The 60,948-nt window shown below is 49.4% G+C and overlaps 2 protein-coding genes and 1 long non-coding RNA gene across 3 annotated transcripts in view; 1 reads left to right on the plus strand and 2 right to left on the minus strand.

Moving 5' to 3' along the window:
* Positions 1 to 10,317, minus strand: part of LOC120383929 (zinc finger protein RFP-like) — a 10,550-nt gene extending 233 nt beyond the window's left edge. Inside the window, exons 1-7 of the mRNA XM_039502259.1 lie at positions 9,868 to 10,317; positions 7,398 to 7,493; positions 6,582 to 6,812; positions 4,828 to 4,850; positions 3,994 to 4,109; positions 1,818 to 1,877; positions 1 to 404 (exon numbers count right to left, since the gene is read on the minus strand). The exon at positions 1 to 404 is cut by the window's left edge and continues 233 nt beyond it. Of these exons, the coding sequence (XP_039358193.1) occupies positions 1 to 404; positions 1,818 to 1,877; positions 3,994 to 4,109; positions 4,828 to 4,850; positions 6,582 to 6,812; positions 7,398 to 7,493; positions 9,868 to 10,284 (1,347 nt within the window). The 5' untranslated portion in view covers positions 10,285 to 10,317. The remainder of the gene's footprint in view (positions 405 to 1,817; positions 1,878 to 3,993; positions 4,110 to 4,827; positions 4,851 to 6,581; positions 6,813 to 7,397; positions 7,494 to 9,867) is intronic.
* On the plus strand, positions 597 to 7,644 carry LOC120384007. Its single transcript, XR_005588594.1, has 4 exons — positions 597 to 727; positions 1,861 to 1,901; positions 2,050 to 2,112; positions 7,467 to 7,644. It is a non-coding gene; the product is annotated as an uncharacterized LOC120384007 (long non-coding RNA).
* A 5,569-nt stretch (positions 10,318 to 15,886) lies between the features above and the next one.
* LOC120383498 (tripartite motif-containing protein 15-like) lies at positions 15,887 to 59,936 on the minus strand. Its single transcript, XM_039501666.1, has 8 exons — positions 59,847 to 59,936; positions 57,217 to 57,312; positions 56,444 to 56,665; positions 19,333 to 19,428; positions 18,099 to 18,329; positions 17,766 to 17,788; positions 16,751 to 16,866; positions 15,887 to 15,927 (listed from the first exon to the last, which is right to left on the minus strand). Exons 1-8 carry the CDS (start codon positions 59,934 to 59,936, stop codon positions 15,887 to 15,889), a joined length of 915 nt encoding a protein of 304 aa, XP_039357600.1.
* Between the last annotated feature and the right edge of the window lie 1,012 nt (positions 59,937 to 60,948).

Consider the following 60,948-nt stretch of genomic DNA (forward strand, 5'->3'; position numbering starts at 1 on the left):
ATCGATAAATGTCACCTGCCCCCGATCACAGTCCAGACAAACCCGGATCCTGCTGGGGGCCCGGCTCAGGGGCAGGGGGGTCACAGGGGAGGTGAGAGCCTGGAACTGACCCTCCCATCGCTCCACAGCCCAGATCCCCCCCTCAGGGCTAGGGCTGATCCGTCCCTTCCTCCCCACAGACTCTCTGGCCACCCCCACAACCCAGCATCGCCCAGCCCCCACCTCCACCTCCCAGCAATGTCTCCCCGAGGTGAATCCCTCACAGCCCAGCACATAGGGCACAGTGTCAAATCTCTCAGGATTGTTGGGCAGTTGCTGCTGCGTGTCTCCCCACCTCACACTTTTCCGATCCTCAGACAGGATGAGGATGGGATGAGCCGTGTCTGGATCCAGAGTCACATTCACTGGGGGAAGAGAGAATCAGAGCATTAGGGGCAGAGCTCAGCCCTGGGGGAGGCTGGGACCATTTCTCACACTCCCCAGCAGCCCCATCCTGGCTGGGACAAGCCTTGATCCCAGGAAGCTGCCTCTGTCCTGGGCACTTGAGACTGAGCAGAGGTGTCACTGCAGCTCCTCAGTCTATGTAACAGGTCCCACTTCATTAGTTTCTCATTTATCACAGAGGCTTCAGCTCCCACATCCCGCTGCTGGTGTTGCCCCATTCCCAGCAGCACAGACACAGCCAGGAAGGCGTCAGAAGCTTTTATTGAGGGAGCAGAAGTGGCAGGTACCAGCTTTATACCCCAGAGGGAAGCTCCCTCCCCTAATGCAGCCTCCACTCCCAGGCCAGGGAACAGGGAGGAAGGGGCAGCAATGGGGAACAGCCACTTAAGACCAGAGAGTAGGAGGTGGCATTGGGTGGGGTAGCCCTATCCCCAGTCCAGAGAGAGGGGAGGAGCTGCCAGCATCACAGGGAGAGCATCTCCCCAATCCAGGAAGCAGTGAGCAGTTCCAGTGGGCGAACCCAGCCCTGCCCAAAGGAAAGGCAGGATGTTGGAGAAGAGCAATGGGGAGACCCCCTGCACCGGGGTGAAGCAGAGGGATGTGGCAGGGAGCTCTGTTTGCGGACGACTCAGTTAAGAATGTTTCTGTTCATCAGCGTGGGCATGAACTCAGCACTAAGGGTGGTGTCAGGACTGTTTTTGTGTCCCCGCCCGCTCCATGGCTCTGACTGAGGCCCTGCCCCCATCCAGCCTGGGAGACTTGCCCACTATGGAGAGCCCCTGACACTCCATCTGCCCTGGAAATGGGTCCGGGGGCTCTGAGAGCAGCTTCCGGCCCATGTCTCCCAGGGTGCATCACCCTCTGCAGGTGGAGGATCCAGGGCTCCCCAGTGCAGTCCCTGGATGGTGTCCCGGTTCTGGCTTCTGGCCTGGCCAGGGCCTCAGGGAAAGAGGAGCAAGGGTGGGGTCACTGAGAGAGGCCAGCACCAGGGAGAGGTTGGTGCCGCGGGAAGGGACTGCACTACACAGACAGGAGCTGATCAGTTGCCCTGCCCTAAGCACAGACACTGCCTGCCATACTCCACCCCTGCCAAGGCTTGCAGTGTGTGTGTGTGGGGCAACGTGGCCCTCTTCCCCCAAACTGTGCCCATGCTGAAAAGTGTCCTGGTCATCCCACCTTTAAAAGTGTGTGTGTGTGTGTTGTGGGGGGAGACATGGGCCCCTGGATCTCCTTACCGTTTAATGTGTTATTTTTAGGGCTGTGTGTGTCATGGTCGCTGTCAGTTTGGTTGGTAACTTTAGCTACAATCTCATGAAGATGTTTTCTCTGAAATTTTCTCACAATTTAAAGGCAATCTTCACCCACAAACTCACCCTGTCTGTGTGCTCCAAATAATTCTCCCCTTTTTCTCTCCAGTTCAGATGGCAGAGTGTCTTGGGGGAGAAAGGAGAAGAGAGGTGAGATTTCAGACTTTCATATTCATAAGAGCATCCCCACTCTGAAACTGTTTCATAATTATGACAGAGAAACAGACAGAGAGGCCCAGAGACACACTCAGATATTTAATATAAAAAGGTCTGAAATCTATTTTCCCATCTCAATCAGGCATCTCTCAGCAATGGAGCCAGCATCCCTGCAGCCTCACAACCAGCCCAGAACCCACAATCTGTAAGTGAGATTTACTTTTCCCCTCATCACCCCTCCCACCCTTCAGACCGCAGTTGGTTTGTTTCATTCACTTACTGCCTTTTGTCGTAACCTAGACCCAGATCATACAAAGACTTTGGCATAAAAGTAACTTTACCCACATAGGTCCCTTTGACACTAACGGGATGTTCAGAGTTTGTGAAATCCTGGCTCTAATTGTGAGCTGTTGGGTCTGTTTACTCAGCGCCTCTACAGAGAGCAGAATGACGGGACCTCATAATGGAAATAATAGTAAAATTATTTTATCAAGGTGGAAATTGAGGTGGGGGAGGGTTGGCTCAAAGGGTCCGATTCCCCCCTGTACCGGGAAAAGGAGAGGGGAGGGGCCATTTGTGACTCTGCTGTTCAGTGGCTGCAGGGGCCGGTGCAGACCTTGGCACAGGCTGAGGAAGTTCTGAAGCCAGCCAGAGCTACATCCCTGTGACAATGGCCCCCGTGGGTCTTGCCCAGCGTGCAGAGTGTCAGAGGCCCAGCTTTACACTATCCCTCATCCACCCCCTCCCTCTTCCACCTACCCTCACCACCCCCACCCCATTCCCAGCCCTCTCAGGAACCCGCCTTGTGCATGCAGATGCTGGGGAGGAGGCACCAGAGGCTTCTGTGCTGAAGGGATCCCTGACCATAGGGGAGGGGCTTTCTCCTTCCCTACAGCCCATTTGGCCCAGACTAGCTGCTATATGGGACCAGAGCTCAGTGATGGGCTGGATCCACTTTGAGAAATGTGCCCCATGGCTGGTGATGGGGCAGTAGACGGGGAGGGCTCTGAGCTATCGAGAGTTCTTTGCCACATGTCTGGCTGTTGGGTCTTGCCAAAATGCTCGGTATCCAACTGACCATCATGTCTGGGGTGGAGAAGGAATTTCCCCCCAAGTCATTGACAGAGAGCCTGGGGATTTTTTTCCTTCCTTCCTCTGCATCCCGGGGCACGGGTCAGTTGCAGTTTTAAACTAGAGTCAATGGTGGATTCTCTGTAACTTGTGTAGCCGGGCAGTTATCACCCTCCTGGGATAAAAAGAGGTAAAAGGTGAAAAGCAGCTGAGGTCGGCTGACTGGGGAGGCAGCCACAGCTGGGGCCACACCCAATTAGGTCACAACTGGCCCTGATCAAAGGGCTGGGAGCTAGGCAGGCAAGAGTCTCACTGCAGGGCTGCCTGGGAGCAGGGTACCTTACACAGAGCAGGGCTGGGGTGGGACAGGCAGAACTGGGGACGCTGAGGCCTTGTTAAGGGCCAGGGATGGTACTAGGGCTAGAAAGGCAGTAGGTCCAACCCCTTTGCTAATGATGAGTGGACATTGCGGCCTGCAGGCTGCCCCAGAGAAAGGGGCTAGATGACTGACAGTAACCACTGAGGCAAGGTGGGTATAGAGGGTTGGGATGCCCCTGGGAGAGGAGACCCAGAGTGTGGGGGTACTGCTGTGGGCAGAACCCCAAGGTAAGGGGCACTGGGGTCCAGGAGGGACATGAAGGGGCCTGAGTCAGGAGAGACACTGGCCAGCAGTGGGCGCTCTGGAGCGGGAAAGCTAATTCCCTGACTGACCAGCAGGAGGCGCCGCACTGCTGAGTGCTCAACCAGTTACACTTGAAGTTTTAAAATCATGATTTAAGGACTTCAGTAACTTGGCCAGAGGTTAGGGGTCAATTGCAGGAGTCGGTGGGTGAGATTCTGTGGCCTGCAGTGTGCAGTTGGTCGGACTGGATGATCATGATGGTCCCGTCTGGCCTTAAAGTCTTTGAGTCATTTCTTAATTTAACAGCATCATCTAAGTGTGAACCAATTGATCAGCACCATTCTCTTCTCAGAGGCTTATCCCAATTTCCATTCCTAGATCCCTTCTAAGTACCTTTGAACTTCCCCAGAATCTCCATTAGCACAATCGTTTTCTGGCAGAAACCACTGACTCGCTCTTCCAGTTCAGGAGAAATCTCCTCTGGCTGCTGGAACTTCCCCTTCTCACACCTGGAGGGAAACAATTTCATGTGATTATATTTTACTGTGTGACTCATTATAAGTTCTGGCTAGTGAGTCGCTACTCTAATGGGCCTGCAGTTAGAATTCCTCGACTTCTCCCAGCCTCAGAGCAGATGCAACACAACCCAGGGCCAAGCAACCTTCCCTTCAAAGGTCATTAATATTCTTCAACTCTGGCCTGGAGAGACCAGCTCTGGGGACAAAAGGGGAATTGAGTCTCCATGGCCAATTCGCTCCTTGGCCTCCATGCTCTGAGGGTCAGGAGGTTCCCAGGTGAAGTGCTGCAGAAATCTGCCTCTAGGAACTAGACTGAGACACCAACTACCCCTTCCCCAGCTCATTTCTCACAGGTCTCCAAACAGCCCTCAGATGGGGAAAGACTCTTGAAAACTACTGCCCTGGGCTGAATAGTGACCAGGGCCCCAGCAGTGACAGGCCCATAGTCCATCTCCACAATCCTGAGGCAGCCAGTCCCCCAGGGATGGGACATCTCTAGAAAATACTTGAGGTCAGTCTTTCCCACTGACTGGAGAATTCCAGAGTCTTCTGTACAAGTGTTAGCACCCCAGGATGAAGTTGATCAGAGAGATTTGTATCCAACATGTGATCTCCCCACACATTTTGCTGTAGAGTCCCGGGGAGATGCGGTGCTACCCTCATCATCAAGCTCTTTCCCAGCATTGTGGAGTGCGAGGGAGCCACATACCTGCTCAAGGTGGTTCTGGCATCCTAGAGGAGAGAGAGAGAAAAGAATTTCAGTCCTCTCTGACATACACACACAGGGGATTCCAGGGAAGGGATTTATGAAGTATGGGGGAAGAGACCCTGCCCTGGCCCCAGGGCCATTGATTCCCTGAGCGAATGGGGCTTTTCCATTTTTCATATCTCTGTCACTCTGCTAAGAATAATACTCACTCAGAGGTCAGCAATGCACATGCCGAGTTACACTGAGATCTCCGACTGCTGGACTCCAGTGCTTATGATTCAGCAGCCCGCTCCTCCCTCTGTGGGGGTCTGGCATGTTTCTAATGATGAGTTCCGGTTTCCAATTGTCCCTGGGGGTGCTCAACCCCATGCCCCACCCCCACTCTAAACCTTTCCCCAATGCCACACCCCAACCCAACTCTTCCCCCTCCCACTCAACCTCCACCCTGTCTCTTCCTCGCCTCCTCTTGTGAGCTGCCATAAATATTAAGGAAAGAGGAACATAAAATACCTCCTTGCAGCTGTACTGAATCGCTTTACCTCTAAGGGGTTAAGAAGCTCAGATAACCTGGTTGGCTCCTGACCAGAAGGACCGATAAGGAAAGAAGATACTTTCAAATCTGGTGGGTTGGGGGAGGTTTTATTTGGCCTCTGTTTGTTTGTTCCCTCTCCTGATAGAGAGATAGACCAAGCAGGTACAACATCTCCTGAAAAGCTACCTGAAATGATCCATATAAGATTACAAAAATTCTAACTAAGGCAAGGAAATGCGGATTGATTTTAGTGTCCTAAAGATAAGGATCTGGTCTGTACTTACATTAAAGGCAATTGGTTGGTATATTATTCTCAAGCCTCCCCAGGAAAGGGGGTGAAGGGGCTTGGGGGATATTTTGGGGGAACGGGTCTTGGGGGATATTTTGGGGGAAGAGGGATTCCAAGTGACCCATCTCTGAATTTTTGTTTAAATCACTTGGTGGTGGCAGCAAGGACAAGGAAAGGAATTTGTGCCTTGGGGAAGTGTTTAACCTAAGCTGATGGAATATAAGATTAGGGGGGTCTTTCATGTGGGTCCCCACATCTGTCCCCCAGAGTTCAAAGTGGGGAGGGAATCCTAACATGAGCACAGTCCCTCCCCGCTCCTCCACCTCCCTCCCAGCCAGGGGCGGCTCTACCTATTTGGCCGCCCCAAGCAGTCATGCGCGGGAGGTGCCCCAGAGCCCCGGGAGCAGCGGACCTCCCACGGGCATGACTGCGGAGGGTCCGCTGGTCGCGCGGCTCAGCTGGACCTCCCGCAGCTGCGGACGGATCACAGGTCCGGTGGCTGTGCTTGAGCTGCCGCAGGCATGCCTGCGGGAGGTCCAGCCGAGCCGCGGGACCAGCGAACCGTCCGCAGTCATGCCTGCGGCAGGTCCACTGGAGCCGTGGGACGAGCGCCCCCTCCGCAGTCATGCCTGCGGCAGGTCCCGTCGTCCCGGGGCTCCGGTGGACCTCCCGCAGGCATGACTGCGGCAGGTCCGCCGGCCCAGCCTGCCACCCCCCGGGAAAGGGCAGCCCCACGAGCGTGCTTGCAGCGCTGGGGTCTGGAGCCGGCCCTGCTCCCAGCATCTCCTGCGCACAGTGGAACAGCTGATTGCAGCAGGCAGATGGTGCTGGAAGAAGGGGGAGGAGTTGATCCGCAGGGCCGATGGTGGGTAGCACTGAGTGGGAGAGCTGACTGTCCTGGAGCACCCACCTATGTTTCTTATTCAGTCTCACCTGTAGGAACTGACTCGCTGGCTTCTGACACTTCCCCTGCAGCTCACTGATCAGCTCACTCAGACGGGAAATCTGCTCAGAGAGTTTACTGACATTTTCATTCTGGATCCTCACAATCTCCTTGTCCAGTTTCTCCAGCTGGGCCAGCAGGAGTCGCTCTTGTTCCTCCAGGAACTGCTGCAATTGCTGAAATTCAGACACAATCTTCTGCCTCTCGGTTTGTGTTTGTTTCTGTATGAAATAGGGCAATGGTTGGTCAGGGACATGGATGGAGCCCAGGGTCCATTCATGGAGAGCTGAGTGTGCAGGAAGGTGATTTTCTTTGAAAATCCTCAGATTTCTGACATTTGACTCTACCCTTTGGGTACTAGGCAGGGGATTCTCTCACACCTTCCCTTTCGGCCCCTGTGTCCCTGTGAAAGGGATGTTTCTCTGTCAGTCATGGTCAGCATCTTCTGTTATTTATGGTCTGTGGAAATTCAGACCCAGAGCAGCAGGAGGCAGGACTCAGCACTACACTGACAGAGACGACAGGGGAGTTAAAAGAAACAAATGTTTTAAAAATGCACAAAATGTCTAGACACAGTGGACAAGCACTTCACGGGGACATTTGTGTGAATTCAGGCAAGCCAGAAGGCCTACTCACCTACTGAAATGGAAGCTTAGGGCTTGTCTACACATGAATCAAACCCAGCAATCCATGATTATGGAGAAACACACACAAAGCCCATGTTCACGTAGGCCACACAGGAGTCTGCCTCCAAACAGACCTCCCACTGCCAGTCTCACAGCTGATTCATAACAACAGGCACCTACCAGATATTCCCGGCAATTCCTCTCTCCAGTCACTTTCAATCCCAGCAGCTTTTCTCTCTCTTCCCTCAGAGTTTTCAAGTGGGCCTGGATTCTTTCCTGAAGAAACAGAAATGATTTGGGAGGTTTCATCTGGATAGTTGAGAGGTGCTTGGAAGTGGGTGTTTTTCCACCCGAAACCCAAGATGACTGTGGTTCTAATCACTTTGTGACATCAGGACCACCAAGGAGATGAAACCTCATTAATGGAAACTAGGAGAGTGTCACATTCAGACTCGTTACCAATTCTGCTTCAATGTTTTTAGTAATTAGCAAGAGATCTCAATTATACCCAAGCTTTACTGGTATTTGTGAATTGATTAATAGTACAGAGCATAACAGGGCACTGGAGTCACATGTGGGTGAATCAATAAACCTGTTTTTTGAAGGTTTAACAAACAAAGTGATACAAATCTCAGAAGCCACCAGGGTTGAAATATGGGCTGGGATTTCAGCCCTGAAGCTGCACTGGTTGGGCAGAGCTGGTCTAAGCACCAGGGCAAAACTGAGATGTCGGGAGGCCATTCGTCTGGTTTGAAGCTGCGCAGTCCCAGTTTTGGGGAGCACTGTCCCTGTCCGGTAGGGACTCAGCACTGGACATGGGTTTGTCTAGTGCAAAAGGGAGAGGAGGAGACTGAGGATGCAGGAGGACACCCGTGAGGGTGGGGGCAGGGCTGGGGTGGCACCTTCATGCAGAATGATGCAGGCGGGTGGCACGCTGGAAGAAATGGTGGTGGGGTCCACACAGGGTGACTGATACTGGTGAGGACAGGCCCATGCAGGCAGGTGTGGGTATATCCGATGTTCTGGGGATGCCTCAGTGACCACCCTAATTAGGCATGATGCAGATTTGTGTAAAGGGCTGGGGGTTGCCCCAGTGCTGTCCTAACCCCTCTCCATGGCAATGCCCCCTGGGTAGGTACCCCACGGTCCCATTCCCTGGTAAAGATCCCGGAAGCAGTGCATTCTGGGAGATTTCAAAAGGCTGCCTGGTGGGACTAATGGAACCACTCTGGCTGGTCCTTGCCCACGTACACAACAGAGCAGGTCAGACTGGCACTGGTCAGCTCCAGCCTGGGGTTAGTTTTGCTACAATCCAGTGTAATCCCAGTGGTACTTGGCATGGACCTGAGCTGTCTGGAGCTCTTTTGTGTGTGGGCTCAAGGTGCTCGGGGTCCCACACAGCGTTTAGCCCCGTGATCTACTCTATTGCAGGCCGGCAGCATCTGAGATTAATCTCTCATGGAGCAAGACGGGAGTTCAGAATCCTCCTCTCCTTGGTGGGCCTGGGACCTTTATCAAGGCGTCTCTCCCTCCTAACGGAGACACTTCATCACTGGGTGGGGCTGATGCTAAGATGTCAGAATGGCAAAGTGATTCAGGTCTTGGACTGGGGAGATCTGGGTTCTATGCTAAGCTCTGTCACTGACATGCTGGGTGACTGTGGGCAACTCGCTGCCCCGCTTTGTGCCTCAGTTTCCCTTCCCACCTTTTGTCTAGCGAGACCAGTGGTCATCTACCAGTCGATTGCAATCAGCTAGTTGATCCTGGGGATTCTCCCAGTCGATCGCAATCTCTGGCAGCCGTGCGGCACCCCCAGAAGGGGCCAGCTTGCCCCCACAGCCTGGGGTGAGGGCAGGGTTCTCTTCACAGGGCTCCTGCCTGCAAACACTGCCCCCGCAGCTCCTATTGGCCGGAAATGGGGAACTGTGGCCAATGGGAGCTGCGGGAGTGGTTCCTGCAGAGAGGGGCAGCGTGCGTAGCCACATGCTCCCCTCCAGGGGCCACAGGGGCACATTGGCCCCTTCCAGGAGTGGGGCAGGGTTGGGAACTCTGCAAAGAACAGAGGGCCGCCCTTAGCCCCGCTGCACTACTGACCAGGAGCTGCCTGAGGTAAGTCAGTGCTGCCCAGCTGGAGCCAGCTTCCCAGACCCCCTCCTGCACCCCCACCCCCTACTCCAGCCCTGACCCTCCTCCCAGAGCCAGCACCTTGTGCCCTCACCTGCACCCCAACCCTCTGCCTCAGCTTGGAGCCCTCTCCTGCACCCCAACCCCCTGCCCCAGGCTCAGCTCAGAGCCCCCTCCCAACTGCAAACTCCTCGGCCCCAGCCCAAAGCCCGCACCCCCACCTGAATCCCAACCTCCTGCCACAGACCGGTGACCGTGAGTGAGGGTGGGGGAGAGCAAAGGAGAGAGGGGGGGTATGGAGTGAGTAGCCCTTCTGTGGGGTGTGTGCAGATCCTGCTTTCAAGATTTGATATTTTGCCTCTGTTGGCACTGCCAGATCATTAATTTTGTTACAGCATCTCCCCACACAATGAAGACTTTACAGAGCTGAATGATGAGTCACACCCGTGACAGGGAACTCTCAGTGAAATTAGCATGTCATTAAACCCCAGAAGTTAACCCATTAAATTTCACAGCAATTCCCTACCTTGTACTCCTGGGCAGCCTCCTCGATGGGGACCACCGTGTGAGTGCGGTGAGCCCGGGATCTGTCGCACACCACACAGATGGGGGTTTGATCCTCTTCACAGAACAGTTTCAGAGCCTCCTGGTGTCTCTCACACACCCCGTCCCCTCCTGCTCCCTTTACTGCCTGTAAACTCAACTGCTTGGTGATTTCTACCACATTTGCCAGCTGCCTGTTGGGCCTGAGGTTTCCCTGTTGCACAGTTTCTCTGCACTGAGGGCAGGAGGTGGCTGTATCGGATCCCTCCCAGCACTGGCTGATGCAGGCTCGGCAGAAATTGTGCCCACACTCCACACTGACAGGTTCTGTGAAATACTCCAGACAGACGGGACATGTCGCTTCCTCCTGGAGCCTTTCCACAGGGTTCTCTGCAGCCATGGCTCCCTCTGGGCAGTTTGTAACAGGCTTTGTTTCAAATTCCTTGAATTCAAACTATGCCCCGCCTGCAGCAACAAGGGGGTGTTTCCTTGCCTGAAAATGACTCCTGCTGTTTGCTGAGCAGGAAGGACCCAGCCAATTTTACCCTTGGAGGCTTTAGTGTAAAAATGTACAATCACACCAGTGACAGGTAACTTTCAGTGAAATCAGCCTGTAATTAAAACCCCAAAGGGCTCCCGGCCTGCAATCAGCCCCTGAGCTGGTGGGGAGGGTCACTGAGGCATCGCCCTGTGAGGCTGAACCTGGAGGAGCAGGAGCTGGGTGTCTAAGGAGTGATAGTCAGGCTGGGCAGAATTTTGTTTATAATACCTAATTTTGACAGATAATCTTTATTTTAAGCAGTTTTTATATTTATCGATTTAAACTTTCACAGCTGCACAACAAACTGGGTTTTAAGCATTTCATTCCAATTAAAATGTTCACGGTTGTGGGAAATTATGGGGGGATCAGACAATATTTTGGTCAGACCAGAACTATTTAATGACACTGGACACTGAGAGCCAAAAATGTTGACGCTTTAGAACTGTTAAAATTGTCTGTGAGCAGGTAAATCTCCTCCCTCCCCCAGCAGCTCCCCCAGGGCAGTAACCCAGAGCCTCCCCCCACCACCACACGGACCAAGGCTGAAAGTCCATCTGATGGCGGCTCAGGGGCCTGTGGAATGTGCTGGGATCTCAGCCTAGGCCCTAGTGGGGCAGGTGCCCCTGTAACACAACCACACCCACCAAGGCCCTGCCCCCATTTTCTCCCTGTTTGTCAGTCCAGGCAGAGAGACCAGGGACTGCAGGGAGACCAAGCTCCTGTCCCCCAGGTGAGGGCTGGGGCCCAATGGCCGAGGGCAGCGGGTGCGCGGGGAGCTCGCACTAGGGGCTGCAGCCACCATCTGACGTCCGGGGCCTCCAGTTGCGGCAGCTGCCAGTGCCTGGTAGTGATGGCGGCAGCTGGGAGCCCCAGGCCCTTTGAATTCGCCCCAGCAGGCTGCAGGGCTCCTAGGCGCACGCGCTGGGTGGGTGCAGTGGCCCATTAGGGGAAGGTGAAGCCCCGGACCCTGGCAGGAGCCATGCTGGGCGGGGAGGGAGGAAAAGCCCTGAACCCCGGCAGGAGCTGCACTGAGCAGGGGTGGGCAGAAGAAGCCCCGGACCGTGGTAGCTGGGCAGGGGGTTGGGCAGAGTGGGTGGGAGAAGCCCTGGACTCCAGCAGCCCTGTGGGTGCTGGGGGGACACAACCAAGTCAGGAAGCAAATCCCATGATGCTGCCCCCAGCACCTGCAGCTGGGACAGTAAAGTGGAACAAACACGAAGAATTGTTTGTAATGTTTTATTTACAGTAATTAGCTGGAAAGTAGCAAAGTAAAAGGAGCTGAGAAGGAGCCTTAATAACTGCAGCACGGCAAGGAGATCCCCAGCTACTGAGAACAATTTTCTTTATGGCACTAAAATAGCACCACGGGCCAGGGATTAATATAGGGAATTAATGAGTTACAGTCTCACTTTAAGTAACATGTAATAAATCTCCCATGCTCACGTTCCCTTTTCTTCCATACTGTCCTTTCCTATTCATCATTGTTCTAGCCCTCACCTTCCATCCCACCTCCGCCTGTCCCCTGCCCAGCTGTTAATTCTCCCCCCTGCCCAGCCCCCCATCTCTGCCCCTCAGGGCCCCTCCTGTAGCGCTGCAGAGAGGGAGGGGGAGGATCTTCTAGGGGACATAGATGAGGTGCTGGGGGCTGGGTAGATGGGAGTCCTCCAAGGTCATAGAGACTAGAGTGTGTGAAGCTAGAGAGACTGATTTCTGGTTCCCCTCTGCTGTGTCTCAGGGACACAGTCTGAGCTGGCATCTCCACCACAGCCCGAGCCAGGGTCGGATTCTCTCCCCAGGGATGGAGCCCGGCGGGAAAGTGAAGATCGGGGCCTCATCACCAGCATCGATAAATGTCACCTGCCCCCGGTCACAGTCCAGACAAACCCGGATCCTGCTGGGGGCCCGGCTCAGGGGCAGGGGGGTCACAGGGGAGGTGAGAGCCTGGAACTTACCCCTGCACCACTCCACAGCCCAGATCCCCTCCTCAGGGCTACGGCTGATCTCTCCCTTCCTCCTCACAGACTCTCTGGCCACCCCCACAGCCCAGAATCCCACACCCCTGACCTCCACCTCCCAGCAATGTCTCCCCGAGGTGAATCCCTCACAGCCCAGCACACAGGGCTCAGGGGCAAATCTCTCAGGGGTTTTGGGCAGTTGCTGCCATGTCTCTCCCCGTCTCACACTTTTCCGATCCTCAGACAGGATGAGGTTGGGATGAGCCGTGTCTGGATCCAGAGTCACATTCACTGGGGAGAGAGAATCAGAGCGTTAGGGGCACAGCTCGGCCCTGGGGGAGGATGGGACCATTTCTCACACTCCCCAGCAGCCCCGTCCTGGCTAGGTCAGACCTGGATCCCAGGGAGCTGCCTCTGTCCTGGGCACCTGAGACTGAGCAGAGCTGTCACTGCAGCTCCTCAGTCTATGTAATATGACCAACTTCATTAGTTTCTCTTTTGCTTGCAAAAGCTTCAGCTCCCTGCTTCCCCCTCTTGGGACTGCTCCATTCCCAGTGGCAAAGGCACAGCCAGGAAGGTGTCAGAAGTTTTTATGGAGGAGGGGACGGGTACCAGTTAAAAAACTGAGCGAGAAACTCCCTCCCCTAATGCAGCCTCCACTCCCAGGCCAGGAAACATAGAGAAAGGTGCAGTGGTAAGTGCCACTTATCACCAGAGAGGAGGAGGAAGGATTGGTTGGGGGAGCCCAATCCCCAGCCCAGAGAGATGGGAGGAGCTGCCAGCATCACAAGAAGAGCAGCTCCCCAATCCAGGAATCAGGGAGCGGCTCCAATGCGAGGGCCCAGCCCTGCCCAAAGGAAAGGCAGGATGTTGGAGTAGAGTGATGGGGAGACCCCTGCACCAGGTGAAGCAGAGAGATGTGGCAGAGAGCTCTGTTCGGGGGCGACTCTGTTAAGAGTGTTTCTGTTCATCAGAATGGGCATGAACTCAGCACTAAGGGTGGTGTCAGGACTGTTTGTGTGTCCCCACCCCCTCCATGGCCCGGACCGAGGCCCTGCCCCCTGGCCAGGCTGGGAGACTTGCCCGCTATGGAGAGCCCCTGACACTCCACCTGCCCTGGACATGGGTACGGGGGGCTGTGAGAGCAGCCTTCGGCCCATGTGCCCGCTCTCCAGGGTGTGGCATCCTGGGGAGGTGGAGGGTGCTGGGCCCCCCAGTGCAGCCTGGGCTACTTGGGTGGTGGCTCCGGTTCTGGCTTCTGGCCTGGCCAGGAGGCAGGGCCTCTGGGAAAGAGGAGCAGGGGTGGGGCCTTTGAGAGGGGCCAGGACTGGAAAGAGGCTGGCGCCGCAGGCAGGGGCTGCGCTACACAGGGAGGAGCTGATCAGTTGCCCTGCCCAAAGCACAGACACTGTTCATGACACTCCATGCCTGCCCAAGGCTTGCAGTGCGGGGAGGGGGAAGGGGAATGTGGCACCCTGCCCTCAAACTATGCCCATGTCAAAAAGTGTCCTGAACATCCCACTTTTAAAAGTGTGTGTGTGGCAGGGAGTGAGGGGGGCGGGGGGACATGGGCTCCTGGATCTACTGAATGTGTTATTTTTAGGGCTGTGTGTGTCGTGGTTGCTGTCAATTTGGTTGGTAACTTTAGCTACAATCTCATGAAGATGTTTTCTCTGGAATTTTCTCATAATTTAAAGACAATCTCCACCTGCAAACTCACCCAGTCTGGGGGCTCCTAGAGGTTCCCCCCTTTTTCTCTCCAGTGCAGACGGCAGAGTGTCTGGAGGGGGAAAGGATAAGAGGTGAGATTTCAGACTTTCATACTTATAACAGCGTCCCCACTCTGTAACTTTTATAATTATGACAGAGAAACAGACAGAGACACTCAGTTATTTAATATAAAAAGGTTTGAAATCTTCTATTTCCTCTGTGATTCAGGCATCTCCCAGCACTGGGACCAACATCCTTGCAGCCTCACAACTATCCCAGGACAGACAATCTGCAAGTGAGATTTACTTTTCCCCTCCTCATCCCCTCCCTCCCTTCAGACTCCAGTTGGTTCGTCTCATTCATTTACGGCTTTTTGTCGTAACCTAGACCCAGAGCCTGCAAAGACTTTGGCATAAAAGTAACTTTACCCACTTGGGTCCCTTTGACACTACAGAGAGCAACATGAAGGGGCCCCCATCCTCCACAGGCAGATATAGGAATAATAATAAAATCATTTCATAAATGTGGAAACTGAGGCAGGGGAAGGTTGACTCTATGGGCCAGATTCACCCCAATGCTGGCAAAAGGAGAGAGGGGAGGGGCCATTTGTGACTCTGCTGTTCAGTGCCTGGAGGGGCCGGTGCAGACCTTGGCACAGGCAGAGGAAGTTCTGAACCAGCCAGAGCTACATCCCTGTGACAATGGCCCCCGTGTGTCTTGCCCAGCGTGCAGAGTGTCAGAGGCCCAGCTTTACACTGCCCACCTCCCTCTGTCCCTCGTCCACCCCACTCCCTCTTCCACACGCCATCACCACCCCCACCCCATTCCCAGCCCTCTCAGGAACCCGCCTTGTGTCTGCAGCTGCTGGGGAGGAAGCACAAGGGGCTCCTGTGCTGGAGACATGGCAGGTGGGTGAATGGCTGGTTTGGGGAGGCCAGTCGTCCCCCCCAAGTCCCGACCATCCTACTGAAGCTACTTCCATGCCCACTGGAGCCCACCCAGACCCATTGTAGCCGCTAGCTCCTGCCCAGCACACCCAGCCCACGGAGTGTCGGCCAGCTCCAGCCTTCCCAGTCACAGAGCACCAGGGGGCCGGGAAGCAGGGGCCGCGCTGCCAGACCCGACCCCTGGCCACTGCTCCCTCTGCAGCCGCCAGGCTCAGTGAAGGGCCAAGAGCAGCCTGCTGCACATAGCTAGGAGGGGGCCTGAGCTGGGGTGGAGCGTGTGCGGGGCTTTTTGGGGAAGTGATGCCTTCCCTTGCCTTCGTTACCTGCCGCCCATGGCTGGAGGATTCCTCATTGTGTGGGAGGGGCTTTTTTCCTTCCCCATAGCTCATTGGCTCAGCACAGCTGCCATCCAGTACCAGAGCAGAGTGATGGGCTGGGTCCTGCTTTAATAGACGGCCTCTCGTTTCTGGTCTATATCTTGGATGGCGACTTTTGGGCCCTAGGGCCTGGTTCTCAGAGGAGTGGGGCACCTGCATTGACTCCACCTGCAACTCTCTAGATGGGACAGAGAAACGTAGCTGCCCCAAATTAGTCCATTTTGCTAAACTGGGGCCTGAGTGTTCTGACCTTTGGTAAATCATGAATTCATGTGAGCCATCCTGACTCCTGGGTCCCTGCTACATCTGCTCCATTTGTCTGCTTTCCACTGTTTGTTATGCTAAGTATTGAGAATTGGTACAAGGGTTATTTCTTATGCAGCAGTTTGGACAGACCATGATTGTGTGTTTGTTCTGACTGACTTGGCTTTGACCTGGTGAGCAGTTTGCTGGACATAAGGGAAATGTTGCCTTAAGTGACCTTGTTATGAAGTGATGTGTTCATAAGTTGCTCTGTGGGACAAAGATGTTTTGATCACACAAAGAGGTTAAAGACAACACCCCCCCCAAAAAATCACGGACAGGTCACAGGCTTCCGTGAAGTTTTGTTTATTGCTCGGGACCTTTCTGTGATTTTTACTAAAAAAATCTGAGCTGAAATCTGAGTCTTAATAATATTTCAATCAGAAAAGAGAACAACAACATGAACATAGCTTGAACATCCTCAGACCTGCCAATTAGAAAGTTCATGTATGTGTATTGTATGAGTTATATATGCTATTTAATATTCATAACACTCAAAGATGATTGGAAAAGAACTAATACATATATCATTTGGACACGTATAATATGTCAGACATTGTAAGGGGTTCTCGGAGCTTCACAGGAGAAATTCACTGTGACCTGCCTATGCCCCAGCAGAAGATAATTGGCTAGTTCGTCTTTCTTAATGTCTGTCATTTCTTACTTTAACAGGAACTGTAATGGCAAGGCAGGCTTTTGGTCCAAACAAAGGTTTGAATTAATCAATCTGAGTGACTGGGACCCCTGATAACAAAGAATGCTGCAGCCAGACATTCACTTAGAGAATCTTTAAGCTCATAATGCTTGTCTCTTTGATCACTCCACTAACGTGACAAGTAGTTTAGGTGTTTGCCTAATTGGTTTCATTCTCTATAGATAAAATGTTAAAGCCAGTCTGGCATTGAGAGAGTGACATTCTCACCCAAGAATTAGAGAAGCATCATCTAACTATGAACCAATTGCCAAGAGCGATTCTCCTCCCATACTCACGCAGGCTTTTCCTAATTTCCACTCCTAGATCCCTTTTCAGTACCTTGGAACTTCCTCAGAGTTTCCATGAGAGCAACAGTTTTCTGGGGAAAATCACTGAGTCTCTTTTCCAGTTCACGAGAAATCTCCTCCGGCTGCTGGAACTTCCCCTTCTCACACCTGAAGAAAAACAATTTCACATGGTTACATTTCACTTAGTGACACTTTATAATTTCTTGTCAGTGAAAGTTGCTGCTCTAATGGGCCTGGAGTTAGAATTCCTCTGCTTCTCCCAGCCTCAGAGCAGGTGTAGTTCATGCTCTGCCAGTCAAACCTTCACTCTGAAGATCCTATTGATATTATTTAACTCTGGCCTAGAGACACCAGCTCTGGGGATAAAAGGGGAATTGAGTCTCCATGGCCAATTCACTCCTTGGCCCCCATACTCTGAGGGACAGGAGGTTCCCCTGTTTACTGTTGTAGAAATCTGTCCGCTAAAAACTGAGACACGAACACCCACCTCCCCGGCTCATTCCACACAGGTCCCCTTAACAGTCCTCAGCTGGGGAAGAGTCTTGACCACTGCTGCCCTGGGCTGAATGGTAACCAGGGCCCCAGCAGTGACAGGCCCATATTCCATCCCCACAATGCTGAGGCAGCCAGTCCCCCAGGGAGGTGACATCTCTGGGAAATACTTGAGGTCAGTCCTTCCCACTGAATGGATAATTCCAGAGTCTTCTATACAAGGGTGAGAAGTTTGTCTGAGAATTTTGTATCCAACATGTGACCTTCCCCACACATTTTGGCAGGGATGGTGTCCCTAGTCTCTGTTTGCCAGAAGCTGGGGATGAGCGACAGGGGATGGATCACTTGGTGATTCCCTGTTCTGTTCATTCCCTCCGGGGCACCTGGCATTGGCCATTGTCGGAAGACAGAATGCTGGGCTAGATGGACCTTTGATCTGACCCAGTACGGCCATTCTTATGCTGTGGAGCCCTGTGGAGATGCGGTGCTAATATTGTCTCCAAGCTCTTTCCCAGCATTGTGAAGTGTAAGGGGGAGTGAGAGAGCCATGTTACCTGGACAAGGTGCTTCTGATGTCCTGGAGAGAAAGAGAGAGAATTTCAGTCTCACCTGACACACACTTCAAATTCCAAAGAAGGGATTTTGCAAGTATGGGGAAGAGAGGCTCTGCCCTGGTTCCAGAGCCATGGATTCCCTAAGACAATGAGTCTTTTCTATCTCCTACGTGAATGTGCCTGTGACTTTGCAATGCACAATAGTCATTCACCTTTCAACAATGCACACACTGAGTCACACAGTGATCTCTGACTGCTGGACTCCTGTGCCCATGTTTTAGGAGCTGTCCTGTCCCTGTGGGGGGATCTGGAGTATTTCTAACTCAGTCTCACCTGCAGAAATTCACTTGCTGGCTTCTGACACTTCCCCTCCAGCTCACTGATTAGCTCACTGAGACAGGAAATCTCCTCTGAGACTTTGGTGATATTTTCATCCTGTATCTTCGGTATCTCCTTCTCCAGCTTTTCCAGCTGGGCCAGCAGAAGCTGCTCTTGTTCCTCCAGGAATTGGTGCAGTTGCTGAAATTCAGCCACAATTTGCTGCCTTTTCTTTTCTATCTGTTTCTGTAAAGCAACAGGGAAAGGACTGGTAAGGGACATGGAGGCAGCCTCCAGGGGGAAGGTGTCCTTTCATTGAGTGCTGAGTGTGCAGGAGGGAAAATTTCTTAGAAATCTTAAGGTTTACAGATATTTGACTCTACCCTGTGATTACCGTCCAGGGTGGGGGGGGGGGGGGGAACAAGTGAGGCAATTTGCCCTGGGCCCCATAGGGGCCCCCATGTGAGTTTTTCAGGGCCCCTCAGGCAGGGTCCTTCATTCATTCCAGGGGCCCTGGAAAACTCTTGCAGGGCCCGGGTCCCCAGAGCTTCTTTCGCTCTTGGTCTTTGGCGGTGGGTGGGTCCTTCCGCACTGGGGTGGAAGGACCCCCACCCCACCGCCAAATTACTGCCGAAGCGGGACCCGCAGCCGAAATGCCGGGTCCCACTTTGGCAGTAATTTGGCGGCGAGGGCCCCCCTCCGCGGGTGTTCGAGGCACTTCGGCGGCGGGTCCTGGAGTGGAAGGACCCCCCGCCGCCGAATTACTGCCGAAGTGGGGGCCCCCCACCGCTGAAGACCCCAGGCCCCCAGAATCCTCTGGGCGGCCCTGGGTTACCAGGGAAAAGTTTCCTTCACACCTTTCTTCATTTATCCCCATGTCTCTGAAAAGAGATGTTTCCATGTCTGACATGGTTAAGACTTTGCGTTATCAATGAACCCTGAGCATGGAGATCCTGAGCAGTAGAAGGCAGGACTCAGGATTACGCTGACAGAAGTTCCAGGGGAAAAAAGAATCAAATGATTCAATAATGCAAGAAATGAGGCAGACACAGGGAAAGCCACAAGAGGTAGAAATTAACTCATTCACTGAAATGGAGGTCTAGTTTCTGCACCTGAATCTAACAAAAAAAAAAATCCATGATCATGGAGAAACATGACACGCCCACATTCACCAACACCACAGAGGAATCTGCCTGCAAACAAACCTCTCACCCCAAGTCTTTGCAGGTCAGTAACAAGAGGCACCTACCAAATACTCCCAGCTTTTCCCCTCCCCAGTCATTTTAGATTCCAGGAGCTTTTCTCTCTCTTCCCTCAGAGTCTTCAAATGGGCCTGGATTTTTTCCTGTAGAAACAGAAATGATTTGGGAGGTTTCATTTCCAGTTTGAGGGGTGCGTGTAGGGGGATGTTTTCCCACCCAAACCCTATTTAACTGTTGGTCCTAATGGGTTCATGACATTAGGGCCACCAAGGAGAAGAAACCTAAGAATGAAAACTGGGGATGTGTCATATTCTGGCTTGTTACCAATTCAGGTTCGGGCTTTTTAGTAATTGGAGAAAGATCTGAATTATCCAAGCTTGCCTGGAATGTATTAATTAGTATTACAGAACAGAAGAGGAAAAAGGGGTCACATGGTGGCGAATCACTACGTTTACTTTTGCGAAGATTAAACTAACAATGAGATATAAATCCCAGAAGCACCCGGGCTTGAAATATGGGCTGGGATTCTCCAATGAGCCCAAGTCCCAATAGAATTTCAGCCTTGGGGACTGCACTGGTTGGACAGACCTGGTCTAAGCATTAGGACAAACCCCATTAGACAGGCTGATTTGTGGTAAGAACAGTTCGGGTTTGCCCTAGTGCTGTCTTGAACACTTCCAGTAGCAATCCCTTCTAGGAGGGTAAATACAGTTCCAGTCCTAGTAAAGATCTCAGAAGCAGTGCATTCTGGGAGATTTCAGAAGTCTGCATTGTGGGACTAATGGAACCACTTTGGCTGGTCCTTCCCCAATACAATAAAACAGTTCAGACTGACACCAGTCAGCAGCACCCAGCATCGGCGCCGAATTCTGGTGCCGGTGGATGCTTGATCCTGCTCTGCCCGCCGGCCCTGCCCTGACTCCGCCCCTGCCTTGCCCCCGCCCGGCCCCATTCCACCCCCTTCCCCAAATCCCCACCCCAGCCCCACCTCTTTCCCTGAGCGCACCACATTCCTGCTCCTCCCTCTCAGAGCTTGCTACAGCTGTTTGGTGGCAGCAAACTCTGGGAGGGAGGAGCAGAGACAGGGTGTGCTCAGGGGAGGAGGTGAGGTGGGGGGATGGGGAGCTTGCTGAGGGTGGGTGCAGAGCACCCGTATTTTTTCCCTGTGGGTGCTCCAGCCTCAGAGCACCCACAAAGTCAGTGCCTTGCCACCCAGGGGTTAGTTTTGCTGCAAACAAGTCTAACCCCAGTGGTATATGGCATGGGCCTGTGCTGTCTGTATCCCTGTTGTGTGTAGGCTCAAGATGTTTGGGGTCCCACACAGCGTTCAACACACTGATCTCTAGTGCAGGCCAGCATCTGAGTTTAACCCTTCATGGAGCAGCACAGGAGTTCAGAATCCCAGTGGGAAACCTCCTCTCCCTGCTGGGCCTGGGAGTTTTATCACAGCTTCTTTTCCTTTTAATGGCCACACTTCATCATTGCTCAGTACTGCTGCTGGAGTGGCAGCATGGCCTAGTGGTTTGGTGGCTTTGGGAGACCTGGGTTCTAGTCCCAACTCTGTCACGGACCTGCTGGATGACACTGGGCAAGTCAAACTGCCCCTCTCAGTGCCTCAGTTTCCCCTCTCACCCTTTCTCTATCTTGTCTAGTTAGACTGCAGCCTGCTCAGGGCAGGGATTGTCCCTCACTGGGGTTTGTGCAGGGCCCAGCACCATAGTGCTCAGCCCTCACTGGTGGCCCCATTGATCAGCTCCTCCCCCCTCTCACCTGCTGGAGATCAGCTGCTCAGGGGGAGAGGGTAGGGCACGCTCAGGAGAGGGTGTGGGACAGGGTGAGAAGAGGGGGTTGGCAAGAGGCCGGGTGAGGTGGAGCCTTGGGAGAAGGGATGGAGGGGGACAGGGCCTAGGGTGGAGCAGGGGTTGAGCACCCCTGGGGAAATGAGGAAGCCAGCAGCTGTACCCACCGCAATCACAGTCAGATCTCATTTGGGGTGTGTTGGGGCTACTGAGTTGCAAATAGTGATGTAAGCAGAGTCAGGATGAGATCTACCCTGACATCTGGTGGTACATTATGAGGAGTGGGCAAAGGAATTTCAGGAATGTGCATTTGCATTGGTAAACCCACTCCACTTAGCATAACACACAGCAGCATGGGATGGTTATTTTCACACTGGGGAATCCCCAATTTCTTTGTTATTGGGTCAGGAAGGAAAAAAAAGTGGTTACCTTAATTATGTGAATGAGAAACTATGAGACTGCTTTATGACAGAAATGACTCAACCTACATTAAATAGTACTTGCTAGACAAGGGACATGGGTTCCAAAACCCAGTGAAGGGAGTGAGGCTGGGGACTGGTGTGTGTACCTGATGGTATGGGCCCCTTTTGAGGGCCTAGAACACCAATTGCACATCCTCCTCTCTCCACTGTTAAAGAACAGAGCTAATTTTGAATCCTTTAGGTGTCCATCTGGAGGCTGCTAACCTGAATTCACATTGGGCCAAGGTGGCACTGGGGCGCCTCTACTACAAGTTGAAACCACTAAGAGCTGAAATCACTAAAAGAGCTAAGCTTACTGAGCTGAGATCACTGAGTGGGGGAGCCTGAAGATCAATCGCTAAGCAGCTGGCAGAGCAGAGCAGTCTGCAGCACGTTGGCGCAGCCTGTGGAACAGTGAGCAGTGTGGAGCGGTTCGCGTGGACGGCTGATGCGGTTCACGGGTTGGCTGGAGGAGCGGCACAGCTGATGGAGTGGAGCCAGTCGTGGTGAAGGCTACAGCAGAACTCCACGGAGAAGTGGGGCAGTCGGCCCTGGCCCATGTAAGGTGTCCCTTAACACCCTGCGTGTGCCCCCCCGTTATATCCTTGGGGGCAGCTGGTTTAGGAAGAAATCACTTGAGGCCAGACAGCAGACAGCTAACAAAACCACCATTTTATTTACAGACTCAGAGAGCTCACTCAGCCGGTTGAAGCTGGCTGAGCTAACCCATAATAATCTAACTCAGTTGCCATAGCAACAAAAACCATGACAACCAAATACACAACATATTCCTCCCCCCCTAATAAGAACATCCCCTAAATAAAACACACACTTGACTAGAGAAGGAGGGTAGACTGCCTCCATTCCCGGCTAAACCCTGGGGATTATTTTGCCCCATAACCGTGGGTTCGCCCTAGCTAAAGATCCAGCTGATGAGGAGGCCTTCTGTCTCTAGGTGGATTATGGCGAACTTCTGGTGTTATTGCACCCGAAAGCCCTAGGGTCTCAGGGTCCGCAGCACGAACGGGTGAGGAGGTGGTATCAGCTCGTGCTGGGCAAAGGGGTATCTCAGCTGCCGGCAGTAATGGAGGAGAACAGTCAGGAACAGGTGACTCGTGATTCGGTGCCTCACCAGAAGAGGTGAAGTCAGACCCCTCAATTGCAGATGGGTCCTGAGGACTGGCATGACCTGGCAACAGCTGATCTACATGTCGCCGCCAGGTAAGATTCTCTGCAGTCCGGACAGTGTAGGAAACAGGTCCTGTTTGAGTGATGACTGTGGCCGGGACCCATTTAGCTCTGGAAGTATAATTCCGAGCCAAAACTGGCTGTCCCGGGCTAAAGGTTCGGTCTTTTGCTCTGGGTGCCCGTCTGATGGCTTGATATTGCTGCTGATGTTGCACAGTTTGTCGGGGTTCAGAAGGTTTCAGCAGATCAAAGCAAGTGCGCAGCTGTCGTCCCAACATTAGAAAGGCCGGGGATGCCTGGGTCGTAGTATGAGGTGTGTTTCTGTAGGAAAGTAAGAAGGTATCCAGACGCTTTTGAATGGAGTGTTGTCCCCTTGCTGATTTCAAAGCGTTTTTCATTGTCTGCACAAATCTTTCAGCTAATCCGTTGGTGGACGGATGATATGGTGCTGACGTGATGTGGTGTATCCCATTTGCCTTCATAAAATTTTGAAACTCCTGAGAAACGAACTGCGGTCCGTTGTCGCTCACAAGTTGTTCTGGCAGACCAAAACGACTAAAGAGTCCTCATAGTTTTTGGATAGTACTCTCTGCAGAAGTGGACTGCATTATAGAGACTTCTGGCCATTTAGAATGGGCATCTACTGCCACCAAGAACATGCTTCCTTCAAGGGGGCCAGCAAAGTCAACATGAATACGTTGCCATGGGTTTTCAGGCCAGTCACATGGGTGTAGGGGTGCCCACTGGGGTGCATTCCTCACACCCTGACATGACATACAAGCTTTTGCCTTCTCTTCAATAGCGCTGTCCAATCCAGGCCACCAAAAATAGCTTCGTGCAATTTCCTTCATGTGCACTATTCCACAATGACCGGAATGTAGCTGTTCTAACATCTGTGATCTCAGTGGTGGTGGAATAATGACACGTCTCCCCCACAACAAACAGCCAGATTGGACCAATAACTCCGTCCTCCTGGACATGTAGGTAACAAGGTCGGATGAGACCGGAGAGGTTTGTCGAGATTTTCCATGCATCACCAGGTCCATAACTTGGGACAATACTGGATCAACGTGAGTTGCCTTCTTTATCTGAGTAGCAGTGATGGGTGTATTCTCTACCTGTTCAAAGTAGAAGATTTCCTTTTGGGCACTATCTTGATGTTTGACCGGCAAAGGCAACCTTGAGAGGCCATCTGCATTGCCGTGCAGAGTGGATTTCCGATATTTGATTTCATATGTGTGTGCTGAAAGTAACAATGCCCAACGTTGCATACGACTAGCAGCTAATGGGGGAATGCCTGTGTAGGGTCCAAAAATTGACGTCAGAGGTCGATGGTCTGTGAGAAGAGTAAACTTTCGCCCAAACAGGTACTGATGAAACTTCCGAATTCCAAAAACAATTCCTAATGCCTCACGTTCGATTTGGGCGTAGTTAGTTTCTGCTTTGCTTAGAGTGCGTGAAGCAAAAGCAATAGGTCTCTCTTCTCCCGAAGGCATAATGTGTGATACGACTGCTCCCACTCCATAAGGGGAGGCATCGCAGGCCAATTGTAGGGGTAAGGATGGATCAAAGTGCGTTAGAACTTCAGAATTTAGCAATGCATCCTTAGCTTTGTTAAATGCAACATCACAGGCTTCAGTCCACTTCCAGGCCTTGTTCTGCCCAAGGAGCTCATGAAGTGGTTTTAGCAGTGTGGCTAACTGTGAGATGAACTTTCCATAGTAGTTCAGTAGTTCTAGAAACGAGCGCAGCTGGCTTACATTTCGAGGTGGGGGAGCCTCCACAATAGCTTTAACTTTTGCAGGGGCCTTATGAAGACCTGCAGAATCAATGATGTGTCCCAAATATTCAACAGAGGGCTTGAAGAATTCACACTTGTCTTTGCGAACTCGTAGGCCATACTCTTCCAGTCTTTGTAGGGTAGCCTCTAAATTCTTTAAGTGATCCTCTTCTTTTCTTCCAGTGACCAGGATATCATCCAGATAGCACTGAACTCCTGACAAGCTACACTAGATCTGGTCCATAGCCCTCTGGAACAGGGCGGGAGCAGATGTTATTCTGAAGGGTAGGCGGCAGTATCGATAAAGCCCCTTATGAGTCACAATAGTCAACAGCTCTTGGGACTTTTCATCGACATGCATCTGTAAATATGCTTGACTCAGATCAATCTTACTGAACTTTTGTCCCCCAGCCAGGCCTGCGAAGAGGTCATCGATGCGGGGAAGCGGGTATTGCTCTGCACACAACACTGGGTTGACAGAGACTTTAAAATCACCGCAAATCCGGAGAGAACTATCTTTCTTCACTATTGGAACGATAGGAGTGGCCCATGAGCTATGGGTAACTGGTATTAGGACTCCATTGGTGACCAGGCGCTCCAGGTCTGCTTCAACGTTTGGCCTGATGGCATATGGCACAGTTCGGGCTTTCAGATATTTTGGTGGACTGTCAGGTTTAATGTTCAATGTCACAGTGATTCCCTTCATACTTCCCAAATCATCTCCAAAAACAGCAGCATGTTTCCTTAGTATAGGGGTTAGACTGGTTTCTTCTTTAGTCATCCGGTGCACTTCTGCCCAGTTCAGTTGAATCTTCCCAAGCCAAGACCTACCCATTAAGGCTGGGTAGTTACCTCTCACCACAAACAGTGGCAATTTGGCAGCCTGTCCATTGAGCTCCACCTTAACATCAATAGTGCCCACCATGGGCACAGCTTCTCCCGTATACGTCTTCAGAACAGTTTTTGTTGCCTTAAGCGGAAGATGCTGTAGCTTTTCTTTATACACAGTCTCAGAGACCAGCGAGACAGCTGCATTGGTGTCCAGTTCCATGCGTATAGGTTTGCCCTGCAATAACGGGGTTACCCAGTATTCATGTGAGCCCACTGCCAAAGACAAAACATGCAGTGGCACTTTCTCTTGCTCTGAGGTGTCACCTTGATCATCCTGGGTCTGCTCTAGGGTATGCAAGGTTCCTCTTTTTGTCGGCCAGACCACAGGCCTCCTTTTCTTTTGTTTACAGGCACACTCAATGTGTCCCTTTTTGCCACAGTGTCGACACACCAGGTCCTTACACCAGCATTCTGATGCCTGGTGACCCGGCTTACCACAGCGGTAACATTCTTGACTCTGCACCGTTTTGTGGGTCAGTTCTTGTGACACTTTTTGCACCCTAGGGGATGCACCGATGTATTGCGCCTCCCTTGTAGCCAGTTCCATGGAGACAGCAATATCAACAGCCTTCTGTAAGGTAAGCTGAGCCTCTGTCAGTAGGCGCTTCCGTATAGCTTCACTGTACAGGCCACACACTAACCTGTCACGCAGGGCATCATTTAACATCTCTTTAAATTCACAGTGTTCTGCTAGCTTTTTTAAAATGTCTACAAATTGTACAACTGTTTCATCTTCCTTTTGGTCTCTTTTGTGGAACCTATATCTTTCAGCAATTACCAGTGGTTTTGGGGAGAAATGGGACCCCAGAATTTCCACAATGTCACTGTAAGATTTAGTCTCAGGCTTAACAGGGTGTAGTAAGCGGCGTAGCAGGGAGTAGGTTTTAGCCCCTACAACACTTAAGAATATTGGCACCTTCTTCGCTTCTGTAATGTCATTTGCAATAACAAAAAGCTCAAAACGCTCAGTATACACATGCCACTGCTCTATATTCTCATGAAAAGTTTCCAGTGGCCTGGTCAGAGTAGCCATGATTTTAGTTTCACTTTCACAGTCAGTGCAAACAAGCAGGTTTTTTGTTTGTTTGTTTTGTACCTTGACTTCTACTTCCTTCTGTTACTGGAGCAGCACCAGGATCCCATCCATCGTCACCACTTGTTATATACTTGGGGGCAGCCGGTTTAGGAAGAAATCACTTGAGGCCAGACAGCAGACAGCTAACAAAACCACCATTTTATTTACAGACTCAGAGAGCTCACTCAGCCGGCTGAAGCTGGCTGAGCTAACCCATAATAATCTAACTCAGTTGCCATAGCAACAAAAACCATGACAACCAAATACACAACACCCCCCATTTCCACCCAGGCTGGGGGGGTAAAACTCTGCAGATAAACTTTTGAACTCTGGGGTGGCACTGACCAGAGACAGAGACTCTTGGGTTGTTGGACTTTGGGGTGATTGGACTTAAGTCCCTAAGGGGGAAAGGACAGTGCCAAATGTACTTGGAGGTGGGTTTTTTGCTTATGGTTTGTGTATAGTCCTGTTTGTGGTGTCTCTCCAACGTGATGCCGCATTGTTTCCCTCCTTTATTAAAAGGATTTTGCTACACTCGGACTCTGTGCTTGCGAGTGGGGAAGTATTGCCTCCTAGAGGCACCCGGGGGGGGGGGGGTGGGGGGTAATTGTCCCAGGTCACTGGGTGGGGGCTCGAGCTGGTTTTGCATTGTGTTATTGAAACTGAACCCCTGGATACTGAATCCGGCCCTTGTTGCTGCCAACTCAGAGGGGCAGAAGGGTTACAGTGATAATGAACACAGTATCAACCATAGGCGGCAGGTTTGTATAATTTTTGGTGGGGCCCAAAATGGTGGTGCCCCCCCACTCCCACCCTGTAAGCCGATATAAAATGAAGCTACAACTCGTCAGTGCCACAAGATTACAAGGTTGGAGAAGGGGTAGGGGTTCCAGGGCCAGTCAAGGGACAAGGAGGCGGGGTGGAGGGGGCTGTGGTTCGGAGGGGCAGTCAGGGGACAGGCAGCAGTAGGATAGGCATGGGAGTCTAGGAGGTTTATCAGGGGACAGGTAGGGGGTGGGGTCCTGGGGGAAGTTGGGTGGGGTCTCAGGAGGGGGCAGTTGGGGACAAGGAGAAGGGAGGCTTAGATAGGGGCTGGGGTCCCAAGGGGCAGTTCGGGGTAGTTGTCTCGGGAGTGGATAACGGGGGACAAGGACCAGTGGTGCTTAGATAGGGGGTGGGGGTCCTGGGGGGCAGTTGGGACAGAGGTCTGGGGAGGGGGCAATCAGCGGCCAGGGGCTGGGATTCAAAGGGCTCTGAGCTGCTGGCAGCCGCGGGGAGCCCTAAGCCCTTTAAATCCCAGCCCCGGTGGCTGGGATTCAAAGGGCTCTGGGCTCTCTGCCCCTGCGGGCAGCGCAGAGCCCTCTGACTCCCGGCGGGGGCTGAGATTTAAAGGGCTCTGGGCTCCCCGCAGCAGCGGGCAGCCCAGAGCCCTCTGATTCCCATCCGTGGATGCGATTTAAAAGGCTCTGGGCTCCCCGCGGTTGCAGGCAGCCCAGAGCCCTCTGATTCCCGGCCACGGCTGGGATTTAAAAGGCTCTGGGCTCCCCGCGGTTGCAGGCAGCCCAGAGCCCTCTGACTCCCGGCCACGGCTGGGATTTAAAAGGCTCTGGGCTCCCCGCGGTTGCAGGCAGCCCAGAGCCCTCTGATTCCCAGCCGTGGCTGTGATTTAAAGGGCTCTGGGCTCCACGCGGTTGCAGGCAGCCCAGAGCCCTCTGACTCCCGGCCGCGGCTGGGATTTAAAAGGCTCTGGGCTCCCCGTGGTTGCAGGCAGCCCAGAGCCCTCTGATTCCCAGCCGCGGCTGGGATTTAAAAGGCTCTGGGCTCCCCGCCGCAGCGGGCAGCCCAGAGCCCTCTGTTTCCCGGCCGCGGCTGGGATTTAAAAGGCTCTGGGCAGCCCAGAGCCCTCTGATTCCCGGCCGCGGCTGGGATTTAAAGGGCTCTGGGCTCCCCGCGGTTGCAGGCAGCCCAGAGCCCTCTGATTCCCAGCCGCGGCTGGGATTTAAAAGGCTCTGGGCTCCCCGCCGCAGCGGGCAGCCCAGAGCCCTCTGTTTCCCGGCCGCGGCTGGGATTTAAAGGGCTCTGGGCTCCCCACGGTTGCAGGCAGCCCAGAGCCCTCTGATTCCCAGCCGCGGCTGGGATTTAAAAGGTTCTGGGCTCCCCGCAGCAGCGGGCAGCCCAGAGCCCTCTGATTCCCGGCCACGGCTGGGATTTAAAAGGCTCTGGGCTCCCCGCCGCAGCGGGCAGCCCAGAGCCCTCTGATTCCCAGCCGCGGCTGGGATTTAAAGGGGCGAAACCTAGCTCCAAATATTGGTGGAGCAGAGCCCCTGATTTTGAATATTCCTGGGGCTTTAGCTCCACGAGCCCATATAAGTTGGCGCCCATGGCAACAACCACAGCTTGAAACTTCCTATTCTCCACTCTGAAGGCAACACGCTCACACAGACTGGCCTGCAAGTGACTTAAACCTTACTGGTGATTTAACATCTGTTCTGCAGACAGGGCCGGCTCTAGGTTTTTTTGCCGTCCCAAGCAAAAGAACTTTTGGCCACTTCCCCCCCGCCCCTTTTTTTGGCTTTTACACATGGGTGTACACCACCTGATCTGCGTTGTTTTCCACTCTGCTCAGCAGTGGTTGATGATGGCTCTTTAACCTCATTCCAAGGGCATCTCTTAGATTCAAAGGAAAGATGGGGCTTTTATTTGTTACTTGGCTTATTGGAGGCAACTTGTCTGGTTAAAGGAGAATCTCTTTTGCATTTGCTCTTCTTTCAGCGCATGCCCCACCAACTTCACTTCCCACCCAGATTTGAAGTGAGATCGGAGAGTTTCACTCCTTAAAGTCTAAAAACCACGAGTGTTTCTTCCCCCGCTTCTCTCTCCTTTCGGTAAAGGGCTCCTGGTGTCTTTCCCTTTCACCTTAATTGGAAGGAATGTCCCCTTACCCCTCAGTCTTCCCTTTCTCATCACCACCCTCCTTCCAGTGACATGTTCCTGTAGCAAATGCCTCACATGGCTAGGGTTGGAAAATATCCTACAAATCAAAAGGGAAGGGGGCGAGGATTAGGACAACAGGGCCTGGGGGCGCCACTCAGTCTGTCCCAGAGCCATGAAAAAACCTCACCTGGACAGTTCAGCTCCTAAATCTCTCTCTCCTTGTCCCCAACACTAGCCGGGTTTGCATCCAAGCAACTGTGAATTACACTTAATGCTGGGGATGTTTTTTTGTTTGTTGTTTTACTGCAGCTAGACAATAATCCGCACAAGTTACTGGATGCTCTTTTGCTAGCAGGGCTGCACTTAAAGGCTCTTGGGTTTGGGAATCTCCCTTCCCGCTTTGAGGCTCTAATCGCCCTGCAAAAAGACCAAAGGAAAGCAGTGACCGGTCCTCAGATGGTGTGAAATGACATTGACTTCAGCTCTGACCATTCCCACCATCTGAGGAGCTGCCCCCAAAGGTGTTTCTCAGTTACACCTAGCACATATGACACGGGTCCGGGACTATCTCCGCCACCTGAGGCCTTGATCCTGCTGTCATGAGAGAGGAGTCAGCACAGACCCTTGTCGATCCCTGCATGACACCGCCGGATTGGGTTCCTGAGCTCGCCTGGCTGGCCGGAGGAGTCCCAACAGGTATAAACAGCAGCCTGCCCCAGACCGAGACTGAGTTTTCTCTCCTTTGACCTCCAATCAGTTCTTCCACACGCTGACATCCCAACTGGGTGAACTGCGGTTGCTTTGCACACTGCTTCCATAGCAGTTAACAGGGCGATTGTTTGCAGGACCAAGTGACTCGCTCCTAAAACCCACATAGACCATATCTAACCACACAATCTGCCTTCCCTAGCAGGGCCGCTCCAGGCACCAGCCTACCAAGCACGTGCTTTGGGCAGCACCTTGGGAGGGGGTGGCGATCGGGGTTTGGTTTTTTTGTTTTTGATTTGGCCAGGCACGGGGGGGGGCGGGGACTTGGGCGGCCCGACGCAACGCTGGGGGGAGTGGGGACTTGGGCGGTGCGACGTGGCGCTCACGGGGGCAGGGCGGCGCTCTTTTTTTTTGCTTGGGGCGGCAGGAATGTTAGAGCCGGCCCTGTTCCCTAGACTCTGCCCTGCTGGATGGACAGGGGAGGACAAACCCCTGCATTAGCTGGGTCCTTTTTCTCTCTCTCCCCTGATCTAGCACCAGCAATGAAGAGGTGGCTGCGAAGTGCAACAGCCCAGTGGACGCTGATGCGCTGAATGGAACCACAGGACCATTCCTGAGCTTGGAACCCCTCCATGAGCAGGAAGGTGCCATCTCTGGAGGAACGTTGTCAGGAAGGACCCTGTCCTGGTACTGAACTGATCCAGATCTGGATCCCCACCAATCCACTGTCGATTCCTTCCCCAGGAGTTTATAAGAATGTCTGGACAGGATCTATACATCTGTTGTGGCCCCCTCCCCACTGTCAGCTACACCCTGACACGGGGGAGCTCTCCCAGGGCTCACATTGTGCGGGGTCTCACCGCCCGTCGTGAGCTCAGGGAAGGAGCAAGGCTGGAAATAGAATGGTGGAGTCCTCACTCTCCAACCCTTCCTGGGGCAAAACTCTCATTGACGGGGGGGTGGGGGCGGGTAGGCTCCAGCCCTGCCCCTTTCCGTGCAACCCTGCAAAGCCCTGCCCCTGGCAGATCTTGTATTCATGTGGATGTGCCTGCACAGGAGAGGGAGAGAAGCCAATTGTCGGGCAACTCAGCGCCTCGCGTCTTTCCTGTGACAAGGGCAGCACCTGCCTGTCTCTCCGGGCCACTGCTTGGCAGAGGGGCTGTGTTCAGGTGGGAGCACACTACAACGGTAGCCCAGGAAGGCTGGGGGAGGAGAGAAGCAACAGGTTGGGTTGTTGCAGGGGCTCCCCCTGTGAATGACATGCATCTCGTCATTTCTGCGGGATCTGACATGGAGTGGCTGTGCTCTCTAGTTCTCTGATACACTGCAACCCTAGTACAGTTGCCCCATATTCTAGGCGGGACTGATTCTATTTTTAGATACCATAAAGGAGGAATTGACTCGGGGAGTCATTCCCAATTTTGTCTTTTGCACCCCCGGCTGATCTCGGCCAGGGGCACCTATAACAGCAGCAGAAGGTATAGTACAGTAGTACTGTTAACTGTCATCACCTTGCCAATTTACAGTGGCATGGTAGATGGTGCAATATGGCTGATAACCATCTCTGCTGTCATGCAAAAGCAAATGAATGCTGCTGTGTAGCGCTGCTGAATCGCCTCTGTCCGCGGCATCTAGTACACATATGGTGACAGTGACAAAAGTCAAAACAGGCTCCAGGGTTGCCACGGTATGGCGTCTGCCAGGGTAATCCAGGGAAAATGGGCTCAAAATTATTGTCTGCCGTTGCTTTCCCGGAGGAAGGAATGACTGAGTACATTTACCCAGAACCACACGCGACAATGAAATTTGCCCCATTAGGCACTGGGATCTCAGCCAGGAAGTCTAAGGGTCGGGGGACACTGCGATGGGGTGGAACAGGGGCAGAGTTTATGCTTTCCAGATTGCCTGCAGCAGGAGTACGGACGAGATAGGTGCTGTGCATGCTCTTGTTCACAGACACAGACTAGACTGTGTTCATTGTTTGCAAAAATGTATCTTTGCAAGGAATTCACTCCCTTTTTCCCATCACACAGCTTCGACTGTCTCCAGACCTGCCACAGCATCCCCCTCACAGAGGCTGGCAAAGATTAGGCGGCGAAAGAAAAAGACACAGGACGAGATGTTCGCTGAACTTATGGGCTGCTCCCGAGCCGAGGCGGACCAGCAGAGCCAGTGGAGGGAGACCCTCTCTCTGTACCAGCACTCACACAGCGAACGGGAGAGGTGGCGTGAGGAAGACAAGCAGGCGACTCAAATGCTGCTTGGACTAATGAGGGAGCAAACGGACATGCTCCGGCACCTTCTGGATGTTCTGCAGGACCTCAGGCAGGAGGACAGAGCCCCCCTGCACTGTATCTGCAACCGCCCTCCCCCGCCACAAAGTCCCAGACCCCCCGTCACCCAAAATAACCAGAAGGAGGGGCGCAGGGGCCGTGAAAACTGTCACTGCACCCCAGCAGAGTGCTCAAGTACCCAAAAGCTCTCATACCCTAACTTTTGAGAAGTCCTTCCCTTCCTGACTCACTCAAGCCCCAATCCCAGTTTCATCCTCTAACTGTCTAGTTAATTATTAAAAATACTTTGCTGTTAATTACTGCTTCCATCATGTTTTTTTACAGAAGACTGTGTTTGAAGGGGTGGGTGGGGAAGGGGGTTGGTAATTGCATAGGACAGTCACCTTTAGCAGGGTACAGACACGGGGGCAGGATCAGCAGCAGGTCACACACACAGTGCAGTCAGTAGGCACCCTGGTCGGTATGGGAGGTGGTTTGCAGGTTCTGTGTGGGTGGGGGGGGCGTGACTTTGTAGCGGGGGAGGGCGGTTACAGATCTTATGCAGCGGTCCTTGTCCTGGACCACAGAGCCACGCAGCAGAGGAATCTGTATCTGTCCTCCTCCACCACAAGGTCACATAGCCCCCGCACACAGAGTCCCAAAAAGGAGGGATGGCAGGCTCCATTGAAACAACCAGTCTGGCACTGCAGACCGCTCTAGGAGCAGGAGCCTGTCATTCCTCGAGTTTAGAGGCGGTCTTTACATCACCGCACACCCTACCCAGCACAGTCTGCGTCCCAGTTTAAACCCTTTAACGCAAAGTCATCAATAAAGAAACCTTTGTTAAGTAACAATGGAACATGTATTTTATTTTTACACGTGTGTTGGAAGTGGGGGAAGCGGGGTGAACGGGGTATGTAACTGCAGAGGCTAGTCAACAGTAACTGGGTAAAGAAACAGGGGCAGGTTCAGCTTCTCTGTAAAGAAACTGAACAGTCACAGGTCACGCTGCTCGCTGCTCGCTGGTACTTGAAGAGTTCCTTGTCACTGTCCAAGGCGCCTGTATAGGGCTTCACGAGCCAGGGCATTAGCGGGTAGGCTGGGTCCCCGAGGATCACTATAGGCATCTGCACATCCCCAACAGTTATTTTATGGTCCGGGAAGAAACTACCTTCCTGCAGGCGTCTAAACAGACCACAGTTCCTGAAAACATGCGCGTCATGAACTTTGCCTGGCCACCCGACGTTGATGTTGGTAAAACGTCCCCTATGATCCACCAGTGCTTGCAGCACCATTGAAAAGTAGCCCTATTTCTCAGCAGCTGACTGTGGAAGAGGTGGACGATAAGGTGCGAGGAGTTGACAACGGCCATAACTGCAGCGGGCTCCATGCTCGCAGTGCTGTGGCGTCCGCGCTGTCACTGACCAGAAAAGTGCACGAACAGATTGCCTGCCGGCGCTTTCAGGGAGGGAGGGAGGGCGGGATTGACGGTTCAATGATGACAGTTACCCAAAACCACCCTCGACACATTTTTTCCCCCAGCAGGCATTGGGGGCTCTACCCAGCATTCCAATAGGCAGCGGGAACTGTGGGATAGCTTCCCACAGTGCACCGCTTCCAAAGTCGTCGCTTGCCCCATTAGTGTGGACTTACAAAGTTGAATTAGTGTCCTTAGTGTGGACACACAAATTCGACTTTGTAAGGTCGATTTCAAAAATTCGAATTAACTTAAATCGAACTAATCTGGTAGTGTAGACATACCCTTAGGTTGAGTCATTTCTGTCATCAAGTAGTCTCATAGTTCCTCATTCACATAATTAAGGTGACAGCACTTTTTTTCCTTCCTGCCCCAATAACAAAGAAATTGGGGCTCCCACAGCTGTGAATATAACCATCCCAGGCTGCTGTGTGTTATGCTAAGTGGAGTGGATTTACCAATGCAAATGCACATTCTTGAAATTCCTTTGCCCACTCCTCATAATTTACCACCAGATGTCAGGGTAGGGCTCATCCTGACTCTGCTTACACTTGCAACACCCAAAAGCCTCAACTCCTGGAAGAGGATAACCAGAATGCTGTAGTAAGTGCAGGCCCTGATAAAGGCCCAGTATGAGGCCAGAGGCCTGAACTGAAGTAACGAACAAGACTTTGCTAACATAAAGCAAAGTTAAGCTGTGAGCCAGAGGCCGGCCCGGTTCACAGAAGCTGGCAAGGAAAAGGGCTGATGCTGCAGAAATACATATTCACCTAGCATATCAAAGGATAAACACAGCATTAGAACATATTATACTGAAACATTCCATAGATAACGAAAGGACAGGCCGACCCATCCCAATGACAGGGGCAAAAGGGTAAAATGATGGATAGAGTTGTTTTGTTAGAACCAACATGTACAAGGTAGAAGGCGGTGCCTTAATACGTAGAAAGGTTGTAACCTGCTACGTAGAAAGGTGGCACCTCAATACGTCAGGTGTGATGTGTAACTTGTTTGTATCTGTGTATAAGAATGCATCCTTGGGGCGGTGTCTTTGTCCAGCCTAGGGGGCAGTGGAAATCCCGCCACTGACTGAGCTGAGTCCATTGTCAGGGAGTACATATGTACTGGCTAGCTGTATCGCAGCAGCACCTTGGACTATGTTTGCCGGGGAGCCGGAGGCTGTACTTTTTTCGACAATAAACCTGGCCGACGTGCCTTCGTACCTTACTAGACTTTGTGGTTATTGGGGGTTCTCATCGGGTCTGCTGGGTCAGCTATCTTCGAAGAGCTGGGGCAGCACACAGAGGGAACACACTGTGGAAGCCAGTAAATAATTAACAAGGTTTTGAAGAGATCTTAATGAATGTTAGTTAGCATGAGTTAGGTTAACTGTGACCCTGGTGACGTGAGGAAGCAAGATAATGTAAGACAGAGTGAATTGTGTGAAAGTTATTACGACCTTGCAATATGCAGTCTTGCAGTCTTGTTTTTCTAGTGAGATAGCAGAAAAGCTTATGTATAAACAAAATGTATTTGTTGCTTTTTACTGTCTGTATTATTGCTAGAAATTGTCTGAAACAACGGTATAAAGGCTTGATGTAATTGTTTACCAGTTGAGAGACCTGTCCAGGACCCTGTGTCCTATGGCACTCTCTCCCTCCATTGTAATTACTGGAGAAATAATAAAGAATTTGATTTTGCTGCACCCAAACAAAAAGTGAGAACTGAGTTTTTCTTCGACAATTTGGGGGCTCGTCCGGGATGGCAACGCCCACGGACCCACAGACAACTACTACGGATCATTCCCCTTTGAACCCCATGGCACCACATGAGAGGTATGAGACCTTTTGAAATCTCTATTGGGGTATCGGAGGAGGACTTTCCGTGAGGACGTCTGTCTCTGTTGGGCTCACGCCATCTGAACTTATTGACTGTGCAGCAGGATCAGATGCAAAGTGGTATTGGGGAGAGGCCCCAATAAGGTTAGTTTATAGCAGTACTGGGAACTGCTGAGTTGGCCAAGGAAATGCATAAGGTAATGCATAAGGTAATGCATAGGTAAATGCATTAGAATGCACCGGTGCTGAGGGGTTTTTACCGCCTCAAGAGGGGTTGTCATACCGCCTCATGGTATTGGTCCGGACCAGGTAAAGATGCATCATGGTTAAAAAAAAAAAAAAAGAAAAAGGAAGAAAAAGAGGCCTTGGTGTGTGTGTGTGTACACCAGTGTGAGTGGCTGTTACCGGGCTAGCCCGGTAACTAGTGGATCTTTAGGAGATCCGACCCACGGTGGGCTGACTCAGCCTGGCATAGTCCGGCGAGGAAGCTGCCTAGGTCTAGGGGTGTGTGAACCCATCTTCCCTCCCCTTTCCCTTCCGTGTGGGCTACTGTCAGTCTGATCATCTCCTTGGTTTTTGAGCAGCTAGCGCGGACAGGACACCCTCTCTGTGTGTGTAAGTGGAAAATGGGTAAGGGACAGTCTAAATATTCTTCCTTACCCCCTAAGGGTGCCCCAGCATATTACATGTACGTACATTATGGTCCTAAAACCTGCAGGTATTTAAATGATTGGAATCTGTACACGCGTGAAAATTTATTTAAACAATGCCCATTAGAAGGTACCTTCAATCTAGATAAGATCATATATCTCAGTGGAGCTTTAATCACAGACAAAAACCTCTGACACAGTGTGAGCAATTTGTCTAGGAACGGGTTAATTTGAAATTCGGCTTAGCCCTGAGATAAAGGAGAAGTTGTTTTGTGTTCAAGGTCATGAATTAGTGCAGACTATGCTAAGTGCAAAGAAAACTGCTTTCAGCCCCAGCTGCTTGTGGAAAATAGAGGCACTACAAGTTACAGAATTGGAATTATATTTGCAAAGCTTAACTTCCCAGTGAGACATGTGTGAGTATTAAAGTGGTTTAAGGCTTGGGGCATTCATATTTTTCCCGAGTGATGTGGGAGCATTCCCAACACTATCCATTGTTGTTTTATTATTTTAATGAAGCTTTAAAATTTGATTATATGCTCTGTCAGTCTGATCACCTGACACATGAGGGATGGATTGGTAACAGAAATTTGTCACAGTTTGGTGAGCAATTATGAACGGGGGAGCTCTGCAGAATTTACACCATTTATCTGTTTTACCCTTGTTATATTTATGTTTGCTTTGTTTGGTACTGCTGGTGTTATATGTTACGAATTGCATGATTAAAGGTGAGCCCTAATAGATTAAGGAAACACTATTTGGTTTTGGTGCACTATTTAGCTTTGGCTCTGTTTTGTTTAACCGGTTACTGTTGTTTTTTCTGCTCTGTTCATTTGGGCGTTGGGTGTGTGAGCGGAACTGAACTTCTCGTTCGTAATTCCTCAGGGTGGAAGCCATGTGTGCGATGAAGCTCTGAGGTTGTCCTGAGATTTTTACAGTCCCGCCCCCCCCCCGTAGCGGACAATATAATAGAAGTAGAAAAATTTGGCTTAGACTGTAATTTTCTTTGCTTTTTGTGTAATTTTCTTTTCTGTTTAAGTGTCAGCTTTAAGTGTCTTAAAAGTGTCTGTTTAAGATCGGGCCCAGGCGGACAGGCAACAGACAAAGAGATTTGGAAAACAGGTTGGAAACTTTTGAGGGTGTAGTGGAAAGAAGGAGTAAGTGAATATAAGCATGAGGATTTCAAATACTCAAGAGGATATTTGGAATGGTGATTTGAGTTGATAAAAGTGGCTGTTGGAAGGGAAAAGCAAGTGATTTTTAAGAGAACAGTTTTTGGTGTCTATGAAATGTTTGTAAATAAATTCAGGCAAAGAACTTATTAGATTGCAATCATTTGGCTATGAACAATTTTGTTAAATCAGTTGAAGAATGTATACAGTGCTATGTAATGAGAATTTTATTAGGCTCTACAGGCACTATAAGTGGTGATGTTTTCTTTCAGTGTTTAAAAGCAGGAGTTAAAAGAAATAAAAAGCAAGCCAGAAATAATCTGTGTTACTGCAAATTAACTAACTGATAAGGTAAAGGCCGCTGAAACCAAGGCTGTCTAAGAAACACATACGAGAAAATATGGGGTAATTCCTCTGTTTTGCCTAGAATCAACAAGAGTATTTGTATATTTTAAGTATTTAATTGCCCAGACGGGGTGGACCTCTGTTTTTGTCTTTCAGATAATCATAGAAAACTAATGCCAGCTGCACAGCATTCAACGTACCTTGATTTACTGGCACAGTAAAAATTATGTTGTGTGTTCTATGTTCTGTCTTGTTGTGTTTTTTTTCGTGGCCAGAATTGTTGTGTTTAATATTTTCATGAGATGGTCTGATTTGATATCAAGCGGAAATGTTGGATTGAGATGCAGATACTTGTTTTGTTCAATTTAGAATACAAAGTGTTTGGTTACATCAGAAAATGTGATATACTAAAGTCTAATACATTTTCTTAAGTAAGGGAAAGAAACTACATTGGCCAAATCTTTTAATTGAGAATTGTTGTTAAAATTTGCATACTGACAGTCTTTGGAAGCGAGGACATGAAAAGTTAACCCACTCCCCATATTGTACAAGGGATCCTTCTGGCTACCTCAGACTTTTAGCCAGAGGGCTGGGGATGGTGGATAGCTATTGGACTAGAAGTTATATTAAGTGAACTTCTCAAAGTGGGTGTGCTTGTCCTGGCTTGTTCTTCCAAAGTTCTGTAATAAGGTTATTTTAGTGAAAGGGTATATGTGGCATACATTGAATGATAATACTTCTGTACTGTATAACAGTACTGTTTATGTGTTCATGGTATGAAAAAGGTGTATAATTGAAGAGTAAAAGTTTCCTTTGTAGGTTAAATGAAGAAAAAAAAAGCCAAGTAGAGAATGGCTAACATGCGCTGGCCCCAGTCAAGGACACCGCTTGGCTGCCTACCAAGAGAAGGGGTGGGGGGGAATGGTTGCTGCAGTTACACGAGATTGGTGTGCAGCGGCCAGCCCACTCTCCTCCTTGGGACCTTTTGTAAATATTCAGAGTGATTTTATTTAAATGTCTAAATGTTGTGGTTATGAATATGTATTAGTTTTAGTTGATGTATTTACCACTTGGGTTGAAGTTTTTCCCTGCAGGACAGTAGATGTCTTTGCTTACAGATTTTGTACCACGTTTTGGCATCCCTGTGACTATCAACAGTGGTCGTGGAACTCACTTTACTGGACAGATTGTAAAGGAGTTATGTGCAACTCACTGCCCTCACCACCCACAGTCTGCTGGGACAGTGGAACGCCGGAACGGGACTTACAAAAAAATGAACTGGCCAAGATTTGTGCTGAGACACACTTAAAGTGGCCAGATGCCCTTCCTTTGGCACTGATGTGTATGAGAGCCATTCCCAATCGAACGACTGGACTCAGCCCTCATGAAATTTGACAGAACACCCAATGCTGACTACCAACTGCACCCCCCACTAACCCCAGCTCAGCTGGACATTCATTTGCTGGATAACATAATGCTTAAATATTGTCAGGCACTAATGAAATGTGTTAAGTCTTTTTATACACTGGTGATGGAAGCACTACCAAAGGATCCTGTGCAACCTTGCCACTCGTTGGAACCAGGAGCCTGGGTCTACATAAAGATCCATCAGCGAAAGACTGCCTTGGCTCCATGCTGGAAAGGCCCTTTCCAAGTCCTGCTGACTACCGACATCGCTGTGAAGTGCCACAGACTGACTGCTTGGACCCAGGATTCTCACTGCAAAAAGACCCCTCCACATCAGAAGAATTTTCCTATTGATGATTAGCCTATTCTTTCTTCTAGTTCTACTGTGCTTCTGGACAGCAGGGAAAAAGCTCCCTTGTCCACTGACAGACCAACTGTGCCTTTAGACTTTTCTAGAAAAAGCACAGCTATTACAGGGTGATATGTGCTGGAAACCTCTCCCCTGTAGGATGCTACACCTTGATTGTTTTGGGAAAGAAGAAGAAGCACTCACTCCACTGACATTGCCAAAGTCCAGGAATTCCTGACTGAAAAGGACACTGAGAACTGACCCTGGTGAAGGAACAAAGAATTACCTACTGGCAGGAAGAAATTTGTGGGACCCATGCTTGGGACTGTGGTATTAATTGGATTTTGGGGTTTATTCTACAGGCTGCGCCCTGTGTTCTGGATAAATCCTTCAGTATGTATTGCCCTCCCTAATTGGATTTTAACTGACATTGCCCTTATCCAGTTTTCTACATACCCAGATTGCTCACAAGGGGCTGCCATTAGATTAGCACAACAAAAGGCATGGGTTATTTCCTCTGGACAAAAAGGGAATTGACCCTGTGGGCTGGAGCCAATAGTGTAGTAGCCATTTGGACTATTCTTAAAGGCCAAGAACATGATAAGAAATTGGGGCAACTAGAAAAGGCCACTAGTCTTATTTTTGAAGCTCAGCTATCTTGAGTACAGGCTGAAGTTGGTGAGTTACATGTCATTTCCACCCTTAGTTCTATGACCCAGAAGGAGACTGACAGAGATGGTATTGAATATCACTGAGGCTGGGAAGGCATTGCAGTGGGATCTGGACCAGACTTGGCCCACTGCCCTTACAGACACGTCAGGAGTACCATCTGATCTGTGGTCATGAAGACATACTTGGACACTTTCTGGATGGAAGTGTGGACATTCACAGTGCTCCTTCCAAGCATATGGACCGGTTAGGGTGGGTGTGGGCTCCCACATACCGAATCCTGCTGGGTCCATGGGGAGGATGCCTGTGGGACTGTAATTGTTTACCGAGACATCTGGGGAAATTAGACCACCTGGTAACTCCAACTGATTTCTAGACAGTACCCCTAGCTTGATACCTGACATTTTGGATAAGAATAGAGAGTCAATGGACATTTTGGCCGTTAGAACCACCACAGCTCAGTGTATCTATAAACTGAAGCTAGGGGAAGTTGTCACTGTTTATGACAATATTTGCTGAGAGGGTGGAGGTCAAGGAACTACCCTGACGGGACACCCATTTTTTTCAAGCTAATGATAGCTGTGTGTGCGTTAATGCCACCACTTTACAAGATATACATATTGATCTTACCACTGCTGCAGGCAATTATATCATTTACTGGCCTGCAGATAGAATGCAGATAGAATATTGCAAGTAGCTCTTAGATTTTAGGTATATTTTGATTGGACTAGAATAGTGCCTGATCAGTTTCAAAATTTGCTTTCATTGTTACCAAAGGTTCAAAGAATCTCTGAATTGCAAGGGCAAATTCCCATGCTTTAGAATATATATCAAGCTGGAAGGAATGCCTTTCATACAGCTTATAGAGTGTTTACTTTATGTACTAGGTATGATGTTTTGTGCTTTGTGTTCACGATTGTACAACAGCCCCATTATATTATTCCTATAGGATTGTTATTGTTTGTAGTGTTGTTAGTTAATTTAGGATTATATTATTGTTGTTGTTGTTGTTGTAAATAACGTAAGAATAGCAATACCTTTCATGTTCATGCTACTCATGCATTGTCATTACGTCCCATGATGGTTGACATGTTTGCTGTAGAATCTGAAGTCCATGGTTTCATGCGAATTGAGAGTTGAAATTGTTTGTTGTACTAGAAGTACAAAAGGGGGGAGTGTGGAAGCCAGTAAATAATTAACAAGGTTTTGAAGAGATCTTAATGAATGTTAGTTAGCATGAGTTAGGTTAACTGTGACCCTGGTGACGTGAGGAAGCAAGATAATGTAAGACAGAGTGAATTGTGTGAAAGTTATTACGACCTTGCAATATGCAGTCTTGCAGTCTTGTTTTTCTAGTGAGATAGCAGAAAAGCTTATGTATAAACAAAATGTATTTGTTGCTTTTTACTGTCTGTATTATTGCTAGAAATTGTCTGAAACAACGGTATAAAGGCTTGATGTAATTGTTTACCAGTTGAGAGACCTGTCCAGGACCCTGTGTCCTATGGCACTCTCTCCCTCCATTGTAATTACTGGAGAAATAATAAAGAATTTGATTTTGCTGCACCCAAACAAAAAGTGAGAACTGAGTTTTTCTTCGACAATACGCACGCAGCTGAGTGATATTAACATCGGAGAATGCAGAGCACCACACCAGTAATGCTCTGACAACACTGGTGACCCCGAGCTCTGATCTGGTGAGTAAGCGAGCTGTCCGCTGTAAGAATCGCAATCTAACATGGCAGAAAACCTCGAGCTAGGGAACCCCCTGATCCCTTCCCTTTTAATCCCCACGGAGTTTGATAACTCCTGGACCCGCTGGATTGCCAGTAAAGGGGGTCCTTATGAATTTAAAAAAGAGAGTGGGGAAACATGGACTGGCATATGTAGAGCAATGGTAGAAACTGAGGCTCTGAGAAATAGTAATAAAAGTAAAAAAGCAAGAATTTTGCAACTCATGTCTATGGCAGTGAGGTGGCTCAAACAGCATGCTGGCATGCTGGCCAAACAAGTAACAGTAACAAAGAAAGAGTTAAAAGAATCAAAAGAAGCTACACAGCCCTGGAATGCTCCCACCCGCCTTGCAGGGTGGCAAGCAGCCCAGAGACAACCAGTACAGGAACAGAGTGAAACACTGGAAACAGCTGTAAGGAACCTACAAAAAATACATGTGCCGTCCCCTGTTATAAATATTGGTGGTAAACAGCAGGCTTCAGTTAGCTACTCTCTGCCTGAAGAATGGGGACAGAAGTGGAAAAAGGTGGCCCTAGTAAAATTAAAAGATAAAATGGGGTCCACTGCATTGCAACCATCACCTTATGATAAAAGCCAGGTTCCGGTTAAACTTAAACCGCAACCTAGACTGGTGCCTGTCAGAACGGGACAAGTAAGTGCACAGAAGGAAAGAGTAGCAAACAATACTCTCATTAAATTGGTAAATCAAATGAAGGAAAAAATGGAACAGTTCACAGAGCACATTAGGACACAGGAGCTGCGACTCGATCGCAGAGGAGTGAATAAAAAAGAATTTCAAAGTAAAAAACTGAAATTAAGCAGGTTAACACCTAAAATTGATGCATTAACACATGGAGCTGCCCAGAAACAGTTAACTGCAGCAAAAAAGGGCACTCCCACTATCCATTTGGCATGCACACAAAAGCAACAGACACTGGGGGAACAAATTCAGGTTTTACAAGAGCAGGTAACTACCCCCAATCTCCTCTCACAGCCAGGATAAAAACCAGGGGCGCAATTCCCAACTGTGCAGGTTCCCAAGTGCTTTAACCCATGGAACCACACTCCCCGCTCATATCTGAAAATATAAGCTTCTTTTTCATATATTTTTACATACCAGTTAAGTTTTGTCTTTATATGTTTTCTCAGTTAGCTAAACTTGCTGCTGCTGCCTGTACTTTCAAATACCTTGATAGAGTTAATCTCTCTTGGCTCAGGTCTTGCTACCTGCCTAGGAAGAGCTAGGTTGCTCTTCACCCCCCTCCTTCCCCTGCTTCCCCCCACTCCGCCTCTCCTCACTTCGGCTCTTTTTTTTGTTTTAAAAGTTAAAAGTTATAGTTTTACAGAAATCTCCAAAAAATAAAGCAATTGAAAACAGAACAAAACAAGAAACAAAAAGAAAACAAGGTAAAAACTTTAAATCCAGTAAATTAATTATTTTAACCCTTCAGGAATGCAACAGCTGGAATTATTCCTAACTTTCTTGAAAATATGGTTGCCAAGCAACAGAAATGCACTCTCTGCTTATAATCCTAACCACTAACTAATATTTGAAACATGGGCTTTTCTTATTTCCATATAGCAGAGTTTTAAAATAATGTTAAATATAAAGTAATGCAAAATTCCTTGTTACCAAATTAATACAGTACATTTAGCAAACATTAATTTTTTTTTTAAATCAAATTTATGCTACAAGTTTTAAATAAGGTAATAACTTTTTACTTTTTATTTTTGGTTGTGTTAATTTGTATAGTTATGAATAGAATTTTGGCGCCATTTGTTTTTAATTGTAAGTTTATCCTGTATGTCATGTGTGTGTCTTATGTCTATGTTGTGTGTGTCATGTGACTATTTTTTAAAATTATTTTTATTTTGTTGCAACAAAAGTCAATTTTATACCCTTTAAAAATATATATATGAGCTGTAGTACCACACTATTTTAAGATCATGGTTGGGGTATAATCATACCATTAACACCAATTTTTGTGCAAAGTTCAAAAAGGTTTCAGATACAAATATATGTACATATATTTCTGCCTCAACAAATAATGCAATTGCAAACAAAAACAATTCTCTTTTATCAATCACAGTTTTGTTTTTTAAGTTTTTTTTTTAATTTGTTATTCAAAGAAAAAATGTAAGGGGAAACCCTCAACATTAAGGTAAAGATAATATTAACAAAATGTCAATTCCTTGTTTGGGCTTTTTATAAACTTGTTTGCATTTTTAAATATAGTTATAAGAATGTCATAACCAAGATGTTTTAAAATAACAATTTATGCATAAAGCTAACCAAACAATTTTAACCTAACAAGGTTTTAACATTTTCAACAGGTTTCCACCTTTGGCTCCCAAACATGGCAAAGCATCATAAAAGTATACCCTCAAATACCCTCAAAGTATTTGCATGTATCTGTATTTAAAATTTATTTTAGTTTAATTTTATAGTTGGTTTAATTTTATATGCTTTTCTTTTGTTATGTTATGTTAATGGGAAGCAATGGTTGTTAAGGTTTGTGCTTCTAAACAGTTAACAAGAGTGAAATTGGTATCACAAGCAAATTAACTCTAAAAAGCTTGTTAAAATTATGTTACTAACTCTTTTGCTGAAACAAAGTGTTCAGCAAAGGAAAGTAATATACCTTCTTATGGAAGATTGTGAACATTTATTGTAGCCATTAAGCATTACATTTAGTATTAAATATTAGTAATGCACCCCAAATGAAAATGAATGTCTATACAACAATTGCAAATGTATAGCTTGTGTTATAAAAGACTTGGTCCCTATTACATTGTTCTTATTACATTGTAAACAAACTAAGTTAAAACTGTGTATTAAGTTTGGGTTACTGAAAAGCAAACAAAAAACTTTATTATGTTAACTAACAAAAGTTGTTTAAGTTGCATCCCACAGACCAAAGACACCAGAAAATATCACACCCTGAAGACACCAGTTCATATCTGTATACCGTGAAGAAACCCCCAAGCATCAAGAAAAGAAAAATGACGTGTTTTACAAATAAGAGACTGGTCAATTACACCTCTATCTACAATATATGGAAAATTAATTTAATAATCAGCTAAAAACCACTAGCTGGACCAAAAAAAAACCTGTCATGTAATTTTAACTTGGTTATTGTGTAAAAACAACTGTACTGTTGTATTATTGCTGTACTACTGTATTATCACTGTACTGCTGTATTATTGCTGTATTGTATGATTGATGTATAATATGTACAATATGTATAACCTTGCTAAATTGTTTAACCAACACACAGGTACAATCAACAAACAAATAGCAGCAAACAACATGAAGACAAGGAAAAAACAAATTGGTAAAGAAACTAAGTTACATAGTAACTACAAATTGGGTAAACAAATTGCCTGTTAGTACCAGTCATAATTTGGGTCAGTAACACTGCATCCTAACTGAGGCACATGTTATTCAAAACAATCTTGTTCAGTGTCTGGGTACCAATATTAAATCCAGACACAGCAATATTTGATAAATTGGTTACTGTCCATTCAGTAGGTTATCTGGAAGACGGCATCCACAAGAAACAACTGGATCTACATCAACCAATGGAACAGAGAAGCTACCCACTTCTGTTTCCTGCCCAGTAAAGCTGACCAGAGGGTGACAACCAGCTTTAAGGATAACCTATAACATGAATGGACAGTACTGTGTAGTAACTAATTACAATATATTTATATATAAAGGCCTCAGTGGTAGTGTCACTACTCCAAATTTCTGTTTTACTTCTCACATAGCAGTGTGGGACACACTATCATAATCCCCATCCCAGTATTTTAAAACACTCAGCCTACTACTAATAATGAGAGAGATAGTCACTGAAATTGCCCTAATAGGGGTGTGTGTCTATCTGTATCACCAAAGTAAAAGGGCCAGAGTACACCAGCAAATTGGAAAAACATGGTTATGCTTGGATATAAGGTGGTGTCATATGTACACATACATACTATACATATATGCCCATACACGCTACAAATATATATGCTATAACCATATAATTTATATATATTAATTATTTGGGAGTGCCTCTAAGGCTCAATCATAATACTACCTTTATATTTTACATTTACATTTGTATGGTCTCACGAGGCCTTCAATAAAACACCAGAGAGGCTACTGACCCCCATGTATCCATGGTCCTGGGCCTAACATTCCCAGGCCCAACATAAGGGACTAAAATAATTGGATAATAAAATCTGCCTAATAGTCGTACGAGGGAATGTGCAGACTAAACAGACAGATGGGGCATGAGTGTATGGATGGTAAAATAAGGTAACCACATAACAGTGTTTAGCCCACTGGGTTATCTTTAGTCCGTACATTATGCTTTTCCGGGACGATGGGTAAACATCCTCCCCATAAAAAGACAAAAAGCGGGGGAATGTAGTAAGTGCAGGCCCTGATAAAGGCCCAGTATGAGGCCAGAGGCCTGAACTGAAGTAACGAACAAGACTTTGCTAACATAAAGCAAAGTTAAGCTGTGAGCCAGAGGCCGGCCCGGTTCACAGAAGCTGGCAAGGAAAAGGGCTGATGCTGCAGAAATACATATTCACCTAGCATATCAAAGGATAAACACAGCATTAGAACATATTATACTGAAACATTCCATAGATAACGAAAGGACAGGCCGACCCATCCCAATGACAGGGGCAAAAGGGTAAAATGATGGATAGAGTTGTTTTGTTAGAACCAACATCTACAAGGTAGAAGGCGGTGCCTTAATACGTAGAAAGGTTGTAACCTGCTACGTAGAAAGGTGGCACCTCAATACGTCAGGTGTGATGTGTAACTTGTTTGTATCTGTGTATAAGAATGCATCCTTGGGGCGGTGTCTTTGTCCAGCCTAGGGGGCAGTGGAAATCCCGCCACTGACTGAGCTGAGTCCATTGTCAGGGAGTACATATGTACTGGCTAGCTGTATCACAGCAGCACCTTGGACTACGTTTGCCGGGGAGCTGGAGGCTGTACTTTTTTCGACAATAAACCTGGCCGACGTGCCTTCGTACCTTACTAGACTTTGTGGTTATTGGGGGTTCTCATCGGGTCTGCTGGGTCAGCTATCTTCGAAGAGCTGGGGCAGCACACAGAGGGAACACACACACGCAGCTGAGTGATATTAACATCGGAGAGAGCAGAGCACCACCCCGGTAACGCTCTGACAACAAATGCCACCCCTGGAAATGTGCTGCCTCAAGCACGTGCTTGCTTTGCTGCGTCCTAGAGTCGGTCCTGTCTGCAGAAAGTTCCCTTCTGTCACCAGTGGGAGCTGGGTTTGAAGAGGAGCCAACTTCCCAAAAAAAAATTCTCTCACGTTAAATTTTTCAGGTCCTTTTGTCTCCCTTGCCACACTGCCGTATCATTTACTTTGTCCAGCATCTATCACTCAATGAAGGCTTTACAGAGTGGAGTAATGCAGTTACACTGGGTTCTCTGCAGCCATGGGACCCTCTTGCTCAAGTGACCCGAAGAGGGAAATGGTTTGGAAAAGAATTCAGCTTCTCAGAGACATGTTTCTTGCATTGGGCATCTTTAAAGTCTTCATGATGCATAATTTGCTTTTTATAGCATGTTTCATACAATGGAGGATATACAGAGCTCAGTGATGCAGTTACACCAATCGCTGTGGGAAGCAACTTGCTATGAAATTAAGCTATAATTAAAATCCCAAGTTATTACTCCAATTAATAACTTGATAAAATATCCAAAATCTAAAGTTATTCAACTGAACAGCAATTCCTTACTTTGTCCTCCTAGGCAGCCTCCTCTATGAAACCACCATGTGAGCTCTGTCTCAAATCAGACATGTAGAAGTTTGATCCTCTTCACAGAAGACTTGCAGAGGCTCCTGGTGTTCCCCACACACCCCACACACCTTCCTGCTCCCTTCACTACCGCTAATCCCAGCTGTTTCTATCTCCTTAACCAGCTGCCTGTTTGGCCTGAGGTTTCTCTTTACTGAGGGCCAGTGGCAGATTAACACACGGGGCCCATTGAGTCCCAACCAATTTGGGCCCCAGGAGTCTTGGAACCTGTGTAGAAGGGGGAGGACAACAAGCACCAGATCTGTGGCCCCGCTCTCTGCCCTTCCTCCCAAGCTCCCCCCAGCCAGGTTGGAAACCAGAGTTGGGCCACTGTAAGGGCTACCCAGGGAACCCTGGACACTCCATTTGCCCTGGGGGGCCTGAGAGCAGCCTCTGGCCCATGTGTCACCCAGGGCATCTGGAAGGTCCGGTCTCCCTGAGTAGCTCTTAGGTGCCTCGGAGGGGGAGGGGCAGGGCCCCATGGTGAAGGAGGGGCTAAGGCCCACCTCAGTCCCCCCCCCCAGGAGGAGGTACTGCTGTCACAGCCCCTGCCACCACCCCTGCTGCTCTGTGCCTACCCAAGGCTAAAGAGGCGAGGTGTGGTGGAGGCATGCGGGGTCACGTGCCCCTAGATGTCTCGGGATGCCTGTGGCAGGAGCAAGGAGGCAGGCTTTCCACAGAGTTCTCTGCAGCCATGGCTCCCTCTGGGCAGTGTAACAGGGTTAGGGTCACTTTCCTGAGCTCAGAAATATGCCCCACCTGCAACACCACTGGGTGTTTCCCTTTGCTGTTTGCTAAGGGTCGAGCACCAAAGAACTACATGGAGAGAAGCTTAGCGGGTTGAAAGCTAGCTAGCAATGACAGAGACTTGAGAGGTTCAAGAGACAATTTTGCAGTCACAGAACCTGAGTAATACATGGACACTGAGTTCAACCATAGCCCTGGGTAGAAATCAGATATTTTTTTTAAAGGGTCATAGTGCTACAATCTGCCTCTGTCAAAGGGCTGTTATTTATTTTGGGTAAACACCATCTGAGGACAGCAGAAAATGCAGAAGGTTCTGAGACTGTTTGAAAAGAAAATAAATAATGCATAGAAATGCTTGTTTGGTGGGGAGGGGGAATGTGTCTCGCCTCATCTTTATAGACTGCAAGATGTTTGGGGCAGGGACCTCAGTACATGTAAGCTGCCAGCCCAGATTTGTGTATCATGTTTATTTTCTTGGGATGGTGAACTGGGCCCAGTGCCTTCTTCTGCACACATCACCCTGCTGCTCCAGGCCTACCCAAGGCTAAAGAGGCAATGTGTGGTGGAGGCATGTGGGGTCACGTGCCGTCCAGATTTCTCGAGATGAATGTGGTGGGGACACCCAGCAGCAAGGAGGCAGCGCTCCCCCTGGCAGTAGCACTGTCCCTGTCAGTTGTGGAGGGAGGAAGAAAAGAGCAGAGTGTCTCACTGCCAACTGAGCCCTTTCCCCACCACATGGGGCGAGGTGGCTGAGGGCCCCAGAACAGTAGTTCTTGGAGTGAACATCCTATTGAGATCCGTGGGGCAGTTACCTCTTCCCAGAGCTATTGGCTCAGGCTCTCTGCAGACTCAGGCACACGGCACTCTGTCAGTGAGGCTTGAAAGTTATAACTCACTCAAACTTTTCTTCTCCATCATATGGGCTAGAAAGTTACTTTTTGGTTGCTGATTTTTTTATTATGAAACCTGAAGTTCTGTTTTAATCATGTGACTCCAGAGGTGGGTCCCTAGGGAAGACCCCATAGTACCAGTGGAGATGCAGGGAGCCGGGCTGTGGGGAAAAGTGGGAGAGCCATGACCCCTTGGCCCTCTCTGTTCCAGAGCCTGAATGTTCCATGCAGCAGAGTGGGGGCTGATTTGTTCGTTATTCATGTGAATGCCCTGCTGGCAGTGCCTCCCTGCATCTTGCTTCAGTCCTGTGTGCAAGGAAAGTGCCTCACACAGAGCTCTAGTGCCCACCTCTCCCTAATGAACAATGTGGGGTTGATAGGCTGGGTGCCATCCGTGGCCAAGGCTCCCTGCACCTGCCCAGTGGAAGGAGCCTGCAGGGCAGAGATTTAGGTGGAGCCAGAGAACAGGGGAGAAAATCTGGGAAACTGGGAGATTCTGTGGCTCTGAGTGACTGAGTCTGAAAAGGAAAGAATTGAATTAACCTGGATCCAGAGTGTGTCCTACCTTGTATTTCTGGGCAGCCTCTTCCATGAGCAACACCGTGTGAGATCTGTGCTGGGGGGATCTCTCACAAACCACACACACGGCTTCCCCGTCCTCTGCACAGAACAGATCCAGGGCTTTGCCGTGTCTCTCACACAGAGTTTCATTTCCTGGTTTGAAATCCAGTTGTTTGATTTTTTCCACTATATTTGCTAGCTGATAGTTATTCCGGAGAGCCTCTTTCCGGATTCGGGCTCTGCAGCTGGGGCAGCACAAAGGGTCATAGTCCCCCTCTGTCCATGTCTCACAGTACCGAGTGATGCAGCCTCGGCAGAAGTTGTGCCCGCACTCTATGATCACTGGGTTCGTCAGATATTCCAGGCAGATGGGACATTTGGTTTCCTCTTGGATTTCCCGTACAGGAGTCCCTGAGGCCATGGCTGCTGGGATCTGTGGGCTTCTGTTCTCTCTGCACCAGAAATGGTTTTGCTGATCATAGGCAGTCCCTGCCCCACCTCTTATCAGCTGCACAGGTGCAGAATGAGGTGAAGAGAAAAGAGAGGCCGGGAGGAGGAGCAGGAGAAAGATAAGGAAAGAAGGACGCAGGAACTACCTAGGCCAGGAGAGGGGTGTAAAGCAGCAGAAAGGGAAGGAAAGGAAAAGGCGGGACGGATACAAACAAGATCACAAAAACTTAAACTCAGGGTCTTTCTACACAGCACGTGTCCAGGCGGGGGTCAGGCAGGACTGTCCTCGTGCAGCTAGTCCAAGCCACCCCCTTGGCGCTGTGGCCACATTGCTCTTGGTAGTGTGGTTGAACCAGCAGCCAGCATGTGTATGTGTACCCAAGCTGGGAATCACACCTCCCAGGTGCTGTGTAGACGTGCCCTCAGTCGAACCAGGCCATTCTTAATTCACAGTGAGGGTGTCCACAGTCACTCACAGACTGGCACTGGAACAACACGAGATGGGAACTAAACCCCCTTGAGTGAGTTCAGTGACAATGTGTGTGCAGAGGAGCCTTGGCATGGCTGTGTCCTGCTGAACATCTAACCACCCACCTGGGACCAGCCGGGCTACAGGGGCTCCCTGGGTTAAGGGCAGAGGCAGCTGGTGTGTGCTGGTGACAAGGCAGGAAACCGTAAACAGCTCATTAATCTGGAGGAGCAACCCTTGAGCTGAAGGGTGATTTTATGGCTAATATTTCAGCTTTGTGACTGTGCAGTCTAAAGGTCACAGCCCAGCCCCTTCAAAACACCAGCTAAGAGCTGGAAAGAAGATTTACAGGTTTAAAATTTGTAACAATCCTACTCACTCCCCCCCCCCACCCCATTCCAGCTGCCCCAGGCTCTTCCTGTCCTTTTTTCTCCTTGGGCCAATACTGAGCCCATCATCACTGTCTGTGTGGACTGGTTCTGCTGGAGGTAAATACGAGCCAGGGATCCTCGTTTGGGTTTTGTCTGACTGTGGGCAGAGAGAAGGGACAATGGGGACTGCTCAGCACACAAAGCCGGACATGCTCAAGTCCACAGTTAGCAGCAATCTGCTCCTCTGCGCAGGCTCTTTGCTGCTGGAGCTCCCCGCAAATGTTTCCCACCAAGGCATTTGCCACCATAGATCTAGATTCTAACTCAGGTTGTACCACTGATCCTTTGACCTGAGCAGTTAGCCAGTGTTTGGGGCATTCTAGGTTCTTCCACTGGCAGGAGAAATGGATTATTTCTTTGGTGCAGTCTTTATTATTTACAAACAATGTCCACGCATTCCTGTGCCCTGAACATGGTAGAAACAAACAACTGCCGGCAATTTCCTTACTCAGAAATGCTCTTTCCTGGCATTGCCAAGTGTGGGGAGGACTGATAGAGAGCCACCCACCTGATCAAGGTGCGTCTGACATCCTAGAGGAAAGAGAGAGGAGAGAGAGATTTAAAAAAATCTCACGACCACCTGACACCCACTTGGGATTCCAGGGTCATGGTTTCATTGAGCTAATGGGGGTTTTCCATCTCTAATATCAATGTGTCTATGAGTCTGCAAAGAACAATCGTCATTCACATTTCAGCAACACACACACTCAGTTACACTGTGATCTCTTTTCAGAGTAGCAGCCGTGTTAGTCAGTATCCGCAAAAAAAACAGGAGTACTTGTGGCACCTTAAAGACTAACAAATTTATTTTAGCATGAGCTTTCGTGAGCTGCAGCTCACTTCTTCGGATGCATAGAATGGAACACACAAACAGGGGATATTTATACATACAGAGAACATGAAAAGGTGGAAGTATGCATACCAACAGGCACAGTCTAATCAATTGAGATGAGCTATCGTTAGCAGGAGGAAAAAAACTTTTTGAAGTGATAATTAAGATGGCCCATAGAAGGTGTGAGGAGAACTTAACATAGGGAAATAGATTCAATTGGTGTAATGACCCAACCATTCCCAGTCTTTGTTTAGGCCACAGTTAATAGCATCTAGTTTGCATATTAATTCAAGTTCAGCAGTTTCTCTTTGGAGTCTGTTTTTGAAGTTTTTTTGTTGCAAAATTGCCACCTTCAAGTCTGTCACTGAGTGGTTAGAGAGGTTGAAGTGTTCTCCCACTGGATTTTGAATGTTATGATTCCTGATGTCAGATTTGTGTCCATTTATTCTTTTGCGTAGAGACTGTCCAGTTTGGCCAATGTACATGTGATCTCTGTGATCTCTGACTCCTGGACCCCTGTCCCTGTGTTGGCATCTGGGATGTTTCTAGCTCAGGCTCACTTGCAGCTCCCATTGTTCGGGAATGGCAAACTGCCAAACCTGCAGACGCTCAGGCTTTCCCTGAACAAGCTGGGGGCAAGGCCCAAGGTTAAGAACCCCTGGTTTACATCACAAGACCTGAGCAAACACCTGCCATTCTACTGCTCTACCAATGCAGGTTTGCATTTCAAAGAACTATTCTATCCAAATGGGAGAACCCAACTCTTAGTTACCCAGCTTCCTAACAAGCCTTGAAAGGTCGACCATGGGTCATGTCAGCCTATGGGTTAGTTAACCCTTTGTGGCCATGTGGCACTTTTTCATGAGATATAATCATATAATGTCACAGCAGGCTTGGCCGATACTGTGATCACAGTCTAGAGGCACCGGATCTTTAAAATACTCCAGACAGATGGGACAGGTCAGTTCATCCTGGAGAGTTTTTGCTGGATTTGCAGCAGCCATGCCGTCTAGTGCAGGAAAGAGACAAGAGAGGAGTTTAGTTTCACTTCCTTCTGCTCAGAAATGGGCTGATTGAACTTTGTACCACTAGCCGATTCCTTTCTGGGTGTAGTCTCATGATTTCTTCTCTGTGGACTGTAAAGAGTCTTTGAATCAAGTATGATGAGTCCAAATTGTCACCAGCTCCTCCAAAATGTCTGCCAGGCCCCAAACTTTGGACTAGTCACTTGGGTCAAAAAGGGTAACTATCGACTTGGGAGTTTCACTGCCTGACATGAGGATATGGTGGAGCAGCGTGGGAAGGAGGGTGAGAATCACAGCTGCTGACTCCTACTGCCTGTTCCCTACCTGGCCTTCAGGCTCCTTAGGACCCATGTCTCTCTGGTGCTTATGTAATCCACTGGGGTGTGTGTGTGGAGCTGGTACAGTGACAAAGGGTTGAATATTTAGCATAAGCTGGGGCAGCCTGTGCTTTTAGCTCTAAGGGTCCCTGGTTCAGTGCTGGGTGTGCTGGCCAAGAGGGCAGCTGTCATCCCTGTTCATAGCCGGCCCGGGCAGACACTGCTTCTGTTTCCCTGCACAGTCTCCCTAGCTCTCGGGGACTCCTGGCTCTCTGCAGATGGCAGCCGGTGTGAGGGGAGCTGGCGCTGGGGCTCCTGCGCTGTACAGGGGATGGGCTAACCAGAGCTCTCCTGTCCCCAAGGCTCTCAGGCCACTTGTCCAGCATGGCTGCAGGAGGGGATCTGGAAACAGACAGAGGAGGGCCTGGGAGTGTCTGGGGAGCTGCCACGTGGGACCAGAAATGGAAATCCAGCTGTGGTGAGAAAGGAGAGCTTGTCAGGGATGTGGCTGGTTAAATGGGCTACTGTACAGCTGGATACAATTTTGCAGCTATTTAATGCATTATACTGTGGAATTTGTATGTTCTTGCAGCTGGATGGTGTGAACTGAAATTATTTTCCTTAAGGGCAAGGCTGGCACTGCTCCATGTTTTGCTGGAGAACGCAGGGCTGGAGATCTGAAGCCATCAGTCACACGCCTTCATTCTGCTGCTGTTTCCTGTGGTTGGGCGCTGCAGCCAGGACTCTGTTGCGGCAGAGTGGATCTGAGATCAGATTCAATAGGGAATCTGGGGAGTGGCCTTCTGGAACTAGAAAAGAAGCTGCACCTGAGACGGGAAAGACATACTGGAGGGAGATGCTGCTGGGGAAGCAGCTGGTCACTTCAAGAGCAACCAGATACAATATTGTTACAGATCCTGACTCCCATTGTGATGAGACACATTGTTACCATTAGGCAAGACAAACTGGTTACATGGCTGTAAACTTGCTTCTAACCAGCCTTGCTGCTTCATGGTGTCCAGATGCTGTCAGCTCTGGTTCAGGGGCTCAGGCAGAGGATCCCTCTGCTGCTGGGTTTTGTTGCTGGTGAACATTGACTGATGACTGCAATTCTCAGGCTGACACATGCAACATGCAGTTATGTTTGGCCAACGGAAGTGGCCTCCAGGGGCTAAGGTGGAGGCTGGAGACATGAATCCCTCATCCCACGTCACTTGCAGCTGACTGTGCCGATGAGACAGTTCCCAGACTGTTTAGTGGAACCGTGGGATGGGAGAGTGGGGATGCTCTCCAACAACAAGGACAAAAAACAAGGGCTGGGGGAGAGAGAAACAAACTAGAGGCCATGAGTACAAATAATCTCACTTCTACTGCGTGTTGTGTGTGTGTGCAGGCACCTCCCGGCCCTTATGACTGACCATGACTTCGTATTCCCAGCCCTAGAAGGCAACCTAGTAGTGGACGCCTTTGCAGCCCATTTTGCTAATAAATTAACAGAAGTTGCACAAAGTCACTGAAGTCAAAATGGGGAATAGAAACGGGGTCTCCAAATGGATTCCCCAGGTCTTAGCTACTCACCCTCCTGCCTCAGCTGAAAGTGTCAAGTATCTGTTCATTGGTTCTCCTGTTGCTAACAGTTACACCACATCAGAGCCAGCAGCAGGAGACCAGAGTCCTGATCGCAAATGTTCTACTGGTGACTGGCAAATACTTGTGTAAACCATTAGCACGGCATGTGTCATGTTCCCTCCAGCAGCTGGCCCACACACAGCCCAACAATTATTCCCAAAGCTGAAGTGATGAGGTGGGGTTCTGAAGAGACACGATTTAAATCAGTGGTTTTCAAAGTCTGGGTCATGACTCCGCAGGGTTCACCCCTGGCATGGAAGGTGGCCACTTCTTTATTTGTATCCCGCAAAGTTTCATCTATGTTTAATGGGTTATTTCATTGCAAATAAATATACAATGAAAACATAATTACAGGGGTATATGCAATCTAAATGTAAGATAACAAACAACCCTTTATTAGTTTTCATAAAGTTTCCACATCAGACATCTTCTCATCTTAACACTAACAACCACTTCAATTTAGAGTTATCTAATTGCCAGGGCCTACAGAAAGGAACAGTAATGTCATAATAAACAACAAGATTTAGACAAGCAAAACCAATACACTTAACATCTCTGGTTTGGTCTCTATCTGCACAAGTGAATTGGCCTGAATACATATTGATACTCTTAACCCTTTGATATTCAGACAAGTGAATTATTGCTCTGATCTGAGCTGGTCTGTCAGTGCCACATGGACAACGTATTTCACACACTATAACTGCCTTTGAATACAAGTTCTCAGCCAGCAAGGAGGAAGATCATCAGCACCATGTGGGCAGCAGAGCTCCCAAGTTACTGGATTAGTGAAAAATTCACTATTTCCCCTGATTTCTGTTGCTTTTTCTCTGTTGCTTCAAAAGCAGACAGTCATTCACAGATACACGCGGGACTCTTCTGCCAGCAAACATGCAGCAAAGCATTAGAAGCCATGGGAGGGGTGAGGGGGGGAAGAGAGAATTTCAGTCCCACTGACACACACAACATTCCAAGGAAGAGATTTTGCAAATATGAAGAGAGGCCCTGCCCTGAGCACATTGCTATATAGTCACTGAACTAATGGGGCTTTTGTCTCTCAATATCTATATGTCTGTGACTCTGCAATAAGCGATTGCCATTTACATTTCCGGAACGCACACACAGAGTTACACTGTTGTCTGTGACTGCAGGACTCCCATGCCCACATTTTAGGAGCTGTCCTGTCCCTGTGTTGGGATACTGGGTATTTCTAACTCAATCTCACCTGCAGGAATTCACCCGGTGGCTTCTGACACTTCCCCTCCAGCTCACTGATCAGCTCATTGAGACGGGAAATCTGCTCAGAGAGTTTGGTGACATTTTCATTCTGTATCTTTATCTCCTTTTCCAGCTTTTCCAGCTGGGCCAGCAGGAGCCGCTCTTGTTCCTCCAGGAATTGGTGCAGTTGCTGAAAATCAGCCACAATTTGCTGCCTCTTCTTTTCTATCTGTTTATGTAAAGCAACAGGGAAAGGGCTGGTCAGGGACATGGAGGCAGCCTGGGGGATCCTGTCACTGAGTGCCCAGGAGGGAGAACTTCTTTGCAAATCCTAAGATTTCTGAAACTGGACTCTACCCTGTGGTTCTTGGGAGAGGATTCTCTCACCCCTTTCTCACTCCTCCCCAATGTCTCTGAACAGGGAAGTTTCCATGGCTGATGTGGTTATGACATCGTGTTATCAATGGCCTCTGAGCACAGAGATCCTGAGCAGCAGGAGACAGGACTCAGCATTACACAGAGAGAAGTTCCATGGCAAAAAAAGGATCAAATAATTCAACAATGCAAGAAATGACACAGACACAGAGAAAGCCACAAGGGCTAGAATTTAACTCATTCACTGAAATGAAAGCTTAGATTCTGCTCATGAACCTAACCCAGAAAATCCATGATCATGGAGAAACACAGACATGCCCACATTCACCAAGACCACAGAGGAATCTGACTACAAACAGACCTCTCACCACAAGTCTTCACAGGTTAATAACAACAGGCACCTACCAAATACTCCCAGCTTTTCCCCTCTCCAGTCTCTTTAAATCCCAGGAGCTTTTCTCTCTCTTCCCTCAGAGTCTTCAACTGGGCCTGGATTTTTTCCTATAGAAAAAGAGATGATTGGGAGGTTTCATTCTGAGGGTTCAGAAGGGTGTGTAGGGGGATGTGTTTTCCTCCCAAACCCAAGGTGACTGTTGATCCTAAATAGCTGATGACATGAGAGCCACCTGGGAAATGAAATCTGACACTGGCGACTGGGAGCGTATCATATTCTGAATTGTTACCAATTCCGGTTCAGTCTTTTTAGTAATTAAAGAGAGACCTCAATTATCCAAGGGTGACTGGTATTGATTAATTCATAACATGAAACTGGAGTCACATGGTGGTAACTCAATTAATGTGGTTTTCAGAAGACTAAATTAACAAAGAGACAGAAATCCCAGAGACCACCCAGGCTCAAAATATGGGCTGGGATTCTCTCAGGAGCAAAGTCCCCATTGAATTCCTGCCCTGAAGCCCTGGGGATTGCACTGGCTGGACAGACCTGGTCTAAGCATTAGGGCCAAGCACCATGAGACAGGCTGATTTGTGGTAAGAACGGTTGGGCTTTGGCCTAGTGCTGTCCTGAAAACACTCAGCAGCAGCAATGCCTTCTGGGTAGGTACCTACAGTCCCAGGAAAGATCACAGAAGCAGCGGATCCTGAGAGATGTGAAGAGGCTGCATTATGGGACTCATAGAACCACTGTAGCTGGTCCTTGCCCACGTACATCACAGAGCCTACTAAACCCAGGGTTGTGAGCTCAATCCTTGAGGGGGATTTAGTTGGGGATTGGCCCTGCTTTGAGCAGGGGGTTGGACTAGATGACCTCCTGAGGCCCCTTCCAGCCCTAATATTCTATGATTCTGTAACAGGTCAGACTGACCGAGGTCAGCACCGCCCAGGGGTTAGTTTTGCTACAATCCAGTGTAATCCCAGTGGTACTTGTCATGGATCTGAGCTGTCTGGAGCCCTTTTGTGTGCGGACTGAAGGTGCTCAGGATCAATGCAGCATTTAGCCCAGTGATCTCCTCTAGTGCAGGCCGGCATCTGAATTTAACCCTTCATGGACCAAAAATGGAATTCAGAATCCCAGTGAGAAACCTCATCTCCCTGCTGGGCCTGGGGTGTTTATCAAGGAGTCTTTCCTTCATAATGGCTGCATTTCCTCACTGCTTAGTGCTGTTGTGGGGGTGGCAGCCTGGTTTAGTGGTTTGGGCATGGGACTGGGCCTTCAAATACCTTGGTTGTATTCCCAATTCTGCCACTGACCTGCTGCATGACCTTGGACAAGTCGCTGCTCTCTCTGTGCCTCACTTTCCCTTCCCCACCCTTTGTTTGTCTTGTCTACTTCAACTGCAATATTGTCCCTCATGTCTTATGCAGGGCCCAGATCTCATTTGGGGGGATGTGGGGACTGTGATCCAAATAAAACTAATAAGTTCTATGATACAAATCAGTAACATAAGAGTTTTTTATTTGATAGAATATTGGGTTGGAAGGGAACTCATCAGAACATTTAGTCCAACCCTCTGCTCAAGGACCAATCCCCAGACAGATTTTTTCCCCAGATCCCAAAGTGGCCACCTCAAGGATTGAACTCACAACCCTAGGTTTAAGCAGGCTAATGCTCAAACCACTGAGCTATCCTTGCCTCCAATCAACAGCTTGTAACTTCCCCATCTCCAGCCTGAAGGCGGCACTCTCAGCTAGACCAGCCTGCAGCTCTTGTGATTCAAGCCTCACTGATCATTTAACAGCTTCAGTTCTGTAAAAAGCACAGGTGCCAACTTTCCAATGTGCCAGGGGCAGACACCTGGCTCTGCCCAGGCCCTGCCCCCACTCCACCCCTTCCCCCAAGGCCCCACCCCAACTCTACTCATCCCAGTCTGCCCCATCCCCCGAGGCACCACTCCTTACTCCTCCCTCACACAGCCCCCACAGCTGAACTAGACAGGCCTTGGAAAGCACTGATCAGCCACACCACCTTTCTGTGCCCACCCCAGAAGCCCCCACAGCCAGTGTCCACCTTGCCTCTCTCAGCCCCCCTCCCCCCAAGTCCAGTGTGCCCACCAGGACCCACCACCCAACACCAAGAGAAAGACAGACCAACATAAAGAGAACTTTTTTTTTTAAAGCAGGGGAGCTGACCAAAGGTACAGCCATTACACACCTGTAGCAGACACCCAGTAGACCCTACCCCCAGGCTGGTGCACCACAGATGACCAAAAGCTGACCAAAAATTAGCACAGGACAGTGGGTAGCACTCCCCTCCCATCTAGAGCCACCCCTCCCCCCATCTCAGCAGGGCCAATCCCCCGAAACACCTTCATACCCTACTGCAGCCTTCGCCAGCCCCTCCCCCACACAGCCTGGGTGTTCCCCTCCCCGCAGCTGCTCCCCCGCTGGGGCACAGCAACTGCCAGGCAAACAGGGCAAGGGCAGGTAAATCGAAGCTTCCCCGTGGCAGCAACAACTATTCACATTCCTCCCCCCCTCCGGCCCCCCCAAACCAGAACCCCCCCTGCCGTGAGCCAGGGGCAGCCACGGGGTGGCAGGTGCAGGCGTGGGGAAGCCAGCAGCCCCCTCCCCCATACGAGCAAGTCAAGGCCCCTGCACCCGAGCCAGGCGCCAACAGCAGCCACGTGGAGCTGCAGCAGGAACGCGGCCACCACCAGCCGAGACATCCCGAAAACGAAACCAAAAATCGCACGGGCGCAGTAACGAGCCTTTAAAGCTTTTTTTTTTTTTAAAGCCGATTGGGTAACCGGGAGCCAATCACGCTCTCAGGAGGGAAATTAAAAACCAACCAACAACAAGGGCAGAAGCCCCGCCCCCAGGGACGGCCCCAGAACCGGCAACATTCGCTGCAGGAGAGAAGCCGAGTGAGGCCGGCCGGGCTCTGCCTTGGCAGCTCCTGCAGCAGCCGCCGGTTGTTTCCCTTCCTGGGACTGACTCGGCTGCTGCTGGGCGGGGAGGAGCCCGCGGGAACATTGCAGCCTGCAGGCGTTTGTGTGACGTGTGCCCCAGGGCCCTGTGGCTGGGGGGCATCCGCCTATCGCGGTGCCCCTGAAGGAGCAGAGTGTGTGTGTCTGAGGAGAGATACCCATAAGTCACTGATATATTAACATGTCAGTTTTAAGCATTTTTCCTGATATTTATTGAGTTAAATGTTCACAATTGCACAAAACTCTGGGTTTAGCATTTCCTTCCAATTGTTCTCAACTTCAGTTTTCACAGTTGCAGGAAATTATGGGGGGATAGCGAGTCAGAACCCAATGATTTAATGTCAGTAGATCCAAAAAGTTGAGGTTTTATAACCATGAAAACACAGATGGTCGCATCACCTGTCAACAGATGCAGAGTCACTGTCCTTCAATCAAACACAAAAAAGTTCTCAAGCAGCCTTGTTCTTACTTTGCGTATCTCCATTTATCATTTATTATCAATTGAAATATTTTATTCATTGGTCTGTGTGTAGACAGCAAAAGCAACGTTTGCCAACATTTATGAATAAAAGCTAATTCTTCCAAGCCTTGTGATAACAAACTCTCAGGCTAAAAGCTGGGTTAAACTGGAATAAGTGTTTTCAAGACCTGATTCTCGTTTACACTAACACTGCTTGTTCCAGTGGAAAGGGGCTGCAGCATCTCCAACTTTCATGATTTTATCATGTCTTGTGATATTTGTTGTGTTTGA

This window comes from Mauremys reevesii, linkage group 15 (genome assembly GCF_016161935.1).
Source record: "Mauremys reevesii isolate NIE-2019 linkage group 15, ASM1616193v1, whole genome shotgun sequence".
NCBI lineage: Eukaryota > Metazoa > Chordata > Testudines > Geoemydidae > Mauremys > Mauremys reevesii.

What these genes read in the sequence shown, in the direction of transcription:
- LOC120383498 (XM_039501666.1), bottom strand. Translation starts at nt 59,936, where the DNA reads ATGTCTCGGCTGGTGGTGGCCGCGTTCCTGCTGCAGCTCCACGTGGCT. An exon ending in GCAGGGGCCTTGACTTGCTC is followed by an intron (nt 57,313 to 59,846) that starts GTATGGGGGAGG and finishes CTTTTTCTATAG; the next exon opens with GAAAAAATCCAGGCCCAGTT. An exon ending in CAGCAAGTGAATTTCTGCAG is followed by an intron (nt 17,789 to 18,098) that starts GTGAGACTGAGT and finishes CTTTCTCTCCAG; the next exon opens with GACATCAGAAGCACCTTGTC.